Below are 72,089 nucleotides of genomic sequence, written 5' to 3' on the forward strand. Positions count from 1 at the left end.
ACACGTAACGTATGCCCTAAATGCTAATAAATGCACCTGGAAACGTACGACCGTTTCCCTCCAGGGAGGTTACGATGTATCGAGTGGTAACCAGTCGGTTAGCTTGATATCCTCCGAATGCTAGTCTCCGACTGGATAGCTGAGGACCTGTTACCGACTGGATGATGGGGAGTCCTTAATTCAGTCGGAGCTGACTAAGGGCCTTGTCCTTTGTGAAGGGTAGTCCCTGGGTAGGACCTACAGGGCAGGCCTATGACCCTACCCTAGGACTATAACCCCATCATTAGTCCCCGAATGGATTGGGGTTGGAACGACGAAGCGATGCTTGAAGTTTGGATCCGACTGGAGCGGGCTTGGATTGGGCGTTGCTTGCCTCAATCCATTTTATCTTTTCTGACCAACGATCTGAGTGGAAGTACTCGTGAAACAGACTGTCGAAAGCCGAGTGCTTCTGCGGCATCTTTTGACGCGACCGGTCAACTGACAGCGGCGGATTTTCCGGGATCTCAAATTTCAGGTTCCGCGCGCTCAGCGGGGATGACGCCATCGCGCTCGAGTAGCGCCTGACGCCTCGATTCTCGCGCCTTTAACCTCTCCACTAATATCGCCGTGGTGGGTCGGGGGATAAGGTTTCGGGCCCACCTGCCAGCGACCCAGTCGGAACCCTACTTAAATCTCGGCGGCGAGGGTTCTTCGTTACGCTTGCCGAATCTCTTGCCTTCGCCTGCTCCGTCTCTCTCGCCACCTCCAGCGCCTCTACACTCCTCCCTCCTCCTTCCTCCCGCGGGTTAGCAGTTTCCGCCATGACCAAGGGTCAGACCAGCAAGATGGAGGCGAGGAAGAAGAAGGGGAAGGCGGCGGCTCCTGCTCAGCGGCGGCAGCGGCCGCTGCCGGCGGGGTGGTATCAAGGCGACTTCCTCTCCTCCACGGTGACGGAGGGGGATCTGCTGCAGCTGGTTTAGCACGGGATGATCGTACACAAGTCTTGGAGGCTGCCGGCGGAGAACGAGGTCGAGCCGGCGCCCCGGGAGGGGGAGCGCGTCTTGCTGCTCAGCCATGTCTATCGAGGTTTCTCCTTGCCCCCGCATCCTTTCTTCAAGGGCATCATGAATCACTTCGGGGCACAACTTCACCACTTTCCCCCGAACGCCATTGCCCATCTCTCCGCTTTTATAGTTCTGTGCGAGTGTTTCATTGGCTGTCCTCCCCATTGGGGGCTGTTCAAGCACATATTTTCGGCTAGATCTCAAACCATCAAACGACTCAGCCAGTCGGATGATAAAACACATCTTCTCCAGCTCTGCGGGGGCCTAGGTTTCCAGAAAAAGAATCGGAGCAGTTATCCTGCCCTCCAGCTAAGTGAGTCGGTCAGGAACTGGCAGTCGACGTGGTTCTACGGCCAGGATATCGCCTGTTCGAATGCTTCGACAGGGCTGCCTCCCTTTAGCTTAGATCGGCCGCCCCACCTAAGCAACTCGCGCTCACGAGGGCGGAGAAGAACGACATCCAGCCTCTGGTCGGGGCGCTTGTAGATGTCGTCAGGAGGGGGGTCACTAGCATAGACTTGCTGGAGGTCTTCCTCAGTCGGCGTATCCAACCCCTGCAGGCTCGCGACCACGCCATGTGGCATTATACGGGGCCCGAGGATTCCGCTCTGACCAACGTTGTGGGCATGACTGAGGAGAAGGTGACCTCGTGGGTGCTCCAGATCACAAGCCCCTGCGAGAATCCCAAAGGATCTCGGCGAGTGAAGCCTTTCTGTGCGGATAGTCCTCCTCCGAATCAGGTGAGTGGCACTTGTCGAGTGCTCCTAACTGTCTTAATCTTATCATTTTCTTGAATCTCTGTGTGATGTCTGATGTCGCCGACTGAATTTTATGCAGGAGTGGACCAACTGGTTTTCTCCCGTCTCGAACGGGAACCCGGCCGAGGAGGAGGAAGGCAGCCATGAAGGCAGCGTGGAGAGCGCCGAATATGTCTCCGACAGCGGGGAGTCGGAGGAAGAGACTAGCGAGGAAGAGGAGGAAGACGAAGAGGAGGACTCGCCGCCTCCGCAAACAGAGCATCAGACCAAGCGCCGACACGAGCCTGCCGTTCCCTCGGCCCCTCCAGCATCTTCGAGTGCTCTGCCCACTGCCCCGGTGGTCCCGAGTGCTCGGAGCACCAAGAGGGTCAGGGATGCTGCCGCTGAGCCTGCGGGTCAGCCTTCCAAGGCGGCCAAACCGAGTGGGTCCAAACCTCGGAAAGCTCTGCCGCGGATGAGGGTTGCTGTCCCGGTCACCTCCACGTAAGTGTATCGATCCTCTAATTTCTTCTGATATCCGAGTGAATTCCTGTTCATTGGTCGAATGGATTTCACTCGACAGAGTCGCTACTTCTGCCACCTCTCCAGCGCGCGAGGAGGATGACCCCATGGACACGGACAACGTCGTCTCGTCCCAGCCAGGTGCGTTGTAGTGACTTCGAGTATTTTATTCTATCATAGGTTCTGCCTCTTTCTTTTTCTGAGATCTTGCGTCGTTCGGTCTATCAGGGGCGATTTGCGTGGACGAGGGCGATCAGGGGAGAGCTGAACAGGCTGCGGAGCCCGTTCTTGAGGCTGCTCCGCCTGTTGGTGCTCCCGCCGCCGACGTGCCGCCGACTGAGGCGCTGCCGCCGACTGAACCGGCGCTGGTGGTTGAGGTGCCGACTGGAGCGGACCTTGGGATGCCTCAGGAACTTCCGACGATGCCAGGCTCGTCGAATGTCGAGTTCAACATCCAGCGTCTCCCGGAGGAGCAGGTGGGAGCGGCCAAGGGAGCCATGGTGCAGGCGGGGCTGATGGCTGGAGAAGCCAAGAGGGCCTACGACTCCGTCGCGTCCTTGTACCAGCGGAGTTTGGAGCTGCGGGATGATATCCGAGTAAGTGGGCTAGTAAGTATTTACTTTTCTCTTGTAACCCACTGGGTGTTTTTGGAGAGCATCTGTTGTTTGCAATGGGTTCACTCTGAGTGAACCCAGTGGGTGTAGTCCCCGAGACTTCTGTCGAGTGCTTGCACCGGCAGTTGTCTTTATACATAATGTCTTTGCTTTGATCGGATCTGTAAATAATATGACCGACTGCGAGCAGTTGTGGCACTCGGAGTGCGCTTACTGTAAGAGTCCCCGAGAGTAATTTGTACTCAGGTCGGGTAGTATTGGCCTCATAGGCGTAGGTGGTAACATGCATCTCAATAGGGCGGGCCTGCTTGAGTTGCGTGCCAGTGGGGTCACTCTCAGTGAACCCACTGGGTGTAGTCCCCGAGACCATTGTCGACTGCTTGCGTCGGCAAGGGTCTGAAGAACTTAGACCTTTATTGTGGAATTTTCTGATTGACTGTTGGTGTTTGCTGGCAGAAAACTTGTGAAATGGGAACAGCCTATGAGACTCTCAGGGCGGAGAAGAATCAGTTAGCTGGTGAGCTTGATGCAGCGCTGCTTGCAATGGCTGGCATGAAGGATGCTCTGGCGGGACGAGAGAAGTCATTGGAGGAGGCTCGCGAAGCGAACAGGGTGTTGACTGAGGAAGTTGAAAAGATGGGGAAACAAAAGACTGCTCTGATGGGACAAATGGACGTGCTGAACAAACAGTGCAGAGCACAGGAGAAATACGTCAGCGACTGGGCTCGGCAGATGATGACGCGTCTGGCTGGTAAGTCCTGCTCTTTCCGAGTGGTTGTGTTATGTGCGTCACACTCGGTGCTTATTGTCTGCTTGTCCTGTTGTCGCAAATTTTTGCTTTGACGCTGAAGCTGAAGCGGCCGATGTGGAGCGGTCGATTCTCGAGAACGTTCCACTCGGCGAGGACGCCAATCGGGACCTGCTCCGTGCGCACATCCGCGTGGGTAAAGTTGATCCTTTCATCGGTCGACTGAGAGAAGTCGTCGGCCGAATCGACAAGGAGCTTTGGCCAGAAGATGAGTCGCGACAGGAGATGGAGAACCTGATGACCCGACTGGAGGAGATTCCGAACCGAGTGCAGTCGTGGAAGAAATCTGCAGCTCGTTGTGGTGCAGATGTTGCTCTGTCCCTGGTCCGAGTCCATTGCAAGGAGGTGCGCGAGGAGAAACTGAAGACGTTGAAGGTCGCCAACACGAAGAAACTTCGATTCGAAGACTTCATGGAAACCTTCCTTGAAAGTGCCACCCGCATCGCCGACGGTATTGATCTGGACACGTTCGTAGATCCCTCCAGTCCTGGTGTTAATCCAGATGATGCGTAAGAACACTTTTATCCTCGGTATGCCGAGTGTTTATCTGTAAGAAACTTTGGCCACTGCTGTTGGCCGTCACATTCTTGTTTCGGTGTGGGTAAGCTTGATCCACACCGGGCCACTATCTTTGGTTGAACTTTGAATCGAATCTTTTGCTCTTCTTTGCAATTTTGACTCGAGTTTTGGTTTGTCGTTTCTTGGTGAAGCCAAAGGGAAACATTCGGAACATGTCAATTGTCTTGACATCTGCATGAGCCTCATTGAGGGTCCGTGGAATTTCCGATTGGATCTGCATTATCACCGAGTTGTATTTTTGGATCGCACCTAAGTCCCCGAGTGTGACGATAAGTGTACACTCGGAGAAAGTTAAAACTTAGGCGATTCTGGATCGCAGCTAAGCCTCCGAGTGTGAAGTGAAGTGCACACTCGGAGAAGGTTAATACTTAGGCGATTCTGGATCGCAGCTAAGTCCCCGAGTGTGACGTTAAGTTCACACTCGGAGAAAGTTAAAACTTAGGCGATTCTGGATCGCAGCTATGCCTCCGAGTGTGACGTGAAGTGCACACTCGGAGAAGGTTAATACTTAGGCGATTCCGGATCGCAGCTAAGCCCCCGAGTGTGACGTTAAGTGCACACTCGGAGAAGGTTAATACTTAGGCGATTCTGGATCACAGCTAAGCCCGCGAGTGTGACGTTAAGTGCACACTCGGAGAAGGTTAATACTTAGGCGATTCTGGATCGCAGCTAAGTCTCAGAGTGTGACGTTAAGTTCACACTCGGAGAAAGTTAAAACTTAGGCGATTATGGATCACAGCTAAGCCTCCGAGTGTGACGTGAAGTGCACACTCGGAGAAGGTTAATACTTAGGCGATTCTGGATCACAGCTAAGCCCCCGAGTGTGACGTGAAGTGCACACTTGGAGAAGGTTAATACTTAGGCGATTCTGGATCGCAGCTAAGCCCCCGAGTGTGATGTGAAGTGCACACTCGAAGAAGGTTAATACTTAGGCGATTCTGGATCGCAGCTAAGCCCCCGAGTGTGACGTGAAGTGCACACTCGGAGAAGGTTAATACTTAGGCGATTCTGGATCGCAGCTAAGCCTCCGAGTGTAACGTGAAGTGGACACTCGGAGAAGGTTAGTACTTAGGCGATTCTGGATCGCAGCTAAGCCCCCGAGTGTGATGTGAAGTGCACACTCAGAGAAGGTTAATACTTAGGCGATTCTGGATCGCAGCTAAGCCCCCGAGTGTGACGTGAAGTGCACACTCGGAGAAGGTTAATACTTAGGCGATTCTGGATCGCAGCTAAGTTTTTTTTTTGAGACCGGAGTCTGCGACCGCGAAAGAACTTTGAACCTGCAAAAAACTCAATCTGCTTTATATTATTTCACCAATACTTGTTCTTTACATTGCTTCAGTCGACGGTCACGTGTAGAAGCGCTTGAGGAGATCTCCGTTCCATGCTCGCGGCTCGTCTGTCTCCCTGTCGATGTTGTAGAGTCTGTGTGCCCCATTGTTCAGCACCTTGGAGATGATGAAGGGTCCTTCCCAGGCAGGAGCCAACTTATGAGGTCTTTGCTGATCCACTCGGAGCACCAGGTCGCCTGCTTGGAACGTACGACTCCTGACGTGTCGCGCGTGAAAACGCCGCAGATCTTGTTGATAAATGATTGAGCGAGTCAGTGCCATCTCGCGCTCCTCCTCTAAAAGATCCACTCCGTCTTGCCTTGCTTGTTCTGCTTCAGCTTCGGAGAAGAGTTCGACTCGTGGCGCATTGTGAAGCAAGTCACTCGGAAGGACCGCTTCTGCTCCATAAACGAGGAAGAACGGTGATCGCCTTGTAGATCTGTTCGGGGTTGTGCGAAGTCCCCAAAGCACTGAAGGTAGCTCGGTAACCCAAGCGCCAGCGGCATGTCCTATCTCTCGCAGGAGTCGGGGCTTCAGACCTTGCAAGATAAGTCCGTTCGCCCGCTCTGCTTGTCCATTGGACTGCGGGTGCGCCACGGAAGCAAAGTCCACTCGGATACCCTGGCTTGTACAGAATCCTTTAAATCTGTCCGAATCAAAGTTTGTCCCATTGTCCGTGATTATGCTGTGAGGTACACCGAATCTGAAGATGATGTCCCTGACAAACTTGACGGCTGTTGAGGCGTCGAGCTTCTTGATGGGCTTGGCTTCGATCCATTTTGTGAACTTGTCGACTGCCACCAACAGATGTGTGTATCCACCTTGGCCTGTCTTGAATGGGCCGACTGTATCTAATCCCCACACTGCAAACGGCCACACAAGAGGGATCGTCTTCAACGCAGACGTCGGCTTGTGGGACTTGTTGGAGTAGAACTGGCAGCCCTCACATTGGTCAACCATATCTTTAGCCATCTCGTTAGCTTGCAGCCAGAAGAAACCAGCCCTGAATGCCTTGGCGACGATTGCTCTCGAAGAAGCATTATGACCGCAGGTCCCCGAGTGAATATCCTCCAGAATCAACTGCCCGTCCTCTGGGGAGATGCATCGTTGAAGAACGCCTGAGATACTTTCTTTGTACAATTGGCCATCAATGACAGTGAATGACTTCGACCTGCGGACTATCTGCCTGGCCTGGACTTCGTCTTCTGGTAGTTCCTGCCTCAGGATATATGCAATGATCGGCACAGTCCAATCGGGGACGATAGAAAGAATCTCCATGACCAGATCAACCACAGCAGGTACATCGACTTCAGTCAGATCCGTTGAACTCTTCGGTTGTACCGGCTCCTCTGTAAAAGGATCTTCTTTGACTGAGGGAAGGTGGAGGTGCTCGAGGTAGACGTCACTCGGGACTGGTCTCCGAGTGGATCCGAGTTTCGCCAACTCATCCGCTGCTTGGTTCTTCAGTCTCGGAACATGGTGACGTTCTAGACCTTCAAACTTCTTCTCAAGCTTCCTCACTGCATTGCAGTATGTAGTCATGGTGGGGTTCCTGACGTCCCACTCTTTCATCACTTGATTGACCACCAAATCCGAATCGCCGTAGACCATCAGGCGACGGATGCCGAGTGAGATGGCCATACGCAACCCGTAGAGGAGAGCTTCATACTCTGCCTCGTTGTTGGAGGAATCGAAGGGTATCTGTAGCACGTACTTGAGCTTGTCGCCCTTTGGCGATATGATCACAACGCCAGCGCTGGAGCCATTCAACATCTTGGACCCATCGAAGAACATTGTCCAATGGGCCGAGTAGATGTGGGTCGGTTGCTGTTGTTCTACCCATTCTGCTATGAAGTCAGCTAGGGCTTGAGACTTAATAGCTTTCTTGGCCTCGAACTTGATATCACAGTACAACATCTCCATCGCCCACTTCGCCACTCGGCCTGACGCGTCTCGATTGTGGAGAATTTCCGACAATGGAGCATCAGAAACGACAGATACCGAGTGGTCTTGGAAATAATGGGCCACCTTTTTCGCATTCATGTAAATCCCGTAGATAAGTTTTTGATAGTGGGGATACCTCTGCTTGGAAGGAGTCAGGACCTCGGAGACGTAGTACACTGGCCGCTGAACTTTGTATGCTTTGCCTTCTTCTTCTCGTTCGACTGTAAGAACAGTACTGACGACTTGATTTGTAGCCGCGATATACAGAAGAAGGGGCTCTTTACTGAGTGGAGCAGTAAGAACCGGCTGGGTGGAAAGTAGGACTTTGAGGTCATCGAACGCGACTTGGGCTTCGTGTGTCCACTCGAAGGTATCTGATTTCTTCATGAGTCGATACAGAGGAAGCGCTTTCTCGCCGAGTCAACTGATGAACCTACTCAAAGCCGCTAGGCAACCTGTGAGCCGTTGAACGTCGTGTATTCTGACCGGCTTCTCCATTCGGACGATGGTCCCGATCTTTTCGGGGTTGACATCGATCCCTCGTTCGGAAATGAAGAAACCGAGTAACTTTCCGCTGGGAACGCCGAATGAACATTTGGCGGGGTTGAGCTTGATATCATACCTATGAAGGTTGGCGAATGTTTCTGCTAAGTCAGTCAGCAGGTCGGAACCTTTGCGTGACTTGACTACGATATCATCCATATACGCCTCCACATTCCGACCGATCTGGTCGAGGAGACATTTTTGGATCATGCACATAAAGGTAGCTCCTGCATTCTTCAAACCGAATGGCATAGTGATGTAGCAGAAGCACCCGAATGGGGTGATGAAGGCTGTTTTTAACTCACCGGGACCATACAGACGGATCTGATGATAGCCCGAGTAGGCATCAAGAAATGATAGACGCTCGCAACCCGCAGTCGAATCGACAATTTAATCTATGCGGGGGAGCGGAAAATGGTCTTTCAGGCAGACCTTATTGAGATGCTTGAAGTCGATGCACATTCGGAGCGACTTGTCCTTCTTTGGCACCATGACAACATTGACGAGCCACTCGGAGTGGTGAACCTGGCGAATGAAGTTGGCCGCCAACAGCTTGGCCACCTCTTCCCCGATTGCCTTCCTCTTGTGCGCGGCAGACCGGCGCAGGCGCTCTCGGACAGGCCGAGCAGTGGAATCCACGTGCAGTCGGTGCTCAGCCAACTCCCTGGGTACACCCGGCATGTCAGAGGGCTTCCATGCGAAGATGTCCCAGTTCTCACGGAGGAATTGGGTGAGCTCGGCTTCCTATTTAGGATCGAGGGTGGTGGAGATGTTCGTCGGGGCAGCAGTGGCGTCCGTCGGGTGGATGCTGACCTTCTTCGTCTCTCCCGCTGACTGGAATGCAGACTCTGAAGCTGGCTTCTTCGAGCGCATCAGGTCGGCGGGGTCGACTGTTTTCTTGTACTCGTCGAGCTCGAGGACGGCCATCTGCTGGTCGGCGATTCTTGATCCCTGCTGCAGGCACTCTTCGGCCCGTTGTCGATTGCCTGTGATGGTGATCACACCCTTCGGGCCTGGCATCTTCAGCTTCAGGTATATGTAACATGGACGGGCCATGAAACGCGCATACGCTGGGTGACCCAGAATCGCGTGATAAGCGCTCTGGAAGTCGACCACTTCGAACGTCAGCTTTTCCTTGCGGAAGTTCTTGTCGGAGCCGAAAACGACGTCCAACGCGATCTGGCCGAGTGACTTGGCCTTCCATCCAGGGACTACTCCATGGAACTGCATGCTGCTCTCGCTGAGTTTGGACATCGGGATGCCCATCCCCTTGAGTGTGTCGGCGTACATGATGTTCAAGCCGCTACCGCCATCCATGAGGACTTTGCGTAGTCGGACTCCTTCTACCACCGGGTCGACGACCAGAGCCTGTCTCCCGGGGGTGGGTACATGTGCTGGATGATCCGACTGGTCAAAGGTGATCACAGTCTGAGACCATTTGAGGAACTTGGGGCTGGCAGGGGTGGTCATGTTCACCTCTCTGTTCACCAGCTTCAGTCGACTCTTGCTCTCGACGTCAGCAAAAATCATCAGGGTTGCATGGACTTGGGGGAACGGATCCTCCTTATCCTCCTCATCCTGTTCATGGTCCTTCTCACTCGGTTGCCCTTCGCTGAACCCCTAGATCAGGAGGCGACACTGTCGAGTGGTATGCTTCGCATATATGGGGTTGCCCTCTTCGTCCATCTTCGTATGAACCGGACATGGCTGGTCCAGGATGGGGTCATTGAACTGCTTCTTCTTGGGGGTGAACTAAGCCTTCCCTTTGCCCTTGAACTTGGCATTGGTTACGGCTGCAGCTTCTGCTTGCGGAGCGGTCGTAGCTTTCTGCTTCTACTTCCGAGTGTTGCTCCCGTCTCCTTCAGCGACTGTTTTGTGCTTGCCGCTTCGGATGCGGCCTCTTCTTCGCCATTTGGATAGCCTGTCGCTATCTCCATCATCTTGATCATGGAGATGTCGCTTGTTCGGCCGAACTTCAGGTACAGATCTCTGTACCGCACGCCTGCCTTGAAGGCGCAGACTGCTTGATGCTCGGTGACGTTCTCCACCGTGTGGTAGAGAGTTGTCCAACGCTGGATGAAGTCGCGCAGGGGCTCATTCTGCTTCTGGACGCAGTGCGGGAGCTCCACGAGGCCAGCAGGGCGCTTGCACGTCCCTTCGAAGGTCCTGATGAACACCCGGGCCAGATCTGCCGAGCTGTAGATGCTTGAGGGGGCCAACTGGTTCAGCCACGCTCGCGCCGAGCCGTCGAGCATCAGAGGGAGGTGCTTCGTGGCGACATGGTCGTCTCCTCCTCCGATCTGGACTGCCACTCGGTAATCATCCAGCCACGTTTCTGGCTTGGACTCCCCTGTAAACTTGTTAATTCCCGTCGCCAATCGGAAGTTGGGAGGGATGTCAGCCGAACGGATGGCTCGACTGAAACACTCGGGACCAGAAACGATGGCCCTGCTTCCACTCGGACGGTCAATATCGCGACCATCGCGGTGGGCCCGGCCCCTGTCGACCCTCCGCTGGGCGATATGCCCTCTTGCGTCGGGCCTTGGGTCGTAAGTGTCACCGACTGAACGCCGATCATCATGATGTCGGGGCCCGTAGGGCCCACCCCGCGGAGGGGTGCGTGAACGGCGGCGATCTTCGTGATTTATGGAACGACTGCCTCCTCTGTGCCGCTGATGGGAACCTGGGCTGTGAACCGACCGATGCGTATTCGCATGAACAGAACTATTATAGATCCTGTTGTGCGACTGGGAGACCGCCGAATTCTGCTGCTGCGCCGTGTGCAATAGGGCTCGGAACTGCTCGATCCCTCTACCAGCCTCTGAATCAGTCGGCTGGAGGGAATCGGCTATCTTGGCAGCTGCAGCCAAGTTGAGGAGGGGTGTGCGGAACAGCTCCACGTTGCTCCGCCGAGTGTGCCGACTGGCAGAACGGCGAGGTGGACGACGCGCGCCGGACGCTTCGCCGATCTCGTGCTCGTTCTGGCCAACTTGACAGGGGTCTTCATGGGAATTGGCCATGTGTACTAATGCTGCAGGCCCGCGACCCGCGTACTCGGAAGGAAACTCAGTCGGAACCGAGCCCGAGCGCTGGGACGGCGGGGCAACCACAACTGACTCTAGAACCGCCACTTGTGAAGATGCGTTCTGGCGCGCCTGGGCGTGTTGCACCCAACGCTGGAGCCGCAGATGGCGGGACCGCTTGACGCGACGCGTGACGTCGGTGTAGGTCGACACCGGAACCGACTGCTGGAGAAGAAGAATGCCACGGGCGCCGGCACGGAAGTGCGTAGCCCCGCGACGGGGAAGCGCCTCGACGTCGAGGGGCGCATCCCGAAGCCACGCCGAATCGTCGACGATGAAGGAGAGAGCGCCGAAGAAGATCTGGTGACCCATGCTCGAATCCCCACCGGACGACATGACGAAAGGAAGTAGTCGCAAACTCGCCGGAAGTCGCTTAGACGCCTGCCCCACGGTGGGCGCCAACTGTCGTGGGTATAAGCCTGACAGTAGATGTGTAGGGTACGAAAAGGATGGGCAGAGCCTTAGCTACGGCGAGGTTGTATGAGTTCAGGCCCCTCTACGGTGGAGGTAATAGCCCGACGTCTCAGTGCTCTGGGAGCTTGTTGTCGAGTGGAAATATGGAATACAATGAGTTGCTAACCCCTCTACCAGCGGGGGAGGGTGGCTTATAAAGAGTGCGCTACCCTCCACAACGGTTCCGGTACAGGGGTGGAGTAGTGGCGATTGAATGCATACGTTACAGGTAACGTATGCCCTAAATGCTAATAAATGCACCTGGAAACGTACGACCGTTTCCCTCCAGGGAGGTACGATGTACCGAGTGGTAACCAGTCGGTTAGCTTGATATCCTCCGAATGCTAGTCCCCGATTGGATAGCTGAGGACCTGTTACCGACTGGATGATGGGGAGTCCTTAATTCAGTCGGAACTGACTAAGGGCCTTGTCCTTTGTGAAGGGTAGTCCTTGGGTAGGACCTACATGGCAGGCCTATGACCCTACCCTAGGACTATAACCCCATCAGTAACGGCTCCAGAGGAGTCTTGCAACAAGTAGTAGCAGTAGTGACATCAGTAGCAAGGAACAATAGTAGTGACAGCAGTAGCAACAACAGTTGTAACAGCAGAGTAACAACAGTAGCGACATCAGTAGCAGCAAAGTAACATAGCAAGGACGAGTACTAAAAGACTCGTAGGCAGTGGATCGGTGATAGATGAGTATACCGGATGTGATTCATCATGTAACAGTTATAACACGGAGATATATGTAACTAGCTCCCGTTCGTCAATCTAATGTAGGCATGTATTCCGTATGTAGTCATACATGCTTAGGGAAAAGAACTTGCATGACATCTATTGTCCATCCCTCCCGTGGCAGCAAGGTCCTAATGGAAACTACGGGATATTAAGGTTCTCCTTTTAATAAAGAACCGAACCAATGCATTAACACTTGGTGTATACATGAACTCCTCATACTATGATCATCTCCGGGAGTGGTTCCGGCTATTGTCACTCCGGGGTTGCCGGGTCATAACACATAGTAGGTGACTACAACTTGCAAGATAGGATCCAAAACACACATATATTGGCGACAACATAATAGGTTCAGATCTGAAATCATGGCACTCGGGCCCTAGTGACAAGCATTAAGCAAGGCAAAGTAGTAGCAACATCAATCTCAGAACATAGTGGATACTAGGGATCAATCCCCGTCAAAACTAACTCGATTACATGATAGATCTAATCCAACTCATCACCCTCCAGCACGCCTACGATGAGATTACTCACGAATGGTGAAGAGCATCATGGAATTATCGATGGAGGAAGGTTGATGATGACGATGGCGACGATTTCCCCTCTCCGGAGCCTAGAACGGACTCCAGATCTGCCCTCCAGATGAAGAACAGGTGGTGACGGCGCCTCCGTATCGTAAAACGCGATGAATCCTTCTCTCTGATTTTTTTCCGGGCGAGACGGAATAAATAGAACTGAGTTTGGGGGCGGTGGTGCCTCGTGGTCCCCACAAGCCCTCATGGCGCGGCCTAGGGGGTGGCCGCGGCCCAGGGGCTTGTGGCCCACTAGCACACCCCTCTGGTGGATCTTTGCGCAGGTATTTTTCATTAATTTCAGAAAAATTCTCCATAAATTTTCAGGACATTCCGAGAACTTTTATTTCTGCACAAAAACAACATGATGGCAACGTTAATCCGGGTTAGTTCCATTCAAATCATGCAAATTAGAGTCCAAAACAAGGGCAAAAGAGTTCGGAAAAGTAGATACGACGGAGACGTATCTGTTAACCACTACTAAAAGTTAGTAGATGTAATTCTCTCTTCTTAAAGAGGGCGTTAGCTACGATCATGTCATAGACTAGCCCAAAGTTTGAAACATCTTCTTTTCTTGATTCTTGATTCCATAGCCAAAGCCTCCATGCATGCCTTCAAGACATGTGTTATATGTGCCCACGTGTCCCTTGAGATCTCTTCCTATGAAGAGCCTCTTGCCAATCGGTACACTTCTAACCATGTCCTCTAGGCCTTCCCAGAACTCCCTCTTGGTATTCTCATTGTGGCCTACTTGCGGGGTATACGCACTGATAACATTGATAAATAAGTACCCAACTACCATCTTGACTAGGATAATAAGGTACCCACGTCTCTTGACGTCCAAAACTCCATAGTTGAGGCCCTTGTTGATCAAGATGCCTACTCCATTTCTGTTTGCAGCTGTCCCCATGTACCACAACTTGAAGCCAATACGCTCTACCTCCTCTGCCTTATGTCCCCTCAATTTGATCTCATGGACACAAAGGATATCAACACCTATCCTCACCAATGTATCAAGTACCTCCCGAAGCTTACCTGTGAGAGACTGATAACCCACAAGTATAGGGGATCACAACTATTTTAAAGGGTAGAGTATTCAACCCAAATTTATTGATTCGACACAAGGGGAGCCAAAGAATATTCTCGAGTATTAGCAGCTGAGTTGTCAATTCAACCACACCTGAAAGACTTAATATCTGCAACAAAGTATTTAGTAGCAAAGTAGTATGGGAGTAATGGTAACGGTGGCAAACGTAACAACAACAGTTTTGTAGTGATTGTAACAATAGAACCAAAAAGTAACTTAGCAAAGATCAATATGTTGAAAGTTTGTAGGCAATGGATCAGTGATGGATAATTATGTCGAATGGCATTCATCATGCAACAATCATAACATAGGGTGATACAGAACTAGCTCCAATTCATCCTAACACCAGCTCCAAGGTCACATAAAGCAGTTCTAACATAATTTCCTTTAATGGAGCATGGTATATTAGGTACTCTGGGATATCCTAATTTCTTTGGTATTCCACCCTTAAATGTGTAATTAGCAAGCATGGTGGAGATCTCAGCTTCTGGTATCTTTCTTTTATTAGTAACAATATCTTTCATCTACTTAGCATGGGGAGACATTTTCAGAATATTAGTTAAGCGCATACGTAAGAAAACATGTCTCAACATTTCAGCAAAGCGCTCAAAATCCTCATCATCCTTTTTCTTGGATGGTTTAGGAGGAAAGGGCATGGGTTTGTGAACCCATGGTTCTCTTTCTGTACCATTCTTCCTAGCAGCAAAATCTCTTTTATCATATCTCTTATTCTTAGGTTGTGGGTTGTCAAGATCAACATCATGTTCAATCTCCACATCATTGTCATTAATAGGTTGAGCATCGACATGAACATCATCATTAATATTACACTAGGTTCATGTTCATTACGAGATTGTGTCTCAGCATCAGAAATAGAGATATCATTTGGGTTTTCATCTGACTCTATGTCAGGTTCACTAGCCGCGTGCAAAGTCCTATCATCATTCTTTTTATTTTTATTAGAAGGACTAGGTACATCAATATTAACTCTCTGAGAATATTGCTTAATTCTCTTAGGATGGCCCTGAGGACACAAAGGTTCCTAAGTCATTCTACCACCTCTAGTCACAGCTCTAACAGAATGATCATTGTTCTTACTAATCATCTCATTGAGCAAATCATTTTGTGCCTTAAGTACCTGTTCTACTTGAGTAGTTACCATGGAATAATGTTTACTAATAAGCCTAAGGTCATTAACAGTTCTACTCATATAATCACCCAAGCGATCAAGCATGTAAGCATTATGCTTCAATTGTCTATTAACATAAGCATTGAATTTTTATTGTTTAGGAACAAAGCTATCAAATTCATCCAAGCATTGACTAGCAGACTTATTATAAGTAATGTCACATTCGTCAAATCTATGAAGTGAATTTACCTCTACTACCTGTCTCGGGTTATGAAGACCATGCATTTCTTCAATAGGTGGTAGATTCTTAACATCTTCAGCTTTAATTCCTTTTTCTTTCATAGATTACTTTGCCTCTTGCATATCATCAGGACTGAGGAATAGAATGCCTCTTTTCTTCGGAGTTGGTTTTGGAGTTGGTTCGGGAAAATTCCAATCATTATCATTGCTCAATATATTATTCAATAGTAGTTCAACTTGTTCAACAGTTCGTTCCCTGAAAACACAACCAACACAAGTATCTAGGTGGTCCCTAGAAGCATCGATTTGTCCATTATAAAAGATATCAAGTATTTCATTTTTCTTGAGAGGATGATCAGGCAAAACATTAAGTAACCGAAGAAGCCTCCCCAAGCTTGTGGGAGACTCTCTTCTTCAATTTTTACAAAGTTAATTATTTCTTGCAAAGCAGCTTGTTTCTTATGGGCAGGAAACTATTTTCCAGAGAAGTAGTAAATCATATTCTGGGGACTACGCAATCAACCAGGAGCAAGAGAATTAAACCATATCTTAGCATCACCCTTTAATGAGAACTGAAAAACCTTAAGAATATAGTAGTAACGATTTTTTTCCTCATGAGTAAATAGGGTGGCTATATCATTCAATTTAGTAAGGTGTGCCACAACAGTTTCAGATTCATAACCATAGAAAGGATCAGATTCTACCAAAGTAATTAACTCAGGATCGACAGAGAATTCATAATCCTTATCAATAACACAGATAGTTGAAGTAGCAAACTTGGGATCATATTGCATTCTAGCATTGAAAGATTTTTCCTTCCACTTGCATAGTAATTTCTTAAAATCATCTTTATCCTTAAAAGCAAGAAAGTCCCTAGCTACTTCTCCTTCCATAACATAACCCTCAAGTATATTAGGCAATTCATATCTAGGAGAGGTAGGTCTAGCAGGTGAATCATAGTGTTTAGTTTCATCAGATTCAACAATATTATCAGTTTCAGCATTCACTCTAGCAATTTGTTCATCAAGAAATTCACCAAGTGGCACAATAGTATCAAGAAAAGTACCATTATAAGCATCTTGCATAGCAAAAGTAGCATCATCAATTACTTGCGACATATCATATTCAGTAGTAGGTGGTGGTGTCGCAAATTTACTCGTAACAGACGGTGAATCAAGTGCAGAGCTAGATGGCAGTTCCTTACCTGCCCTCTTAGTTGAGGGGTAGATCTTGGTTTTAGCGTCTTTCATATTCTGCATAGTGATCAACAGATACAAATCCCAAGTAACTCAGAGAATAAAGCTATGCTCCCCGTCAACGGCGTGAGAAAAAGGTCTTGATCACCCACAAGTATAGGGGATCGCAACAGTTTTCGAGGGTAGAGTATTCAACCCAAATTTATTGATTCGACACAAGGGGAGCCAAAGAATATTTTCGAGTATTAGCAGCTGAGTTGTCAATTCAACCACACCTGAAAGAATTAATATCTACAACAAAGTATTTAGTAGCAAAGTAGTAAGGGAGTAACGGTAACGGTGGCAAACATAACAATATCAGTATTGTAGTGATTGTAACAATATCAACGGAAAAGTAACTTAGCAAGGATCAATATGTGGAAAGCTTGTAGCCAATGGATCTGTGATGGATAATTATGTCGGATGGCATTCATCATGCAATAGTCATAACACAGGGTGATACAGAACTAGCTCCAATTCATCAACGTAATGTAGACATGTATCCATATATAGTCATACATGCTTATGGAAAAGAACTCGCATGACATCTTTTGTCCTACCCTCCCATGGCAGCGGGGTCCTAATGGAAACTAAGGGATATTAAGGCCTCCTTTCAATAGAGAACCAAACCAAAGCATTAGCACTTAATGAATGCATGAACTCCTCAAACTATGGTAATCACCGGAAAGAATCCCAGTTATTGTCACCCTCGGGGATGCGGATCATAACTCGTAATAGGTGTCTATAACTTGCCAGATAGGATCAAGAACATATATATATATATATATATATATATATATATATTCATGAAAACATAATAGGTTGAGATCTGAAATCATGGCACTCGGGCGCTAGTGACAAGCATTAAGCATAGCAAAGTCATAGCAACATCAATCTCAGAACATAGTGGATACTAGGGATCAAACCCTAACAAAACTAACTCGATTACATGATAGATCTCATCAAACCCATTACCGTTCAGCAAGCCTACAAATGGAATTACTCACGAACGATCGAGGGCATCATGAAATTGGTGATGAAGGATGGTTGGTGATGAGGACGGTGTCTATTTCCCCTCTCCGGAGCCCAAATCAGACTCCAGATTTGCCCTCCCGAGGAAGAACACGAGGTGGCGGCGGCTCCGTATCGTAAAACGCGATGAACTCTTCTATCTGATCTTTTCTACCCGAATAGGAATATATAGGAGTGGAAACGAGGTTAGTGGAGCTAAAGGGCCCCCCAAGCCAGGGAGCGCTGATACGTCTCCATCGTATCTACTTTTCCAAACTCTTTTGCCCTTGTTTTGGACTCTAATTTGCATGATTTGAATGGGACTAACCCGGACTAACGCTGTTTTTAGCAGAGCTTCCATGGTGTTGTTTTTGCGCAGAAATAAAAGTTCTCGGAATGACCCGGAAATTTACGAAGATTTTTGTGGAATATATAAAAAATACTGGCGCAAGAATCAACCGAAGACGTGGAGCGAGGAGCCCACAAGCGCAGGAGGCGCGACCCACCCCTAGCTGCGCCTAGCAGGCTTGTGGGGCCCTCGGAGCTCCGCCGCCTCCAACTCCAGCTCTATTTAGTCCCTTTCGCCCAGAAAAAAAATCAAGGAGAAGAGTTTATTGCGTTTTACGATACAGAGCCGCCGCCACCACCTGTTCTTCCTCTGGAGGGCAGATCTGGTGTCCGTTCTGGGCCCCGGAGAGGGGGAATCAACGCCTTCGTCATCACCAACCATCCTTCATCGCCAATTCCATGATGCTCTTCACCGTTCGTGAGTAATCTCATTGTAGGCTTGCTGGACGGTGATGGGTTGGATGAGATCTATCATGTAATCGAGTTAGTTTTTATGGGGATTGATCCCTAGTATCCACTATGTTCTGAGATTGATGTTGCTACTACTTTGCTATGCTTAATGCTTGTCACTAGGGCCCGAGTGCCATGATTTCAGATCTGAACCTATTATGTTTTCATCAATATATGTGTGTTCTTGATCCTATCTTGCAAGTTGTAGTCACCTACTATGTGTTATGACCCGGCAACCCCGGAGTGACAATAGCCGGAACCACTCCCGGAGATGACCATAGTATGAGGAGTTCATGTAATCACTAAGTGCTAATGATTTGTTCCGGTTCTCTATTAAAAAGAGACCCTTAATATCCCGTAGTTTCCATTAGGACCCCGCTGCCACGGGAGGGATGGACAATAGATGTCATGCAAGTTCTTTTCCATAAGCACGTATGACTATATACAGAATACATGCCTACATTACATTGACGAACTCGAGCTAGTTACATATCTCCCCATGTTATAACTGTTGCATGATGAATGTCATCTGACATAATTATCCATCACCGATCCAATGCCTACGAGTTTTTCCTACTGGTCCTTGCTACGTTACTTTGCCGCTACTGCTGTCACTGCTGCTACTGTTACCGCTACTGCTGTCACTGCTGCTAGTGTTACCGTTGTTACTGTTGCTATCACACTACCTTGCTACTGAAACTTTGCTGCAGATACTAAGTCTTTTAGGTGTGGTTGAATTGACAACTCAACTGCTAACACTCGAGAATATTCTTTGGCTTCCCCTTGTGTCGAATCAACAAATTTGGGTTGAATACTCTACCCTCGAAAACTGTTGCGATCCCCTCTACTTGTGGGTTATCAGGGGCGACCTAGGGGGGGGGGGGGGCTACTGCATGCTTGTGGCCAGGGGGTGCCCCCTCTCCGGTAGATTCTTTTGCTAGTAGTTTTTATTAATTCCCGAAACATTCTCTGTAAATTTTCAGGTCAATCCGAGAACTTCTATTTCTGCACAAAAATAACGTCAAGGCAATTCTGCTGAAAACGGCGTTAGTACGGGTTAGTTCCATTCAAATCATGCAAATTAGAGTCCAAAACAAGGGTTAAAGAGTTTGGAAAAGTAGATACATTGGAGATGTATCAGAGACCCTATGTTCCAGCTACCTAAGTGGATCCTCCTAGGCTCGGCTAGCTTCCTTACGTTAGCACTCGTCGAGTGAAATGCAAGTACCCTTGCTCATTTTCCACTACACCTGGACGCGGATGTAGCACATCACTAATGATGTGATGAACCTATCCTTTCTAAGTTGCCACCATATCCAGATCATGATACGGCGTGCTACTAGGGGGTGACGGCCCGACCCTTCCCCATTTTACATCACACCCGGGTTCCGATGTGGTGCCACTGTGTAACATCCCAAAATTATAAATTTTGGAATGTTAATATAATTATTAGATTGATTGTTTGTTTGTTTGAGTGATTGAAACTTGAGTGGAATTTGAAACTTCTCAAAAAAAATGAGAGGGAATAAAATGACTTTCCCAAATTTTTTCTATTTTTAATCCCTTTTCAATTTTGAGTTTGAATATTTTCAAAACCCTTTGATTAAAAAAAAATCAAACGAGAGGAGGAAAATGACCCTCCAAAATCAGAGACTATGTCTTGATTCAAATTTTAAGTATTTGCAATTTATTTGAAATTCAAATTCCTTTTCATTTTAAAGTTATTGCAAAAAAATAATTGTTTAAAAAAGTATTTTTTTGTTATGAAAATATGTTCAGGTTTTAGAAAATTTTATTCTGAAAATTTTGATATATAATATGTCTATATAAAATGTTCTCTCTTTTTCATTTATACGTTTTTCTTCTTTGTTTTAAAAAAAATTGTTCGTTCGGAAAAAAAAACAAAGGCCACGGCAGCTCATGCGGCTGGCCAAAGTTTTTTGCCCATGCGGCCATTCTTCTCTTTTTTTCTATTTTCTCCTCTTTACGTATATGTTTAGTCCCACATTGCCTATCTATGGACCATTAGACCTCCCTTCCACCTATAAATATAGATCCATAGGAGCATCCAAAAATCATCTATTTCGGGTTAAATCAATCTTTTGGTTTAACTAGATTTATTAAATAAAAATATTTTTTTCTTCTCTTCGGCGGGATTTCTCGAAGTCGTCTCCTTATTGGAATTAATTCTTACTCTGCATTATAAAGGTATTTCTCTTCGTATTTTTTTAATACTCCCGTAGTTTATTATTTCTAGACTAGTATTCCTACACTAGTATACGGTAGAGTAATTAGATATATTATTTGGTCTTCGTATTTACACATTAGTACTAGAATTCTTTTAGACATAACACTTTTCTTCCGTAAAACAGCTTGGCTCTGATTTTTCAAATAGCCATAACTTTTTACTCGTTTATTCGAATTAGATGAAACCAACACCTAGAGTTTCGTCTTGATCCCACCTATCCGGTGAACCTATCATATCAACCTTTTGAAATTTTCAAATTTCGAAATTTGTTCACATTGATATTCAAACTTCTTTTGATCATATCTTTTTATCCGTAGCTCCGTTTTAGATGAATCCAATTACGTCGGATTCGTATCAAAGTAATCTTCCCGTTTGTATCATTAGTTTTAAATTTTAAATTTATAATTTTGATCAAATCAGATTAATCTGTTAGTGCCCAAAAGTGTTCACATCGTTCTAAGCCGATTAAATGTTATATTGAAGTATTTGAATCTTTTGATCCGCTATTTCAAATCTAGTAATTCTTTTTTCTACACACTCATATTGATCTACTATATTCAATAGCATCATTAGTTTCGACCTTTGAACCTTACAAATTTGAGCGATTCAAATTTGTATTCGAACATTCATTTGGTCTTATCTTGCAAATCGTACCACCTTTTCAATTGATTCATTTCACCCCTAAACACTCATGTCATATATTTTTGTACATAACCATCGTACTTCAGTTCAACTTCTCTTGACCTTTTTAATGCAAATTTAATTCATACTTCAATTTGCTATAACTTGCGTTGTAGTGCTCCATTTCAAGAAATTCTTTCTACGAATAAATTCGTATGTCTTATACTATTTGTCAAATAACATTCATGTTGTTCTCCCAATATTTTTGATCATCTCCCATAGTGTATGCAAGTCGAGCTTATATGGCAATAGTTCATCGTCCATTACCTCTTTTGATCTCAATCATGCACCTTCACTTTACAACACCCTTAGGACCTTTTTATTAAACCTTAGTACGTTGTTATTTTGCACAAAGACATGTTTTGTTCTTATGTTCTTTTGGTTCTTCCTTTTTGGCATGAATGTTTATTGAATGCTATTCGTTTACGATAGATTGCTCGGAGTGTGGCGAGTAGAATTATCAGGAATATGAGAGCGACTATCTTCATCAAGTAATACCAGACAAGTCATTTGATCATACTATCACCTATGTTTTATGCATCGTAGTTCTACCATCCTATGCCCAATTGCATGCTGAGTAGGTACTTGGAAATTTTAGTATAGTTTGTAGTGTCATGTGGTAGGCACCCAACAACCCCGATACTTGGCCCCGGGACGACAAATTTCATATTGCTATGCTTGAGTAGACGGGATTTCGGTTGAGTGCATAACACGAGTGATGCGAGGTTGATTAATAATCAAGACCGGTTAAGACAAGATTTTCAAGACCTCGGACGCAATGCAACTCTGGGTGAAGGACGGTTGATCGGCTCCGTGGAGAACCCAGTGGATGACCCGGGATGCTGGAGAGGCCATGACATGCTGCGGAAAGCTTCACCCAGGCTGAAAGAGACGGACGGATATTTTCAAGACCCAAGGCTTACCTGCACAGCCACAAGTCATTATGGGCTCTGGCTTGGTTGGACAACGCGGCGACTCTGGACAGGCGGTGCTAGCAGATGTAGAAGAACGGTAGGATTGGATGGGCACCGACAGGGATTCAGAGGGACCCGTTGAAAGACCATGTTTTGATCATCCGGTCTTCAAACACCCTGAAGTGCGAGGACATACTCGGAGGCGATCAAATCTTGTGGGGAACGTGTGCAAAACTCTGCAGAGTACTCAAACCTAATCGATTAGCCGTGTCCACGGTCATGGACAACTTGAGCCAAAGGAACTGAAGTTATCTGGATTTCTCAACACCATTATATATATTTGATGAGGGTAATTATTGACAACTCGGGTATGAGAACTGGTTGGCGGAACCATCTCGTTAACAACCAACCTTTGTAGTAACATTTTGCTTTTAGCCCTCTCTTGATGTAGGAGAAAACTTGCTTTTCTCTAAAAACTTATAACCCCACCTGCCATATATGCATATAGTATAGATGATTACTTTTCACCCCTCTCTTATGTGACTTGCCGGCATATTCAATATGCTGACCTACACGGCTACAACGTCTTATGTTGCAGATATTTTTCTTCGACGAGTAAGAGCACGATTCAGGGTTACGGTCTACACTCAACTTGCCGTTGGTGTTTATTGGGACTCCACTCCCTTGACTGCTTCCGCTGAGATATTTAAGGTATATATCAGTTTTATGCTATTTACATGTGATTGCACTTTGATATATACATTGATGTACTGTGTGTGCCAGCATACTGATCCAGGGATGGCACAGAAACACAGAGGCTTGACTCGTCTTGAGTCGGGTCGCTACAGAAATGGTATCAGAGCACATGTTGACTGTAGGACGTGACCCTCGAAACTGGAAATTGCTTAGGAAAGGATCTCTCAAAAATCTTATTTTCGAGAACACCTTTCACTTCTCATCTCTTCTGATTTCATCAAATGTTCTCTCTCACCTCAAATAGTTATACAATCCCCTTACCCCTTTGACCTCATGGAGAATCAACCGAGTTCTACTCCAAAGTAAAGAGGATTTCATCATGCAATTGAAGCTACACCAATTGAAGACTCTGAAGACCCGAAGAACTCGAAGACCCCGAAACGTTCCAATGTTTATTAGAAGTCCAAACCCCAATTATATACCCACGTTAGTTACGATGATTTGTGAGCCGTCATTGGTGTGTGTTTTCTGACGGCCACAACTAAAACCTATTCTCAAAAATATTGTTTGTATTGTGTGTATCTCCCTCTCTTAACCGTCTCATCCCCAAAACCTCAACCCTACCAGATGGAGTATGAAGCTGGACTTGTAGTCTCTGGACCAATGACCCAACTGGAGGCTGAAATATGGATTCAGAACATGGAGAACCACTTCGGAAGCAACTTGATCTCAAGGAAGTATGAAGTGGAACACGCTCTTCAGTACTTTACACAAAGTGCTGCAATCTGGTGGAAAATGCATCATGCCATACAAGGATTTAGTGGAGCAGAAACCTGGGACGAATTCAAGAAGACTCTGTTAAGATCCCGTCTTATTCAGAAGTGCTATGATAATACGAAGAAGAAGACTTGTGCATGCAAGATCTGTGGAGAAATAGGACACACCCAGGAGGAACACAAGGATGGATGTACTCATTGTGAAGAAAATCACCCAGCTGAGGAATGCCCAACTAGTCAGGTGACTTGTTTCTTGTGTGAAGGAACCACCCACTACCCAGCGGCGTGTCACATCTACCCCAAGTATGCCTGAAACCCACAGACCCCGGGACTAACAAGGATCAAGTACTATCTTTTTGGAGAAGGAAACTTGTATCAACAAACGTTTTCTTAGGAGCATACGAAAACCCGAGAGTTGTGAAGATACGATAGATGTTTTGTTGAGCTTGCAGAACCAATGGATTATCCGAACTTCGTTCGTGGACAAGAGATATTCTGCAATGCTTGTGAGGATGCCCAAGTGTTAGAATACGAGATTCACTAAGCCTTATACAAGGTAATGATTTCAGTGCGACATGGCTTGGCCACCATGACGACTTACTATTATCATTCTCTTGCTATTCGGAATGGTAAATCTGAGAGACTTACCCATAGTGAGAGACGACGTTCTTTGAAGCTTTTGTTTAAGCCTTATAATGGTATGATGAAAGCCCCATGTACATGGCAATCGTTGTCACGCGTCGGACATTTTACGGTGAGGGTGAAGCCAAGACCCTTCTCTTTGCAGGATAACCACAAATGGTAGACCACCATGAGAATCATCGATAGGTTATTTAGAATTGATCACGAGACTTGTCAGTTAAGAAGACCCAGTGACGGAAGAATCTTATATCAACAGAAGAGCCCTCGATTTTGATGGAAACATTATGAATATAATGGAAGAGCTTCACCAAAGAAGTTACCATGAAGAGTGTGACGAGCGAGATGCCAAGACCCCAGATGATTGTTAAAAATTTGAGCGACCAGTAACTCTTATTTTTAGTGTGGTAGCACCCCACTTTGCAGGAGACTATATTTGTTAGAAGACCCCCCAAACCATAACCTTTTCTTTCTAGCCTCTTCGAATCTCGAGGACGAGATTCATTTTAAGTGTGGTAGTTTGTAACATCCCAAAATTATAAATTTTGGAATGTTAATAAAATTATTAGATTGATTGTTTGTTTGTTTGAGTGATTGAAACTTGAGTGGAATTTGAAACTTCTCAAAAACAATGAGAGGGAATAAAATGACTTTCCCAATTTTTTTCTATTTTTAATCCCTTTTCAATTTTGAGTTTGAATATTTTCAAAACCCTTTGATTAAAAAAAAAATCAAACGAGAGGAGGAAAATGACCCTCCAAAATCAGAGACTATGTCTTGATTCAAATTTTAAGTATTTGCAATTTATTTGAAATTCAAATTCCTTTTCATTTTAAAGTTATTGCAAAAAAATAATTTTTAAAAAAATTATTTTTTTGTTTTGAAAATATGTTCATGTTTTAGAAAATTTTATTCTGAAAATTTTGATATATAATATGTCTATATAAAATGTTCTCTTTTTCATTTATACGTTTTTCTTCTTTGTTTTTTAAAAAAAATTGTTCGTTCGAAAAAAAACAAAGGCCACGGCTGCTCATGCGGCTGGCCAAAGTTTTTTGCCCATGCGGCCATTCTTCTTTCTTTTTTCTCTTTTCTCCTCTTTACGTATATGTTTAGTCCCACATTGCCTATCTATGGACCATTAGACCTCCCTTCCACCTATAAATATAGATCCATAGGAGCATCCAAAAATCATCTATTTCGGGTTAAATCAATCTTTTGGTTTAACTAGATTTATTAAATAAAAATATTTTTTTTCTTCTCTTCGGCGGGATTTCTCGAAGTCGTCCCCTCATTGGAATTAATTCTTACTCTGCATTCTAAAGGTATTTCTCTTCGTATTTTTTTATACTCCCGTAGTTTATTATTTCTAGACTAGTAGAGTAATTAGATATATTATTTAGTCTTCTTATTTACACATTAGTACTAGAATTCTTTTAGACATAACACTTTTCTTCCGTAAAACAGCTTGGCCCTGATTTTTCAAATAGCCATAACTTTTTACTCGTTTATCCGAATTAGATGAAACCAACGCCTAGAGTTTCGTCTTGATCCCACCTATCCGGTGAACCTATCATATCAACTTTTTGAAATTTTCAAATTTCGAAATTTGTTCACATTGATATTCAAACTTTTTTTGATCATATCTTTTTATCCGTAGCTCCGTTTTAGATGAATCCAATTGCGTCGGATTCGTATCAAAGTAATCTTCCCGTTTGTATCATTAGTTTTAACTTTTCAACTTATAATTTTGATCAAATCAGATTTATCTATTAGTGCACAAAAGTGTTCACATCGTTCTAAGCCGATTAAATGTTATATTGAAGTATTTGAATCTTTTGATCCGCTAATTCAAATCTAGTAATTCTTTTTTCTACACGCTCATATTGATCTACTATATTCAATAGCATCATTAGTTTCGACCTTTGAACCTTACAAATTTGAGCGATTCAAATTTGTATTCGAACATTCATTTGATCTTATCTTGCAAATGGTACCACCTTTTCAATTGATTCATTTCACCCCTAAACACTCATGTCATATATTTTTGTACATAACCATCATACTTCAGTTCAACTTCTCTTGACCTTTTTAATGCAAATTTAATTCATACTTCAATTCGCTATAACTTGCGTTGTAGTGCTCCATTTCAAGAAATTCTTTCTACGAATAAATTCGTATGTCTTATACTATTTGTCAAATAACATTCATGTTGTTGTCCCAATATTTTTGATCATCTCCCATAGTGTATGCATGTCGAGCTTATATAGCAATAGTTCATCGTCCATTACCTCTTTTGATCTCATTCATGCACCTTCACTTTACAACACACTTAGGACCTTTTTATTAAACCTTAGTACGTTGTTATTTTGCACAAAGACATGTTTTGTTCTTATGTTCTTTTGGTTCTTCCTTTTTGGCATGAATGTTTATTGAATGCTATTCATTTATGATAGATTGCTCGGAGTGTGGCGAGTAGAATTATCAGGATTATGAGAGCGACTATCTTCATCAAGTAATACCAGGCAAGTCATTTGATCATATTATCACCTATGTTTTATGCATCGTAGTTCTACCATCCTATGCCCAATTGCATGCTGAGTAGGTACATGGAAATTTTAGTATAGTTTGTAGTGTCATGTGGTAGGCACCCAACAACCCCGATACTTGGCCCCGGGACGACAAATTTCATATTGCTATGCTTGAGTAGACGGGATTTCGGTTGAGTGCATAACACGAGTGATGCGGGGTTGATTAATAATCAAGACCGGTTATGACAAGATTTTCAAGACCTCGGACGCAATGCAACTCTGGGTGAAGGACGGTTGATCGGCTCCCTAGAGAACCCATTGGATGACCCGGGATGCTGGAGAGGCCATGACATCCTGCGGAAAGCTTTACCCAGGATCAAAGAGATAGACGGATATTTTCAAGACCCAAGGCTTACCTGCACAGCCACAAGTCATTATGGGCTCTGGCTTGGTTGGACAACGCAGCGACTCAGGACAAGCGGTGCTAGCAGATGTAGAAGAACGGTAGGATTGGATGGGCACCGACAGGGATTCAGAGGGACCCGTTGAAAGACCATGTTTTGATCATCCACCCTGAAGTGCGAGGACATACTCGGAGGCGATCAAATCTTGTGGGGAACGTGTGCAAAACTCTGCAGAGTACTCAAACCTAATCGATTAGCCGTGTCCACGGTCATGGACAACTTGAGCCAAAGGAACTGAAGTTATCTGGATTTCTCAACACCATTATATATATTTGATGAGGGTAATTATTGACAACTCGGGTATGAGAACTGGTTGGCGGAACCATCTCGTTAACAACCAACCTTTGTAGTAACATTTTGCTTTTAGCCCTCTCTTGATGTAGGAGAAAACTTGCTTTTCGCTAAAAACTTATAACCCCACCTGCCATATATGCATATAGTATAGATGATTACTTTTCACCCCTCTCTTATGTGACTTGCCGGCATATTCAATATGCTGACCTACACGGCTGCAACGTCTTATGTTGCAGATATTTTTCTTCGACGAGTAAGAGTACGATTCAGGGTTACGGTCTACACTCAACTTGCCGTTGGTGTTTATTGGGACTCCACTCCCTTGACTGCTTCCGCTGAGATATTTAAGCTATATATCAGTTTTACGCTATTTACATGTGATTGCACTTTGATATATACATTGATGTACTGTGTGTGCCAGCATACTGATCCAGGGATGGCACACAAACACAGAGGCTTGACTCGTCTTGAGTCGGTAAGCTACACACTGAGACGGTTACGCCCTGACAAAAATATTTTGGGTTTCATATCCATAAGGACCATGAGTTGGTCGCGAGACTAGCACACATGCCCACAGGAGAAAAAAATCCTACCACGCTCCTAGCAACACAACAAGGACAAAAGTAAATCTTGTTGGTGACTACCCATAGGCCACAAGTGATTCATCTAGCTCACTAGTCTATGTTGTTGCGTCGTTCTTGGCAGAGGTAGTTGATTTTGAACCTCGGTATTATCAGTTGCATTGTGTATGTGCATACGTACAAACAGTATGCAGAGAACAATTGTAATGCATGAATAAGGGAGAAAATATAGGATGTGTCGGAATGTTCAAGGATGTATTGCTTGCCTAGGATCCACCCTTGATACAATCGTAGACCTTTCTCGTAGACCACATCATCTTTGGATCCCATACACAAAGAAGGAAAAATCCACTAGAAGAAAGCAACCGAATATGCATTTTATTACTATCGCAAGATCCAACATGCTCATGGAATGCAATCACATGACATGGTAACTATGGTCTGAAAATGCAACGCGGATCAATTTAATTGGATTAACATGTAATAGATAGGACATTTTCATTAAACGTGAGAAATAAGGATGAAGATTAACTAATGAGTAAGTGCAGTTATCATGGATGGACATTACATAAGATGGTTGTTGGTATAAGTAAAACTATCTACTCTTTTTAAATGAAGTGGGGAAACATATATAAAACATTTCCCAATTACTCCATAACAAAAGAATGATGGCTTGTTTCTAAATCACATTTTAATAGATGCAACCATGCATGAAAGTGATCTATTAATCTATGCATCATGCTAGTCAACATGGCATATCCATGGAGAGAATACACAAGAGCTCCTCGGTGCTCCACCCCCTATATGAAATATTAAGTTCACAAAAGACTAGGAAAATTCAAAAGGAATTGGAATCTTGGGATATCGACTTTGGTGCCCAATCCACTCCTCTGTGAAATTCTGTGAAAAATAGCGAGAAATGTATGTTTGGGGAAGAAAATACAGTCTCACCTATGATTCATCCAAATAGTACATTTGCTTTTTTTGTCTTTTTTACTAAGAATACCACGAGTGTTATTTTTTCTCAAAACTTCACGCAGGAGTAGATTTGGCACCCATGTTTGATAACCTAAAATACCAGTATTTAATTTTGAATTTTACTGATATTTTTAGATTTAATGTTCGTATTGGGAGTGGAGAACCCAAGAGCTCCAAATCCTCTTCCATATTTAAGTATATTATTCTAAGATAGGATGAATTGGATATTAATTAGGCATGTTATATAACACATTAATGCTTTTGAATTAGATGCATTCAAGTTTGAGAATTAAGTTTTGACTAGGGAGTGTACTTATTAGTGTGGTAAAAGATTAGTGAGCGTGCGTACAATGACCTTATATTGAAGGTCATCATACACTTGACAAATCTAACATGCCTATGTTTTTAAAATAAGTTCGGTAGCCTCGTGGGAGCATGACCTATGTCATATAAGAGGGTCATCGAGAATGGTGCCCAGGGCGCAAAGCACTTAGGGTACAACCGTTTGTGTTGTCCCACGATTACCGACTAGTCCGAGCCTTACAAGGTCCCTCAAACTCCAAGATCTCAGCCTTCGTTTGCTCTCCTGAAGGTGCTTGGAAGGAAAGAATGACCCTCCACTTGAGTGTATTCAAGTGAGAGTGAGTGGGTTACTTGCCCATGGGGGCTTTATATAGCCTAGGGGTCCTTGACAAATGACGAAGGCTATCCTTGAAGTAAGGACGTGGGAGGGTAGAACTAGGAATTATTGCGTTGTTTAGCCCATATGCTTCTTTTTTGGTTAGGAGATGGGTTGTGGCCCACTAGGAGGAAATACCTACACTATGAGACGGATTTCTTCATTTCGCTCGGGCTTGTGTTTCTTTCCTCTCGTGTCTTCACCTTTAACTTAATACTTTATGTGCTATTCCCCCTTTGACTTGTTAACCATGAGGCCTTGCAAACAACCAGGAAGATCCATGAGGGGTCTCTTGGAATATTGTTGACTGCCTTGACTTGTGATGACTGTCCGGCTGACACTCCATGTAGGGGTGGGACCTGAATTAGGATTAAAATCCATTAGTACAACAAATATATCATTTTAAATAATGCAAACATGTATGCAAATGGAATATTTAGATTTACACATATTTCTCCGTAAGTTTCATACATAACACATGATCTTCGAGCAATGTTTGAATTAATATGACATAAGCAAGAACTACGTGATTTTTGAAATAAATAATGGCATAGAGAAAATGAAATAGATAATGAGCCAAAACTGCTAGGATGGCTTGCCGCGGCCTAGCCAGGGGTTGCACTGCAACTATGCGACCCCAGCGAGTGTGTTAAATAAAGGAAGCTCAATTTTGTTATAAGCCAAACAAACGTGGTGAAATTTGGCATGTGAATTTGCCTCTCTACTTTTTTTCGATGCATTGATTTTTTTGGATTTTATTTGGATCTTTGGTCAATGACTTGGTAACTTGGTAAGCTCTCGCCCCCATTACCATGAACTCTCTCAAAGTGACTCTTGATCCCAAACCAATTTCTTAGAGTTTTTTGCGAAGCATTAATGGCACGGAAATGAAACCTTGATTTGATAAATATCCCTTACAAAGGAGACACCCAAATTATTATCATGGTCTACACGGCGTGAACGTTATTGTTCTAGGCTTCCATTTTCTTCTCCATTAAGGTGCTACTACTGTGGTTGGAGAAAAAGATGAGGGAATAGATTCTCTCATCAAACTTAACGAGCCCGGCTGATGTTAGTGGTAGCCTGTTGACGGAAATCCCACACCACTAGTAAATGGATTACTATGAGTGAGCCCTATGTCCGTACATCACTAGGAAGATGGTGTAGAGCACCCCATGGACATCACCACGGACTCTATACCAACACCCAAGCGTCAAGTGGGACGATGACTAGAGCACGTGTCCATGCCATTTAAAACAAGGCTAACTCCCTCTTCTTAAACTAACCTTCACTTCATACGAGACAGGGTACTACCGCAAGTAGAGACCTGCTATTTTGTTTATGCGTTGGGTTTTTCCCTGAAGAGGAAGGTATGAAGTAGTAAACTAGCAATAAGTTTTCCTTGAGTTGTGAAACAAGGTTTGTTAACCAATAGGAAAATCACGCAAACAACCATCGACAAATACCTACACACACAAGCGCAATCACTTGAATCCAACGAGGGCGAAGAGGGTTCTCGATCCCCTTGTAGTTGTTAATTGCAAGGATCAAATCTGATAGTCGTTGATAGACAAATTGTAGATTAAATTGAAAGTAAATAAATTAGAGCAAGGTAAATAGGATTTTAGTAAATATGTGGAATAGACCTGGGGGACATAGTTTTCACTAGAGGCATCTCTCTCAAGAACATAGCATACAGTGGGTAGACAAATTGTTGTTGGGCAATTGATAGAAAAGTATTCTTGGGATGATCATGTATATAGGCATTATGGCCACAACAAGTAGACCGACTCCTGCCAGCATCTACTACTATTACTCCAACAATTGACCACTATCCAGCATTCATCTATGGTATTAAGTTCATGATGAACAGAGTAAGACCTTAAGTAAGATGACACAATGTAAACAAAAATAGAATCAATCAGTATGATTAAACTTGTCATTTTATCCTTAGTATTGACAATACAAATATATGCCTCGCTACCCATTCCATCACTAGGTGAGGACACTGTAAGATTGAACCTGCTGCCATGCACCACTCCCTCTGATGATCTACTCATCTACTTGGCCAAAGAAACTGTTAGATCAGAAAGCATACATAGCGATAACAATCATATGCAATAAATTCAGAATAGACTCGATTACTGCCAACGAATAATCTGGTCCTAAACCCACAATTCATCAGATCCCAACAAGCACACCGCAAAAGAGGATTATGTCGTACCGATATCCATAGAGAACATTGTAGTGAAGATCAAAGAGAGAGAGAGAGCCATCTAGATAATCATTATGGACCCTTAGGTCTGTGGTAGACTAGTAACACATCACCATGGAGGCATCAAGGTTGATGATGATGGCCTTCATGATTAATTCCCACTCCGATAGAGTTGTGGAGGCCTCCAGATGTGACCGCGGAAGAACAAAGGCTTGCGGCAGCAGGAAAATTGTCTCAAGTATCGTTCTAGTGTTTTTCGGATTTTAGGGAATTTATGAAGGAAAAATTAGGTCAAAAGGATCCATGAGGGGCCTACAAGCTAGCCGAGGTGTAAGTGAGGCTGACCTAGCCCCTCCACCAATGGAGGGGCCGGTGGCCAAAGGAGGAGTCCACCTCCCACAAGGGAGGTGGGCGCCTAGGGGAGGAGTCCCTCCTCCCCAAGGAACCTTCCCACCTACCACCAAGGCGCATGTGCCTTTAGGGGAGGGACTCCCAACCCACGAGGGGCTGGTGTGCCTCCCTCTTCAGCTAATATGCCCCCCGAGGTGGGTGGACCCCCGGAACCCTTCCAGCACACCGGTATGTTACCGACGATGCACAAAACCTTTCCAGTGACCATAATAAGACTTCCCATATATAAATATTACCTCCGGACTATTCAGGGTCTCCTTGTCATGTCCGGTATCTCATCCAGGACCCCGAACAATATTTGTTCACAAACCTATATATCCCGATACTACTCCATCGTCACTGGATGTTAAGCGTGTGGACCCTACGTGTTCGAGAATCATGTGGACTTGACCGAGACACCTCTCCATGCCATAACCAATGGACGGACCTAGTTGCCCATATTGATTACCACATACTCCATGAAGATCAGTATCGGTCAAACCACGATGTCAAGGATTCAGTCAATCCCGTGTGAAGTTCCCTTTGTCTATCGGTATGTTACTTGCTAGAGATTTGATCGTTGATATCTCATACCTAGTTCAATCTCGCTACTCGCAAGTCTCTTTACTCATTCCGTTATACAAGATCCTGTGACTAACTCCTTAGTCACATTTCTTGGAAGCTTCTCGTGATGTTGCATTATTGAGAGGGCCGAGAGATACCTCTTGGTCATACGGAGTGACAAATCCCAGTCTCGAACCACACCAACCCAACCGACACCCTCGGAGATACCAATAGAGAACCTTTATGATCAACCACTTAGGAAGTGATGTTTGATAGCACACAAGGTATTCTTTTAGTTTGAGGGAGTTTCATGATTTCATGGTCTTAGGAACGGACACTTGTCATGAAGAAAGCCGTAGTAATAAACTAAGTGATACGATCAAATGCTATGCTCACAGTTGGGTCTTGTCAATCACATCATACTCCTAATGATGTGATACCATTATAAAATTACAACTCATGCGTATGTTCAGGAAACCTTAACCATCTTTGATCAACGAGCTAGTCTAGTGGAGGCTCAATAGGGACATGGTGTTGTTTATATATCCACATATGTATATAAGTTTCTGGTAAATACAATTCTAGCATGGATAATAAATTATTATCTTGAAAAAGGAAATATAATAGTAACCACTTTATTTTTACCTCTAGGCCATATTTCCAGTAGTCTCCCACGTGCACTAGAGTCATTAATCTAGTTTACATTGTAATGAATCTAACACCCATAGAGTTTTGGTGTTGATCATGTTTTGCTCCTGAGAGATGTTTAGTCAACGGGCGTGCAACATTTAGATCCATATATACTTTGAAAATTTCTATGTCCTCCTCCTTGTTGTAATTATGGATGGAATTGAAGCAGCCCTTTATATTCTTGGTATTCTTGTGAAACCCGGGCCCTTTGCAATGGCAATGGCACCAGTGTTGTCACAAAAGAGAGTCATAGAATCCAGTGCACTGGACACAACTCCTAGATCCTTCATGAACTTCTTCTTCGAGACTCCTTCATGCGCTGCTTCCAAAGCATTTATATACACCGCCTCACATGTAGATGATGCCACCACACTTTTCTTGGAGCTACACTAGCTGGTTGCTCCACCATTTAGAATAAATACACATCTGGTTTGAGATTTAGAGTCATCCGGATCAGTGTCAATGCTAGCATCGACATAACCCTTTATGACGAGCTCTTGATCACCTCCACAAATGAGATACATCTCCTTAGTCTTCTTCAGTTACCTAAGGATATTCTTGACCGATGTCTAGTGGTACACTCCTGGATCAGTTTGAAACCTTCCAACTAAACTTATGGAAAGGCACACATTCGGTCTTGTGCACAACATTGCATACATGATAGGGACTATAGCTGAGGCATAAGGGACGAATCTCATATATTTTCTATCTTCTGTAGTTGCTTGACATTGAGTCTTACTCAACCTCACACCTTGTAAAATAGGCAAGAATCCCTTCTTAGAATGATCCATTTTGAACTTCTTGAAAATCTTATCAAGGTATGTGCTTTGTGAAAGTCCAATCAAGCATCTCGATCTATCTCTATAGATCTTGATGCCTAATATGTAAGCATCTTATCCGAGGTCGTTCAGTGAAAAACTCTTATTCAAATATATCTTCACGCTTTTCAAAAATTCTATATTGTTTCCAATTAGCAATATGTCATCCACATATAATAGTAGAAACGCTATAGATCTCCCACTCACTTTGTTGTAAATACAAGCTTCTCCATAAACTTGTATGAACCCAAAAGTTTTGATGGCCTCATGAAAGCGAAGATTCCAACTCCAAGATGCTTGCACTAGTCCATAAATGGATTGCTGGAGCTTGCATACCCTATCATCATTTTTAGGGTCAACAAAACCTTCCGGTTACATTATATACAATTCTTCCTTAAGGAAACCATTAAGGAACGCTATTTTGACATCCATCTGCAAGATTTCATAATCGAAAAATGGGGCTATTTCTAACATAATCCCGACGAACTTAAGCATCACTATGGGTGCAAAAGTATCATTGTAGTCAACACCTTGAACTTGCAAAAACCCTTTTGCGACAAGTCATGCTTTATAGACGGTGACATACTGTTCGCGTTTGTCTTTTTTCTTAATAATTCATTTGTTCTGAATGGCCTTACGTACCTAGTTTTGATACATGCATCTATCTGGGATTTCATGGCCTCTAACCATTTGTCGGAATCTGGGTCCACCAACACTTCTTCATAGCTCGTAGGTTCACCGTTATCTAACAACATGACCTGTAAGACAAGATTACCTTACCATTCAGGGGGAGTACATGTCCTTGTGGACCTACGAGGTTCGATAGTGACTTGAGGTTAAGTTTCATGATCAACACCATTAGATTTCTCTTCCATTGGTGTAGGCGTCATAGGAACATATTTCTATGTTGCACTACTCTCTAATTGAAGTGACGGTTCAATAACTACATCAAGTTCTACCCTCATCCCACTCAATTCTTTTGAGATAAACTCCTTCTCTAGAAAGGATCCATTCTCGTCAACAACTTTCCATCAGATTTGAGATAGAAGGTGTACCCAATTGTTTGCTTAGGTTATCCTATGAAGACACGCTGCTCCGCTTTGGGTTCGAGCTTATCAGGCTAAAGCCTTTTGACATAAACGTCGCTTCCCCAAACTTTGAGAAATGACATCTTAGTTTTCTTGCCAAACCCTAATGCATATGGTGTCATCTCAACGGACTTCGATGGTGCCCTATTTAAAGTGAATGCAACTGTCTCTAATGCACAACCCAAAAATGATAGTGGCAAATCTGTAAAAGACATCATAGAATGCACCATGTCCAATAGTGTATGATTACAACGTTCAGACGCACCATTACATTGTGGTGTTCCAGGTGGCGTGAGTTGTGAAATGATTCCACACTGTCTTAACTGTGTACCAAACTCGTAACTCAGATATTCACCACCATGATAAAATTACACAAATTTTATCTTCTTGTTACAATGATTTTCATCTTCACTCTAAAATTGTTCAAAATTTTCAAAAGTTTTAGACTTGGGTTTCATTAACTAAATATAACCATGTCTACTCAAGTCATGAGTGAAGGTACGAAAATAACGATATCTACCACGATGTGCGGCTCGATGATGTCTCTGCCTCCTCGATCCAGCAAGTGATGGCAGAGTAGTAGATGGGATCTCCAGGAGTACGACAGCGTGTCGGCAACGGTGGTGGTGCTAGCCCAGAAAGACAAATGGAGGATAAAACGGAGTTGGGAGTGACAAAGGGCTGCACCAAGGGCTTGGGTGCCTCTGCCCTCCCTCTCCCTCTATATTTATAGGAGGAAGGGCTAGGTAGGGCTTACCTAGCCCCTCCTCAAAGGGAGGGCCAACGGACAAAGGAGGAGTCCACCTCCCACAAGGGAGGTGGGCGCCTAGGGGAGGAGTCCCTCCTCCCCAAGGCACCGCCCACCTACAACGAAGGTGCATGGGCCTCTAGGAGAGGGGATACCAGCCCACCAGGGGCTGATGATCCTCTCTCTTCATCCCATGTGCCCCCCGGGGTAGGTGGACCTCCCTGGTGGACCCCCAGAACCCTTCCAGCACCCCGGTACGTTACCGGTAATGGCCGAAACCTTTTCGACGACCATAATAGGACTTCGCATATATACATCTTTACCTCTGGACCATTCCGGGGCTCCTCGTCACATCCGGGATCTCATGTAGGAGACCAAACAACATTAGGTCACCAACACATATATCTTGATACTACTCTATCATCATCGAACATTAAGCGTGCGCATCCCATGGGTTTAAGAATCATGTGGACATGATGGAGACACCTCTTAGGTCAATAACCAATAGCGGGACCTCGATGCCCATATTGATTCCCACATACTCCACAAAGATCATTATCAGTCAAACCACGATGTCAAGGATGAGGGAGTGAGGGGCTAAGGGGTCCTCAGGACATTTAGTTCTTTCTATGGTCTAGAATCCTAGGCCATCCTATTGTCATTATTGGACTCCAGATTAATAATGTGATGTTGTATTCAAGACGGACTCTTCCGAAGACTTGGCACGCACCCCACGACCATGTGATAGTCGGCATGTTTCCTTCCTAATTGTAATCGACGTTGTGTAACCCTAGCACCCTGGTTCCTATATAAACCGGAGGGCTTGAGGTCACATGACAAGTTAAGTTCACTACTCCTAGGGTTTATAGCACAACATATGATGTCCAGGTAGATCAAGTCTGTACTCAATACTCCACTATCAATATAACAAGAGAATGACGTAGGGTCTTACCTCCATCAAGAGGGCCCGAACTTGGGTAAACACCATCTCCTTTCTCTCATGTTACCCATCGATCCAAGATCCACACTTTGGACCCTGAAAGCACAATTTCTCCCTAAGGTGGTTTTGGTAATTAATAACAACATATGTATCATTGAACTAATGATCTTATCCAAGTATATTACATAAAATTTCAAGGATGCATTGGCTAAAGGTTTGTGAGGAGAAACCCATTGATGCAAGGAAAGGAATGGAACTGGCTCAAGCTTCAAGCAAGAGGACTCTACATTTTACATTTGTGAGAAATTACTTTTGAGTCCATAGGAAAGCTAATACCATTAAAAGTGGGTGAGGTATTATGATGAATTGGTTGCCAAAGTGGTTAGAGATAGCCACCAAAAATACTTAGCATTACTCTGAGAAAAATCATTGTCCCAAGCCAAATAGAAAAATTGGTGCCACCAAGTTTTCCCATTCGGCCCTACCGATTTTCCGAGTGACTAATCCTAATCTATCGGTAACACCAAGTTTCACATCGGTGCCACTGAAAGTCAGTGACAAACTTTTTGGTATATCTAGTTCAAGAATCAGAATTTCAGCTATTGAAATCGGTACCACCGAGATTTGGAAACTGCTCTAGGTCATCATATCGGTACCATCGAGATTCATATATCGGTTTCACTGAGAATTTAAAAGTTGCCACATTTAGTGCACCTTGCTACCACCGAGATTCATTTATGTGTCACCGAGTTTGGCAATAATTTTGTAACGGTTGGATTTTGGGGGATGCCTATATATCCTTCCAACTCCTCTCATTTGCAGAGGAAGCACTGAGATCGCACATACACTTGCCAGATCCATTTTTCTGAGAGAGAGCCACCTACTCATGTTTTGAGATCGAGAGATTCTAGTCCAGTCATTTGAAACTTGATATCTAGACTCCCAAGTTGCTTTCCACCAAATCAATCACTCCTACCCATGCCAAATCTATGAGAGAGTGATTGAGTGTTGAGGATACTATCTTTGAAGCACAAGAGCAAGGATTCAACATTCTATCGCATCTATTACCTTTTGGAGGGTCGTGCCTCCTAGATTGGTTAGGTGTCACTTGAGAGCCTCCTACTTCATGTTGTGGAGTTCAACCAAGAAGCTTGTACGGGTAAGGAGATCGCCTACTTCGTGAAGATCTACCATGAGTGAGGCTAGTCCTGTGTGCACGTAAGCCATGGTGGAATAGACAATGCCGCTTATTTGTGGACCCCTTGTGGGTGGAGACCTCAGAGGAATCTCGCAATCGTTACCCTCTGTCAGTTGAAGTCTCCACTAACATGGACGTACAATAGTGCCACCTATCGGAATCACGCCAAAAATCACCATGTCCACCTTTGTGTTTGATCTTCCTTCCCTATCATCTACATTACATTCGCATGTCTTTACTTTCCGCTGCTACACTCTTAGATATGCATATGTCGGGTGAACTTGATTAGTCATAATTGCTAAAACTGACCCACAACTAAAATTGGGAAAAGGCTAAGTATTTATTTTTTCAATTAGTCTAATCACCCCCTCTAGACATACTTCGGATCCTACATGTGGTATCAGAGCTTTGGTCTCCATTGCATTGGTTTCACAACCTATGAGAGTATGGCATCTAGTGAGGAAAATTACCACCATAGAGGTGCATATTTTGATGGTACAAACTTTGCTAGTTGGAAGCATAAGATGGAAATGCATATTCTTGGTCATAGCCCTGCCATTTGGGCTGTTGTTCATGTTGGTGTGCAAGGTGATTTCTTCAGAGAAGGAAGTGAACCAGATCATGATGCGACAACAGAAGAATTGAAGATCTTGCAATACAGTGCTCAAGCATGTGACATTCTGTTCAACTACTTGTGCCCCGAAGAATTCAATAAAATTAGCAACCTTGAGAATGCAAAGGAAATTTGGGATACTTTGCTTGATACACACGAAGGTATTGAATCTATGAGGGAATCTAAGTTTGATGTGCTACAAAGTCAGTTTGACAATTTAGCTGAAGGATGGTGAAGGAGTAACTGAGATGTACTCTAGGTTAGCTCTCATCACAAATGAGATCTCCGACTTAGGAAGCAAAGAGATGACCGACAAATCCATCATCAAGAAGATACTTAGAGCCTTGGATGGAAGATACGATACCATGTGCACATTGATCGAGATGATGCCAAACTAAAAGGATCTCAAGCCAACGGAAGTCAATGGAAGGATTGTTGCTCATGAAATGTCACTCAAGGACAAACATGAGTTGCACAACAAATTAAACGGTGCTTAGAAAGCTTCAAGTGATACTCCCGCTACTTCAAATGAAAACCTTGTTACCAATGAAGAGATAGGCCTCATGATAAGAAAATTCAAGAAGTTCTACAAGAGTAGAGGCAAAGAGAGAAGCTTAAGGTCAAGATATGAAGAGAAGCATTCATCTAGTCATGACTGAAACAATTACGATTGCGGAAATCCCCCCACAAATGAAGAGAAGAGTCACCTAGAAGACAAAGCTCAAGAGATGAGTCACCTCACAAAGAGAGAAGTAAAGAAGATCGTTATGAACGAAGACACTCCGGAGAAGCAAGGAATCGGATAAGATGGACAAATACACCTAGAGCATCTAAAGAAGAAGACATCAAGCTCATGCTGGTGCATGGGTATCCAGCTCCGAGTTCGACAACCAAACTGAGAGAAGATACCACTCCAACTATGACTATAGTCAAGACGAAGGTGTTGCCAGTCTTGTACTCGTTTCCTCCAACTCCTATGATATATTTGATTCACCAAATGAAGGTATTGGAAACTACTTCATGGAAAAGGCCCCAAGGTATCGTACCCCGAGTGCTTTGATTCTGGAAGTGATGAGGATGCCTTGTTAGGAGAAGATGACTTGTTCTTTGATAAGATTAGTGATAACATTGAAAATGAACTTGATAATAATCTTGCTAGTCAAGAGAAGTTGAGTGATGATGATAAGAAAGAGATAGAATGACTAACTAAAGAACTAAACACTCCTAAGTTAGCTCATGAAACCTCTCTAGAAGACGATAGAGAGCTCGCAGGAACTCATGACAAGATATGCTTCGAGAAGCTAAATTTAGAGAAAGAGCATGAGTTTCTAAAAGCAATCAATGATGATCTTTGAAAGAAGAGTTCTTCTTGTCTAGCCAAACGATTACTCGTGTCTACTTTTGTTCCACAAGTTAAACATAAGAAAAATTGTAACAAAGGCAATAAAGTTTCTTCATCCAGTAACAATAATTCTAAAGTTATGTCAAATGATGCTATTGCTAGTATCTCTCTTGATTCCACTAATGATTCACTTAGCACACGTTACACTTGAGCAAGAAAATGATTTATTGAAAGGAATTATAGTGAGATGTGTCTTCAAGTGTCTTGCCGGAAGTAAGCAATTCGAGGAAATTGTGCGCAAGCACGAATGACATCGGAAGAAGCAAGGTGTTGGCTACTTCAATGCGAACAAACTTGAATGGGAAGAAGGTCAATATCCCATCCAGATGTTTGTTCCCCAAAAGGATAAGTATGATCCTACTCTCCCCAAGGGAACAAGCTCTCGAGATGATCTTCTACCACAAGACCAAAATGGCAAGGGAAAGCTTCAGGAGTAGATTGCCTCATTTGAGGAAGAACCCCAAGCCAAGGTCAAGTTGATTCCCAAGGACACTACTAGCTCTACTTCATATAGTGCTACCACAACTCCAAGGATCCCCATCAAGTTGATGTGTGTCCCCAAGAAGAAGAACTAGAGAAGTTCTTGAGGGGTGACTCTGCCAATGAAATTCACTCTTATTCATTTTGGCAAGAACTAAATGCAATCAACTCTAACTTTGTGCATTATTTCAAGGAGTCACACATTCCCTCAAAGTTAAGAAAGGGACAATGTAATTAATGTATATTTGGACATAAAATCACATGCATCATTCCATCTCCATATATATCCTTGCATATGTTCCTTGTACTTTGGGACTACCCCATATAGGTGAGAAGAGTAAGAAACAACAAGGATTACTCCAAATTCAAGATGATCTTCATCAACAATGAGCATCCACCACCACTACACCTACATGAAGTCTTCTACGACAAAACCCAAGGTTAGTTATATCCCTCTTAGGGGGATGTCACATCATGGGGGAGCTTTACTCCTTGAGTATAGGCATCTCTTAAGATGTGAACACATTTATAGCTTTATGTAAAAGTGTAAGCCCCACTTGTGCTTAAACGATGATTATGACCTATGATCAAGTATTCTTGCTTGGATCCGAAGTCAGTATACTCATATGTAGATGACTTCATCATCGCCAAAGTGCTTGGTAGATACTAGTGTGTTTGTGCATGTTCACCATGTTTTATTTGACATCTTATTGTATGAGCATGTTCGTATGCCTATTTTTCTCATTTGAGGATATCCAATTGTTGTTATTTGGCTTTCTAATTAATTCGGCCAATTGGATGTACAAGAATGCCTAAGTACCTCTCTCTAGCTATCTATGCTTTCTCGTCTCAAATTCTATTCATGTTAAATCACACAAATTTGAGCAAGCACTTTAGGGACACTCTGTGTGAGGAGCACTCGAAGATCCGTCTCGACAACGGCTGACTTCCAAAAGCTCCCAAAAGCATCTCCGTGTGACCAACCTCAAAAACTCGGTCCCACCGAAGCCAAGGTTGATCTGGTTTTTCATTCTCGGTACCACCGACAGGATTTGGCCTCACCGAGTTTCACCGTCAACTGACATTTATGTAACTCGGTGGCACCGAAAAATCAAATGCGGTGTCACTGACAGCCAGGGGGTATATATCCTGTAGACCCGATGTTTGAAATCACTTATTCAAACCTCGCCTCCCTGCATCTCCTTGCTGCCCTGACCTAGTCCTCAAGACATCGTCATGTTTCTCCCGTGCGCCCTCGGCACTGGAGTCCTCGCCGTCGACGGGAATCAATGCCACCTTCGTCGCCATAGCGGAACCTTCACCACATTAGGGTAAGGTTTCGACCCCTCTTTGCGCTCCAAATTCCTAATCTTGCACAAAAAGGACGGCCTATCTTTAGTCCATGATTGAAACCTCTCTATCGAGAAGAAACCCGGATATATTAGAGAATGAATGAAGATTTAGGATTAACTATTTGCAAAACCGAATCTCGGTGTCACCGAGTTAGAAAGATCGGTCCTACTGATTTTTATTTTGGGCTACTTAGAACAATCTTTGTTAAACCGAGTTTCCTTTTGGGAGGAACCTAAAAGCTTGCCAAGTTTCTGTTAAAGAGAATGTCAGTCTTGGTGGCTCCGAATTTTTGTCTCGGTGTAATCGATATCCCTTTTTGATGAAAGCTAGACTTCAATTTTTCAGAGTTCAAACTTGCAAAAACTTCTGAATTTTTGTGATGCTCATCCGCTCCAGCTCTTCTAATTCTTTTCACATGGCAGCTTGTTTGCTTGGTGATTGTCAGTATATTAGGTTCAGAAGACAGTCATAATTATTTTAGAGACCCAGTGCTGAGATGGATTCACACACTAGTCGTGAGAGAACATCTTCTGACCCAGGTACACCCAGCTCTCATGTTTTTCCAAAGGCAGCTACCAGGTCAAGGAAGAAGGATAATTCTGATGGGAAGGACGCAGAGAACAACTTCGGACCCAGGTACACCCAGCTCTCATGTTTTGCCAAAGGCAACTACCAGGTCAAGGAAGAAGCATAATTCTGATGTGAAGGACGCTGCTTTTATCCTAGATGAAAGCATTCCCCAGAAGCAAAAGGAGAGAGTCATTGTCAGATAGACCGTGAGAAAAGAGTATGCCATACCAGATTCAATGAGAGTTCCAGAGGCTACTTAGAGAGGGATGAAGCTCAGCCTTGAAGCCCAATCTTCCAGGAAATCTAAGAAGCTAGGGTAGAAAAGATCTAGGAAGAGAGTAGTGCATGTTGTTGGAAGGACAACATCTATGTATGAAGATCCAACAGAAGCTGCTGATGAAGAGGAGCAAGAGATTCCAGATGACAACCCTCCTGCTAAGAAGATCCAACAGAAGCTGCTGATGCTATGCCTAAATATAGTGCACCCAAACCTTCAGCACCTAAGAAGCGAGTGGCTCCCAAGAGGACTACTAAGGACATACTTGCATGGAGAAGAACAAAGGCTGTGAATCTAGAGAGGGTGCTGCAGAGGAAGAAAACGATGCATCTGTCACATCCCTAACCCTTAAGGAAGATAGCATTGTGCTCATGTCTTCTTTGCATTTGCATCTAAGAAGTTTCAACAAAAACAACAAAGTGGCAAAGGAAAAACTCAAAACCCTAGCCACCATTTCAATTAAAGGAAATTTCAACTAGTTCAAAATCAATGAACCCAAAATGGCCTCAAGAAATGTTCAAACTTTCTGATAAATCATGAAAGTAAATGAGCATTGGAGAAAACTATTTTCTTGACACTTTAAGCATTTTAAATAAATGCAAAAGCCACTGGTTTCAAATTTAAAAATTGAAATGAGAAACTATAATTTTCCAAAAATGTTGAAAGTCTTGGAAATGAGTGGGGATATTATGACAAATATTTCAGGAGGTCTAAAATAGTTTTTACTTTTTGTTTTGGAGCTGAAATAATTAGCAAAGCAATAAATAGCAAAACAGAAAAAAACAAAAACAGAAGAAAAAGGAAAAGAGTTACCTGTCGCCTAAGCCTGGCCCGGCCCATCTCCCCGCTCGTCCCCTCCCTCGCGCCAGTAGGCAGCAGGAGGTGGCCGCCGCCTCCTCCGGCGCGGCCATGCACCTGCGTGCCTGCCTGGCCGCCGGTTCGCGCTGGCGACGACGGGGATAAGCTCTCTAGAGCTTCCCCTATCCATTCCCCGCCTCGGTTCTTCCCCTCCTCCCGGATCCCCTCCTTCTCCCTGCTGCCGCCATTAGAGCCGAGCTCGAGCTCGAGCTGGCCGTGCCCCTGGCCCTAGGATCCCCTCCCAGAGCACGCCATTAGCTCCGCCTCGTCGCCCTGGTCGTCTCTGCAGAAGCCGAAGCCTCCTCGAGCCCTGCAACGCCCGCAACGCCGTCGTCTTCCTCCTCCGGCCGCCGGACCTCTACCGTCGATTCGTCGCCCCCAAGCCTTCCCCGAGCCGTCTGAGCTCTGCTCTGCACTCCCTGTGAGCATGCAGACGTTTTCCCTAGGTTTTCCCCGTCGATCCCCTCCTCTAGCCCTAGTTCCACCGGAGCCCGACGAGGACCGCCGCTGCCGCTCGTCGCCAGTAGCCCTCCGATGTCCAGCTCGTCATTCCGATGGCACCAGCAGCTCCAGGACGACGCGTAGATGCCGCAGCAGCTAAGAACCGAGCGTAGATCCCCCTGTTGCAAAGACCCCGATGAAGCCCGAGCCTTGGCCGACGCCAAGCTCGTCGCCGGCGTCATCTCCGGCCAGATCAGCCCCGGCTAGGCGCAGAAATGAAGCTCAGGGGGACGTGCCGTTCCTCTGGTGCTCTCCGCGCAGCATTTGGCCCCCTGTGCGCCGTTTCCGAGCCACTCCGCCGTGCTGGTGGTCGCCGGAGGCCCCCCGCCGGCGAGGACGGCCTCGCCGCCGGTGGAGGTCGACGTGGCAAGCTAACCCAGCCGATTAGTGACTTAATCACTCGTTGACAAGTGGGCCCAAGGCCAAGTCAAACCTCAGTTAGGGCTGGTCAGCGCGGGATTAGTCCCAGAGAGGCTGACCAGTGGGGCCCCCCTGTCAGGTTTGACATGAACAGGTCGGCTGACTTGCTGACGTCAGCCTGATGCAATAAATGGAATTTCCAGTTTAAAACTAATTCAGGAAATTGCTAAAAATTGCAAAAATCATAGAAATTAATCTGTAACTCCAATGAAAATAAATTATATATGAAAAAGTATCAGAAAAATTCAAGGATTCTGATTATGCTATTTGCAACTATGTTTGAAAAAGTTACAGGAACCTAATTTGTGAAATAAGGAATAATTCAATTCTTTAATCACTTTATAAATGGAATTTGCAAAAATATCCAAATTTCATTATAAATACAATGATCACACACTGCCCTAGTTATAAATCAGTACCATAAGATGACATTTCATGCATGTTAACATTGGGTTGATCTGAGCATCAGGTCGAATCAATTGAACCGGTATCCGAGAATACCCGTTTGAATTGCTATTCGAATGTGATTCAAATCAACTCTAAACCTAAAACATCTTGATTATAATAACTTATCACTTTGCATTCTCATGCCATGCTCATGCATCATTTTGATTGCATATGATTGTTATTGAATGTTGCCATTCATTTCGGTAGGCTCCGCACCCCCGGATTCCACCGAATATCCGTCTGACGGATATCGTTCCTCCTCTGAGCAACAAGGCAAGCAACCCTTTTGATCATCACGATAACTCCTATGTTCTTGCTCCTGCACCTATTTATTGCATTAGGATCAAATGCTTCAACTGCTTTTGCCACGATAGTTGGACCCACTTCCTTTGCATGACTTAACCTTGTCACAGTAAATAGCCGAACCTTGCAACCTAGCATACCTGGTAGTTGCTTGAGCTATGATGTGCCTTATCCTGCTATGTATGCTATGCTTAGAGTTGTGTATGGTCTGTCATCTGGGAGATGAACAGAAATGTGGAATGTGTTCGGTGAGCAAAGGTCGTGTGTTGAACTTGATTTGGTAAAGGTACCGGTGAAAGGCTGTGTAGGAGTACATGGCGGGTTGTTTCATTGGAACCGTCCTTAGGAACTGAGTTCCGTGTATGTAATCCAAGACTAGAGACTACCACATGCTGGGCCCTGAAATATGACCTCGCTCGGCCTATTAATCGCGTAGTACTCGGTCCAGGAGTTGCAAGTAGTTTCTGGTGTTTATAGTAATGCTGGAGGCCGTGCATGGTGCTAACCTGAGAGGTAGATCGTGATGCGGTAGGCAGTGGCACGGTGTACCAAGTGGCACCCGGATGGTGGGCTTGGGAACCCTGCGCACATCGTTTGAGGCCGTGGCGGAAACCTCGGCCGGACTTCCGTACGGGTTACTCTCAGATAGGCGATAAACCTGGACTAGGTACTAGTGTGGTTAACGGTCGTGGCCGACTCCCTCGCTGGGCTTCCGCTTGAAGGTTGCCGAGGTGCATGACGTGCACATAGCGATAAGTGGCGAGAGCGTGTGTGACGAAGTACACCCCTGCAGGGTTATGATCTATTCGAATAGCCGCGTCAGCGGATATGGACTACTTGGAGACATATGTTGTTCATAGATAACTTCAATGGCTACTCATAAAATTATCAAGATAAGCGTGAGTGTCGTGGACGACATTTCCGTATGGAGACGGAATGATTCCACGATAGTGTATTGTTGTGGTGTTAGTGGACTCGTGTGCGAGAAATCAAGTTGTCAAAACTAATTTCAAAAGGCAAGTTGTCTAGCCACGAGTCAAATGCTGGCTTCCCGCATGAAACCCCACAATACCTTTTGATACCTTGCATGAGTAGTTAGTTCTCCTAAAGTCTTGCTGAGTAGCTTCGTACTCATGTTTGCTTAATAAATGTTGCAGAGGTTGCCAATGACCCTAATGGAGGGTTCTTCGTAGACATCGACGACGACGAGTAGCTGGTGTCCCAGCTACGATCTAGCCCTACGTCGGCTCTGTAGTATAGTCAGGCCATGTGCCTTCTAGTTGCTCTGTCTGTACCCAGACAGTTTATAACTCTTCCGCTGGCTTGTATTGTATGACTGCTATTATGGGTCGTGAGACCCTTAATGTGTAATATTATGTGTGTGGCTCTTCCGAGCCTCTTAAATAAATCTTGTATGTTTATGGTTATGTTGTGATGCCATCGATGTATCTATACATACCGGTATGCCATGCGTACGTGTGTCGTACTTGATATGTATGGGGTTCGATTACCTAGTCGTGAACTTTAGTAGCACTCCTTACAAGGAAATGCCCCTTTGTGGTCCAACGAGCCTTGGTAGTTCGCTACTGCTCCGGACTCATTGGTTGACCGGCATATGTCCTTCTTAGCTGCTGTGTCTGTCCCCTTTTGGGGAAATGTCACGCAATGTAATGGAGTCCTTGTAGCTTGCTACGACTCGTCTACATTCGCTGATGACCGACACCTGATTTGTTGGGTCATGTATGCCTGTCCTTGTGCGGTACTGCCACTTTGGTTTATGACTAGACATGTCGATCCGGGTTCTTTGACATTGGATTGCTAGCGACACTATCGCATACGTGTGTCAAAAGACGCAAACGGTCCCGGCTAAGGTAAGGCTGCAGCCGTGGAGTTAACCGTGCGTGAGACCACAAAGGGATGCGATGTGTTACAGGCTGGATTCCTATGGCTTAGGATCGGGGTCCCGACAGCGTTGGTATCAGAGCCTGACTGACTGTAGGATTACTAAGCCAAACTGGTCGAAGTTGAGTCTAGAATTGCTTTAGTTATATATAAGGGAATTGTTTGTGGAAGGGAACGTAAGATTCTTGTTCTCTTCTCAAGTTATTCTATTCTGGTCATCCTCGTCTTTTCTGCGGGAATTAAGGACTAGATTTCCCATCTTCTCCTAGGCTCGTGTTCCGATCGGTAGCTTATAGAACTACGGGTCGAGAGATATTGGGTTTCTTTTATTCCTAGGAAGCAGGAAGTAAGTTTGGTGACCAGAGAGTTGAACTTGATAGTTGAGTGGTTACGTTATTCCACTTTGGGTTGTCTCAAATTTGTTTTGAGCATTTACAGCCGTTATGCTGCCCAATTTTTGCATTCAGAGCTCTAATGCTTTTGCATTACTCTCTATTTATAGATGCCTGGCCGTCCTTCTCGTCAGGTGGTACGTCTGACCAGGTGCATTGATGTACCGGGTCATACGGCCATGCTGGTTAGGGTGATGTCGGTGTGCGGTTACCGCTAGTACCCCGAGTACACGGTAGAGGAACAGTACCGAGACTTCAACCAGAGCCAGTACATCTGCACTGTTAGGGTATTTCCAGACTACCCTGGAGCGGAGAAGCCAATCCATTGGTCCTATGGGTTGGGAGTCACTGTTGACATGGCAGTACAAGATGCTGCCTATTCAATGCTGACTATTATGAGAGCGAGACATGCACTGCTGCAGAATTCAGAGTTCTGCTATGTTCCAGCCTCTCAGTCTGGTCAAGAGGGATACCTCAGTGGAGTCTATTTTGATTCTTCTATGGAGGATCCACTTCTGCAGTCCACTGTTGAGATGCTAGAGAACAGAGACAAGGATGCTCGTGCTCTCCGCATGGAGCTTTATGCTACCCGTGCCCGTCTGTGGACAGCTTGGACGCAGCTGGCACCGGTAGTCCAGACAGGGTATGGAGAGATGGAGATGCTGAACCCTGTTAGGACCCATCTTCCGGCTCACGTTGACTGGCCAGCTATAGGAGGAGTCACACCTCTTCGGGGACCCCTCTTACCACCAGTCAGGGGACCAAGGCCACATCCGTGTCCTTATGGATCCCAGGGATCTCAGGCTAGAGTGTTTCCTGATCCGCAGGTTGAGCTTCCAGGTCATGGAGGTAATCTCTATGAGATGTTCTATGCGGATGCCTGAGCTATGAGCGGAAGGATAGTATGGTAGTAGCCGTATGTTCACAGTCCTGCGTGACTTGTGGGGTATGGTAGTAATGTGAAACGAATTCCGGAGGCCTAGATAAATAATGTATAGGAAGCTTGTAAGCCTCTGATGAGTAGTTCCACCATTTCAGTAGTTTGCTCTTCGAGTAAGTTTGTACTGAACTATGTAAGGGTGTGTATGAACCATGGTGTATATATAGCAGTTGCTTGTTACCATGTTGTTCGGATATTCATTTCCGCATTCCGTGTGTTCAGTACATTCTTAATCCATAGTTAGTATTGTTATGATATTGGTCTAAGCTATGAGTTTGTTTGTCAGGATGGTGTTCACCAGGTTGAACCGTGCCCTTGCTCATGAGCAAGGTGAGGGTAGTCAAGCATCGCAGGAAGACCTGCCTCACCCACCTTCTCTGGTAGAAGTGATGCTTGAGGCAGAAAGAAACAAAAGGGAGACCAACCGACTGCTAGAGCGTATTGAGCAGAATACGGCTCGACAGCCTAGGAATGCTGCAGTGTCCCTCAATGACTTTGTGAAGCTGAATCCTCCAAAGTTCCATCATTGCGTCGATCCCCTCGACGCTGATGACTGGCTGTGCAGCATTTCACGCAAGATTCGCTCTGCGAATGTGTCTGAGGCCGACAAGGTGACCTTTGCGGCGTATTTCCTGGAAGGACCCACCAATCTGTGCTGGGAGAATTTTGAAGCTACGCGTCCCGCTGAACCAGTGGCCACATGGGCAGACTTCAGCGCAGCTTTCCGTCTGCACCATATTCCAGAGGGCCTGATGGACAGAAAGAGAGAGGAGTTCTGTGCCTTCACTCAGGGCAAGTTGTCTGTGGATGCCTATAGCCGCGAGTTCGGTAACCTCGCCCGCTATGCAACAGAGGAGGTGTCTACTGACGCCAAGAAGCAAGCAAGATTCCGTAAGGGTCTGAGCCCTGAGCTCCGTCGAGACCTGCGCCTCCATGAGTGTGCAAGCTTTGAAGCCCTGGTCAACAAAGCGATCAGTGCGGAGACTGGTCATACTGACTTCGAAGCCACAAGGAAGCACTCCCGTGACTTTGGCTCATCTTCTGGTTCCGCGTTTCCAAAACGCAGGCTGTGGGTTCCAAACAGTTCTCTGCCGCCAAGATACACTCCAAGGCCATCCTACGTGGCGCCTCAGACGAATCAGGCCAACCCTCCAGCAAAAGCTTATGGTGGTCCAGCTAGCAATGCTGCACCACGTGCCAACCAGGTGATATGCTACAAGTGTGGAGAACCAGGGCATTATTCCCGTGAGTGTCCTCAGAATGTGGGTGCCAAGCAACCCGGAAAGTCCGTCGGACAGGCCAAGTCGGGCAAAGCGTTTTATGTGAAGCCAACTCCTGCACGTGGCCGTGTGAACTATGTGTCAGCAGAAGAAGCTGCAGAGGATCCCGACGTCATGCTGGGTACGCTTCTTGTTAATCATCACCCAGCGTCCATTCTCTTTGACACTGGGTCTTCTCATTCCTTCATTTCAGAAAGTTATGCACAGTTTCATAACATGTCATTTTGTGATATGCCAATCCCATTGGTTGTCCAAACCCCTGGTAGTAAATGGCAAACCTCTAGGATAACCTATGACAATGAAATTCTAGTAGACAGGCTAGTTTTTCTAGCCTCATTGATAGCATTGAAATCTTCGGATATTAATATCATCTTGGGCATGGACTGGATGTCAGCTCACTATGCCAAGATTGATACTCACTCTAGAAATGTCCAGCTTACCCATCCCTCCGGTGAGATAGTAAATGTCTCTACCCGAGCTGCCAAATGCCAACTCTATTCCCTAAATGCCAACCCTCTTCCGGAACTTGAAGACATTCCGGTAGTCCGTGACTTCCCAGATGTTTTTCCAGAGGAACTGCCAGGAATTCCACCTGATAGAGATGTAGAGTTTGTGATAGATCTTGTTCCGGGAACCGTCCCAATAGCCAGAAGACCTTATAAGATGGCACCCCTGGAGCTAGCCGAACTTAAGAAGCAATTAGATGAGGCCTTGAACAAGGGTTTCATTCGTCCTAGCTCTTCTCCTTGGGCTTGTCCCGTCCTCTTCGTCAAGAAGAAAGACGGAACGGATCGGATGGTTGTAGATTACCGACCAGTTAACCTGGTCACCATAAAGAACAAGTATCCGCTCCCCAGGATCAACGACCTATACGATCAGCTCGCTGGATCCTCAGTCTTCTTCGAAATGGATTTGAGGTTGGGATACCATCAAATCAAGATTAAGAACGGGGACATTCCAAAAACGGCCTTTGTTACTCGTTATGGCCAATATGAGTACACCGTTATGTCCTTCGGTTTAACCAATGCCCCAGCCACCTTCTCTCGACTGATGAATTCAATCTTTATGGAGTATTTGGATAAATTCGTCGTAGTATACCTCGATGATATTCTCATCTACTCAAAGAATGAACAAGAACATGCCGAGCATCTAAGGATGGTATTGATGAAACTTCGAGAGCATCGCCTTTATGCCAAATTTTCAAAATGTGAATTCTTGTTACCAGAAGTGACCTATCTAGGCCACGTAATCTCTGGTAAGGGTATTGCTGTCAATCCCAAGAGAGTTCAAGCTGTCCTTGATTGGACTCAACCTGAATCGGTTAAGCAAGTTAGGAGTTTTCTTGGTGTAGCGAGCTATTGTCGGCGCTTCGTCAAGAATTTCTCCAAGGTTGCAAAGCCTCTGACTGAACTCCTCAAGAAGGATAAAAAGTTCGAGTGGACCCCATAGTGTGAGCATAGTTTTCAGGAACTGAAAAGACGCCTGACTTCCGCACCTGTGTTGCTACCACCAGATTTTTCTAAGGACTTTGTTATCTATTGCGACGCCTCGCGACAAGGATTAGGTTGCATTCTCATGCAAGATCGTCATGTGATCGCATACGCATCTCGACAGTTGCGTCCACATGAGGATAATTATCCCACACATGACCTTGAGCTTGCAGCTGTGGTCCATGCACTAAAAACCTGGCGACATTACCTTCTGGGTAATCGTTGCGAAATATTCACTGATCACCAAAGTCTGAAATATATCTTCACCCAGCCGGATTTGAATCTCAGGCAAAGACGGTGGGTTGAGTTGATCTCGGATTACGACTTAGGGATAACTTACACCCCGGGGAAGGCCAATGTTATGGCCGATGCACTAAGTCGTAAATCTTATTGTAACAATTTGATGCTACAACAAGGTCAACCACTTCTCCATGAGGACTTTCGGAAGTTGAATCTTCATATTGTTCCTCAAGGATTCCTTTCTACCCTGGTGGCGAAGCCTACTCTTAAGGATCAAATTATAGCTGGCCAAAAGCGTGACAAGGGTATATCACGGATCAAGGAAAATATTTTTAGCGGAAACGCTAAAGAATTTTCCATGAATGATCAAGGTGTGGTGTCCTTCCAGAATCGTTTAGTGGTTCCTAAGAACCCACATCTAAGGCAGTTAATCCTTAAGGAGGCTCATGATTCCCCTCTCACCATTCATCCCGGTAGTACTAAGATGTATCAGGACCTACGCCAGAGGTTCTGGTGGACTAGGATGAAGAGAGAAATTGCTGAGTTCGTTGCTAACTGCGATGTTTGTCGTCGAGTTAAGGCAGAACATCAAAGGCCTGCTAGCACCCTTCAACCTTTAGCTATTCCTGAATGGAAATGGGATAAAGTTAGCATGGATTTCATTACCGGATTTCCCAAGACCAAGAAAGGAAATAATGCTATCTTTGTGGTCATTGACCGTCTTTCCAAAGTGGCTCATTTTCTTCCTGTTCGTGAGAGTATAACAGCTAGCCAGCTAGCAGAGTTATATATCTCTCGAATAGTGTCGCTTCATGGTGTTCCCGTGGAAATTAACTCGGACCGTGGAAGTATCTTTACTTCTCGCTTCTGGGAAAGTTTTCAGAATGCCATGGGGACTCACTTATCTTTTAGCACTGCTTTCCATCCCCAATCAAGTGGTCAAGTAGAAAGAGTGAATCAAATTCTAGAAGATATGCTCCGAGCTTGTGTTATATCGTTCGGTATGAATTGGGAGAAGTGTCTTCCATTCGCCGAATTCGCTTATAACAACAATTATCAATCAAGCTTGGGCAAAGCCCCTTTTGAAGTTCTCTATGGACGAAGATGTCGAACACCTCTTAATTGGTCAGAAACCGGAGAGAGGCAACTCTTTGGACCGGACATGATCCAGGATGCAGAAGAGCAGGTTCGCATTATTCGTGAAAAGTTGAAAACAGCCCAGTCTCGTCAAAAGACCCAATATGATCGTCATCATAAGGCTGTGACCTTTGAAGTTGACGAGAAGGCTTACCTTCGGGTTACACCTTTGAAGGGTACCCATCGATTCGGTATCAAGGGCAAATTGGCTCCTCGTTACATTGGACCTTTTCGCATTCTTGCCAAACGAGGAGAAGTTGCCTACCAGTTGGAACTTCCTCCGCATCTTTCCAAGGTTCATGATGTTTTCCACGTCTCGCAACTCAGGCGTTGCTTTTCGGATACTATCCGTGAAGTGGATCATGAAACGCTTGATCTACAAGATAACCTTTCTTACCGAGAATACCCCGTGCGTATTCTTGATCAAGCTGAGCGTACCACTCGACGTCGAAACCTCAAGTTTCTTAAAGTTCAATGGTCAAATCATTCTGAAAAGGAGGCAACTTGGGAAAGAGAGGATCGTCTCCGACTCGAATATCCTGCGTTATTCCCGACGACTTCTAAATCTCGGGACGAGATTCTTTTGAGTGGGGGTGAGTTGTCACATCCCTAACCCTTAAGCAAGATAGCATTGTGCTCATGTCTTCTTTGCATTTGCATCTAAGAAGTTTCAACAAAAACAACAAAGTGGCAAAGGAAAAACTCAAAACCCTAGCCACCATTTCAATTAAAGGAAATTTCAACTAGTTCAAAATCAATGAACCCAAAATGGCCTCAAGAAATGTTCAAACTTTCTGATAAATCATGAAAGTAAATGAGCATTGGAGAAAACTATTTTCTTGACACTTTAAGCATTTTAAATAAATGCAAAAGCCACTGGTTTCAAATTTAAAAATTGAAATGAGAAACTATAATTTTCCAAAAATGTTGAAAGTCTTGGAAATGAGTGGGGATATTATAACAAATATTTCAGGAGGTCTAAAATAGTTTTTACTTTTTGTTTTGGAGCTGAAATAATTAGCAAAGCAATAAATAGCAAAACAGAAAAAAACAAAAACAGAAGAAAAAGGAAAAGAGTTACCTGTCGCCTAAGCCTGGCCCGGCCCATCTCCCCGCTCGTCCCCTCCCTCGCGCCAGTAGGCAGCAGGAGGTGGCCGCCGCCTCCTCCGGCGCAGCCACGCACCTGCGTGCCTGCCTGGCCACCGGTTCGCGCTGGCGAAGACGGGGATAAGCTCTCCAGAGCTTCCCCTATCCATTCCCCGCCTCGGTTCTTCCCCTCCTCCCGGATCCCCTCCTTCTCCCTGCTGCCGCCATTAGAGCCGAGCTCGAGCTCGAGCTGGCCGTGCCCCTGGCCCTAGGATCCTTTCCCAGAGCACGCCATTAGCTCCGCCTCGTCGCGCTGGTCGTCTCTGCAGAAGCCGAAGCCTCCTCGAGCCCTGCAACGCCCGCAACGCCGTCGTCTTCCTCCTCCGGCCGCCGGACCTCTACCGTCGATTCGTCGCCCCCAGGCCTTCCCCGAGCCGTCTGAGCTCTGCTCTGCACTCCCTGTGAGCATGCGGACGTTTTCCCTAGGTTTTCCCCGTCGATCCCCTCCTCTAGCCCTAGTTCCACCGGAGCCCGACGAGGACCGCCGCTGCCGCTCGTCGCCGGTAGCCCTCCGATGTCCAGCTCGTCATTCCGATGGCACCAGCAGCTCCAGGACGACGCGTAGATGCCGTAGCAGCTAAGAACCGAGCGTAGATCCCCCTGTTGCAAAGACCCCGATAACGCCCGAGCCTTGGCCGCCGCCAAGCTCGTCACTGGCGTCATCTCCGACCAGATCAGCCCCCGCTAGGCGCAGAAATGAAGCTGCGGGAGATGTGTCGTTCCTCTGGTGCTCTCCGCGCAGCATTTGGCCCCCTGTGCGCCGTTTCCGAGCCCCTCCGCCGTGCTGGTGGTCGCCGGAGGCCCCCCGCCGGCGAGGACGACCTCGCCGCCGGTGGAGGTCGACGTGGCAAGCTAACCCAGCCGATTAGTGACTTAATCACTCGTTGACAAGTGGGCCCAAGGCCAAGTGAAACCTCAGTTAGGGCTGGTCAGCGCGGGATTAGTCCCAGAGAGGCTGACCAGTGGGGCCCCCCCCGTCAGGTTTGACCTGAACAGGTCGGCTGACCTGCTGACGTCAGCCTGATGCAATAAATGGAATTTCCAGTTTAAAACTAATTCAGGAAATTGCTAAAAATTGCAAAAATCATAGAAATTAATCTGTAACTCCAATGAAAATAAATTATATATGAAAAAGTATCAGAAAAATTCAAGGATTCTGATTATGCTATTTTCAACTATGTTTGAAAAAGTTATAGGACCCTAATTTGTGAAATAAGGAATAATTCAATTCTTTAATCACTTTATAAATGGAATTTGCAAAAATATCCAAATTTCATTATAAATACAATGATCACACACTGCCCTAGATAGAAATCAGTACCATAACATGACATTTCATGCATGTTAACATTAGGTTGATCTGAGCATCAGGTCAAATCAATTGAACCGGTATCCGAAAATACCCGTTTGAATTGCTATTCGAATGTGATTCAAATCAACTCTAAACCTAAAACATCTTGATTATAATAACTTATCACTTTGCTTTCTCATGCCATGCTCATGCATCATTTTGATTGCATATGATTGTTATTGAATGTTGCCATTCATTTCGGTAGGCTCCGCACCCCCGGATTCCACCGAATATCCGTCTGACGGATATCGTTCCTCCTCTGAGCAACAAGGCAAGCAACCCTTTTGATCATCACGATAACTCCTATGTTCTTGCTCCTGCACCTATTTATTGCATTAGGATCAAATGCTTCAACTGCTTTTGCCATGATAGTTGGACCCACTTCCTTTGCATGACTTAACCTTGTCACAGTAAATAGCCGAACCTTGCAACCTAGCATACCTGGTAGTTGCTTGAGCTATGATGTGCCTTATCCTGCTATGCATGCTATGCTTAGAGTTGTGTATGGTCTGTCATCTGGGAGATGAACAGAAATGTGGAATGTGTTCGGTGAGCAAAGGTCGTGTGTTGAACTTGATTTGGTAAAGGTACCGGTGAAAGGCTGTGTAGGAGTACATGGCGGGTTGTTCCATTGGAACTGTCCTTAGGAACTGAGTTCCGTGTATGTAATCCAAGACTAGAGAGTACCACATGCTGGGCCCTGAAATATGACCCCGCTCGGCCTATTAATCGCGTAGTACTCGGTCCAGGAGTTGCAAGTAGTTTCTGGTGTTTATAGTAATGCTGGAGGCCATTCATGGTGCTGACCTGAGAGGTGGACCGTGATGCGGTAGGCAGTGGCACGGTGTACCAAGTGGCACCTGGATGGTGGGCTTGGGAACCCTGCGCACATCGTTTGAGGCCGTGGCGGAAACCTCGGCCGGACTTCCGTACGGGTTACTCTCAGATAGGCGATAAACCTGGACTAGGTACTAGTGTGGTTAACGGTCGTGGCCGACTCCCTCGCTGGGCTTCCGCTTGAAGGTTGCCGAGGTGCATGACGTGCACATAGCGATAAGTGGCGAGAGCGTGTGTGACGAAGTACACCCCTGCAGGGTTATGATCTATTCGAATAGCCGCGTCCGCGGATATGGACTACTTGGAGACATATGTTGTTCATAGATAACTTCAATGGCTACTCATAAAATTATCAAGATAAGCGTGAGTGTCGTGGACGGCATTTCCGTATGGAGACGGAATGATTCCACGATAGTGTATTGTTGTGGTGTTAGTGGACTCGTGTGTGAGAAATCAAGTTGTCAAAACTAATTTCAAAAGGCAAGTTGTCTAGCCACGAGTCAAATGCTGGCTTCCCGCATGAAACCCCACAATACCTTTTGATACCTTGCATGAGTAGTTAGTTCTCCTAAAGTCTTGTTGAGTACCTTCGTACTCATGTTTGCTTAATAAATCTTGCAGAGGTTGCCAATGACCCTAATGGAGGGTTCTTCGTAGACATCGACGGCGACGAGTAGCTGGTGTCCCAGCTACGATCTGGCCCTACGTCGGCTCTGTAGTATAGTCAGGCCATGTGCCTTCTAGTTGCTCTGTCTATACCCAGACAGTTTATAACTCTTCCGCTGGCTTGTATTGTATGACTGCTATTATGGGTCGTGAGACCCTTAATGTGTAATATTATGTGTGTGGCTCTTCCGAGCCTCTTAAATAAAGCTTGTATGTTTATGGTTATGTTGTGATGCCATCGATGTATCTATGCATACCGTATGCCATGCGTACGTGTGTCGTACTTGATATGTATGGGGTTCGATTACCTAGTCGTGAACTTTAGTAGCACTCCTTACAAGGAAATGCCCCTTTGTGGTCCAACGAGCCTTGGTAGTTCGCTACTGCTCCGGACTCATTGATTGACCGGCATATGTCCTTCTTAGCTGTTGTGTCTGTCCCCTTTTGGGGAAATGTCACGCAATGTAATGGAGTCCTTGTAGCTTGCTACGACTCGTCTACATTCGCTGATGACCGACATCTGCTTTGTTGGGTCATGTATGCCTGTCCTTGTGCGGTACTGCCACTTTGGTTTATGACTAGACATGTCGATCCGGGTTCTTTGACATTGGATTGCTAGCGACACTATCGCATACGTGAGTCAAAAGACGCAAACGGTCCCGGCTAAGGTAAGGCTGCAGCCGTGGAGTTAACCGTGCGTGAGACCACAAAGGGATGCGATGTGTTACAGGCTGGATTCCTATGGCTTAGGATCGGGGTCCCGACAGCATCTGTGCTGAGAAAGTTGAGAGCTCACTTGCCATTGTACAACAATGTCCATCCTGTTGCTAAGGACATGAAGAAGAGAAGGGATAAAGGATTGAGGCAGTGGAAGACTGTAGATCCATATGCTATCAGGAGAAGAACTGTTGTTGATCCTCATTTTCACACTAAGGAGGAATAAGATTTTTATGAGACAGTGTTTCAAGACAAGAGTCCTGCAGTCAGTGACATGCTATATGTTTACTCGAATTACATCAAGGACAATGAGGACTACTGACCTCATGTGAGTTAGAATTTCAAGCTAATTGACATTGAAGATTTTGTTGGCAGAGAGATGACATCTTGGAATGATGAGATGATTATGCAACTCTATTCAACTCCTCTTTTCTATACAGATGGAAGGATAGTGTGGATGACGGAAGGTTACTAGTATGAGTCTACCATAGATGAGCGGGACACTATCATTGGTGCCCCTGTGGCAAAAGAGGGAGAGTTGGATGTGTACTCAGAACCCAAGATGAATCACAACACAAGGGCAAACATTTACAATACAATGCCCCATCAATATCGAGAGGCACACAAATTTGGCTCTGTCTATTTTTTGCAAGTAGGAATACCAATGAAAAACACCATTATGAGATATACCCTAATGCCCAAGTTAGGAGATGATAAGTTGATCAGAGGTTATTCCATTAACATGCTGCACCACTTAGTCACCCACACTCGGATTAGAGTGATGGAGTTGATAGTTGACACTGTCAGAAGGACTACTACAGATCATAAGAGATCTTGTGGGTATACACCATACATTTAGATGCTCATCAATGCCAAGATTGTCAAGCATGCATATCAACTTGATCATTCATACCTTCCACTACAGCCAGAGTTTGAGGACAATGAAGTTGTGATGGACCCAGCCATCCCAGCTCAGCTACAACCCGTTAGGCAGCAGAGGCAGCAGAGGTAGAGGCATCTAGAGATGCTCTAGCTCCATAGCTCAGAACTACATAGAAGCAGATGTCTTTTCTTGTCAGCACCATCCAAGGGATGGAGAGGAGTATTTGAGAGATTTTGCTGAACCAGAAGAGCCTTGAGAGGATCATGGAGACTAAATTCCATGACCTGGATGTTAAAGTGACGGAGTTGACGACCACTTTTGAGCAGGTCCAGCACGAGGTTTAGGTAGTGGATATACCCCCTTCCAGCAGTGATGATGAAGAGTCGCGTCTTCCTACAACTACTCAGTTTAGGACCCTGTCTAGGTGTGTAGCTGTGCCAGTGATAGAAGGAAGACCAACTTCATCAACTCAAGCAACATCGCCTTCAACTCCACCTCCAGATCTAGGGACATCTGCAGAAGCCTTCGCCGACACTCTTCTGTCCACTCCATTGATTGCTACAGGAGGAGATCGAGCCTAGAGCGATGCTTAGTTCTAGACCTTTGAACTTTTTGCTAACTTCTTGCCAAAGGGGGAGAAGTGTATAAATCATTTAGGGCTGAGAGAGAGAGAGAGAGAGGGAGAGGTTTGCCTTTTATTTTCTCTCGTTTGGTTTTACAATACTTTTGGTGTTTTGGATGACTTCAACTTCCGTGTTTGATCGTACACTTTGATTGTTGATGCTACTATGTTATACCTTTGAGCTATCCACATGATGATCATTCACTTACTTGTTTGGTGTTATGTGCATTACTATTTATTCATGTCATTTATGTGCACCACCAAGATGTATGTGACATGGAAGAGTGACCCATGATCCTAATCGATTGTGCATTTGCATTCAAACACAAATTAAAATAATGCACAAATTTAGGGGGAGCTCTTGCTTTTCACATACTTCTGAAAGAGATGATGCTAATCGTTGATTCTATCTTTTGTCGAAGCTTTGATCTATATGTTGTCACCAATTACCAAAAAGGGGGAGACTGAAAGCACAATTGCTCCCTAAGGTGGTTTTGGTAATTAATAACAACATATGTATCATTGAACTAATGATCTTATCCAAGTATATGCGACCAAAGTTCGAGGATGCATTGGCTAAATGATTGTTAGGAGAAACCCCTTGATGCAAGGAAAGGAATATGATTGGCTCAAGATTCGAGCAAGAGGACTCTACATTTGACCTTTGCGAGAAATCACTTTTGAGTGCATAGGAAATCCAATAGTATTTAGAGTGGGTGAGGTATCATGATGAATTGGTTGCTCAAGTGCTTAGAGATAGCCACCAAAAATACCCAACATTTCTCTCACAAGAATTTCTGTCCCAAGCCAAAAAGAAAAATCGGTGCCACCAATTTTTCCCATTCGGCCCTACCAATTTTCCGAGTTACAAATCCTTTGCCAAACCCTAATCTGTCGGTACCACCAAGTTTCACATCGGTGCCACCGAAAGTGAGTGACCAACTTTCTCGTCTATCTGTTTCAAGAATCAGAATTTCCAAGATTGAAATTGGTTCCACCGATATCAGGAAACTTCCCTAGGTCATCGCATCGGTACCACCGAGATTCATCTATTGGTCTCATCGAGAATTCAAATGTTTACACATTTAGTGCAACTCTGTACCATCAAGATTCATTTCGGTGTCGCCGAGTTGGGCAATAATGTTGTAATGGTTGGATTTTGGGGGATGCCTATATATATCCCTCCAGCTTCTCTCATTCGCAAAGGAAGCACTTAGAACACACATACACTTGCCAGATCCATTTTTCTTAGAGAGAGCCACCTACTCATGGGTTGAGATCAAGAGATTCCAATCCATCCATTTGAAACTTGATCTCTTGCCTCCCCAAGTTGCTTTCCACAAAATCAATCTCTCCTACCCATGCCAAATCTATGAGAGAGTGGCTGAGTGTTTAGGAGACTATCTTTGAAGTACAAGAGCAAGGAGTTCATCATTCTACCGCATCTATTACCTTTAGGAGGGTGCTGCCTCCTAGCTTGGTTAGGTGTCGCTTGGGAGCCTCCTACTTCGTCTTGTGGAGTTGAACCGAGAAGTTTGTACGGGCAGGGAGATCGCCTACTTCATGAAAATCTACCGTCAGTGAGGCTAGTCTTGTGTGGACGTAAGCCATGTTGGAATAGACAAGGTCGCTTCTTCATGAACCCCTTGTGGGTGCAGCCCTCTGTGGACTCTCGCAGCCGTTACCCTCCATGGGTTGAAGTCTCCACTAACGTGGATGTACGATAGCACCACCTATAGAAATGACGCCAAAAATCGCCGTGTCAACCTTTGCGTTTAATCTTCCTTCCATGCCCTCTACATTACCTTTGCATGTGTTTACTTTCCGCTGCTATACTCTTAGATATGCATTTGTTCGGTGAACTTGACTAGTCATACTTGCTAAAACTAGCCCACAACTAAAATTGGGAAAGGCTAAGTTTTTATTTTGTCAATTAGTCTAATCACCCCCCTCTAGACATACTTCAGATCCTACACACCCCCGTACCCGAGGTCCACCGGTTTTGACATAGGCATTAGTCCTTTCATTGAGAGTTCCACTTCGGGATTGCTAAAGGATTGATGGCCCGTTTAATCATTAGTGACGACATTGGTACCAGGTATGTTTTCATCCCTGGACAAATCTTAGCGTTCGACATCGTCGTGCTGCATGCTAATCTAGCCGACCTCTTAGACCTGATCAGAAACCTTGCCCCAATCAAGAGATTAGATTCGGGAACTTAGAGTTCATCGCTGACTCTCGGGGGATCTTATTCTGACAACGCCTTCGGCTCCCGACACCACGTCATCAGAAGGGGTGGATCTCGCCATCGAGACGGCTTCTGCCCTGGCTCCGGCCCCAAGGCCCGAACCATACGACATATTCAGATCATCTTTGATGAACATTACCCTGAGGCGACTCCATATATCCCGACAATAGCGGTGGTATGGGTCGACCCCATGAACTCCGAAAACATGGACGTTGTGGATGTCATAGAACTAAAGAAGTAGCTCGGCTGAATTAAGGCCATGGGAGTTTCCAATACCTAACAGTGAGTCCACGAACAAACCGGGATCAAACTTGATGAAAGGGAAATCCACGTCCCACCTATCATGCACTTAATGACCACAATAGAGAAACCATCTAAATGTTCGCCTTCTCGACCATCGGAGCTTAAAACCGTCTATATAATAGTCTCTAGTAATCCGGATTTTCCCGCTAGTTCGACACCCGAGCTCCACCCCAAACTTAATCCGTGGCCTGCCGCTCATATCCAACCAGTAGGGCGGACCCTGATCCTAGCATGCTGGACTCCATGATGGTGTTAGAAACAATCGCCAAAACCAGGGATTTGTGTTCTATTAGGACACCAAAATTTTCCCCACCCACCTCCCAATTTAAACCCTATCTGAATAGATCATAGAAGCCTAACATACGGGACCTAAAGTGCATCAGGCAAGATTCAGGAGAGACAGTCCAATAATTTTTGGGTAGATTCCTCGTGACAATAAACCATATACCACACTGAAGTGGCTAGGAAATTATGGAAATATTTTGGCACAACTGCCATGACGAAGGAATCTTAAATGTCCTCGCCTATCGCCACATACATAGCTTCGCCGAGCTATCTACACTGATATGCAAATACTGTGCAATGGGAAGTACTGGAAGTCTCAACAAATGCAAGTGGAATAAATCCATACACAACAACCTAGAGGAGCTCGGAGGAAGTGCACACCCCAACAATGGTCAGCCGATCGCGGGCCCGCTGGGAAGAAGAACAAGCCGCTCGACGGATCTTGCACCATCGTTGATAAATTATTGGACAACCCATGCACTATACATTCCGAATTACCTAAAACTAGCCCTACCCATGACCTTCAAGCCTGTTTGGTCGTGATGCAGGTAGCCAAAAGCAGAGAGGCTATCATTAGGGCCCAATCATCGAACAAGCGTCCATCCATGCTACCGGACAATAACATCGATGTATTCACAATTTATGAGACGTTCTCCTCAAATATTCAGAGGAAAAGAGCCCTCGAGAACTCGAACATGTATTCCAGGTGGCAGCAACAAACTCATGGACAAGTACACCCATAACCTTCGGCGAAGAAGACCAGCTGGGAATTCGTTCTATCCGAACATCTGCCGCTCTAGTACTCAACCCCATTATAGACGATTTTAAATTATCCAAAGTACTAATAGATGGTGGCAGTGGTCTAAACCTCATTTATGAGGATACCTTGGATAAGATGATGTTCCACAGACCCGCGTCAAAAAAAGCAACACAACCTTTCGAGTATTCATCCCCGGAAGAGAAGCGCGATGCAGAGGAGAGTCTCTCTCGATGTGGTATTCGACACCTATGAGAACTATAGGTCCAAAGAAATCGTCTTTCATATTGTACCCTTTCACAACGGTTATCATGCTGTTTTAGGACAAGAGGCCTTCGCTAGAGTTCAGGCTATAGCGCTTTACGGGTACATGAAGCTCAAAATGCTCGAGCCCGATGGCATCATTACACTCACAAGTGACCTAGACAGAGCACTTCAAACCGAAAACAAAACTACAACATTCACCCTAGAGACACTTTCCTAAGCCCTTGTGGCCAGGAATTAATCAGATTATGATTAGTGGTTGATAAGGATGATGTAACCCTCAGCAAGCGGCTCAAGTCCACATCCTTCAAGCGAGCTCAGTAAATAGTCAAATTTCAAGTCCATCCAATAGACCCCAATAAAATAGTGTCCATCGGAGCGCAGCTAGACCCTGCGGCTGATGAAGTATTGCACACATTCTTACGAGAAAACTAGGATCTATTTGCATGACATGCGAGCAATCCCACAAAGACTAGAAGAGTATAGCGTGAACGTAATTGCCGGCTTTAAGCCAGTCAAACAGATGTTACGTCAAGTCTATGAACCCAAGCATCAGACATGGGTACCAAGCTAGCAAAATTGCTCGAAGCAAGATTCATCGGAGATATCAAGCACCCCAAGTGGTTGGCAAATTTTACATGGTACCAAAGAAGGATAAATCCTGGCGGTTATGCGTCGATTTCAAATACCTAAACAAAGCCTGACCTAAGGATCCCTTTTCCGTACCCCGCATACACCAAATCATTGTTGCCACCATCAGAAATGACTCATTATGCTTCCTCGATGCCTACTCTAGATACCATCAAATAAAGATGAAGGAACCTGATCAGGCTGCAACCGCTTTTATCACTCCCTATGGCCATTCTGCTTCAATCAATGCCTTTCGGGTTAACAAACATGGGTGCCATATATCAACGCATGATCTAGACATGCCTAGAAAACCAAATCGGCAAGACAGTCTAGGCATACATGGACGACGTGGTTATCAAGATCAAACATGTCAGCAAGCTGGTGGACGACCTTCGACAATCTCCGGGAATACGACATATGGCCCAATCCGGACAAATGTGTCTTTGGCGTTCCTGCGGGTAAACTGCTCGGTTTCATCATCTCTCATATAGGAATATAGGCCAATCCGGCTAAAATCCAAGCTCTATCCCAGCCCGCAATCCCAACGGAGTTAAAACATGTGCAAAAACTGGCTGGCTACATGGCGGTTTTAAGCCACTTCATCTCTCGCCTCGGCAAAAAGGCACTACGTCTTTGGAGACTGCTCAAACAAAGAAAAAACTTTGATTGGACCGAAGAGGCAACAACAGCTCTGGAAGAAATTAAAACACTGTTAGCAGTAATCCAATACTGACAACACCTGCTACATGGGAGCCAATGCTATTATACATCTCGGCCACCAACCAAGTCGTTAGCAATCCTCGTGGTCGAACGGGATGCAGCAAGGCACAAGCTCGAGATATAGAAACCGGTCTAATATGTGTTTGAGGTACTTATCCCATGCAAATACCGCTATCCGCACTACCAGAAGATAGCCTACACAATTTTTATGGCATCTCACAAGCTCCTACACCACTTTCAAGAGTGTTCGGTCATGGTAGCATCCGAAGTTCCCTTGAACATATAATCAACAACAAGGACGCCATGTTTCGCATGGCTAAATGGGCCATTGAGCTCTTACCTTTTGAAATCGTGTACATGTCACGCCGAGCTATTAAATCTCAAATGTTGGCTGATTTTCTAGCCGAATGGACAAATGCCGAACTCCTTAAAGTGTACATTACATATTCCCATTGGACGATGTACTTAGATAGCTCCAAGACGCTTGCCGGTCTAGGGGCTGGTGTCATACTTACATCCCCCACTGGTGACAATATCCGGCACACTGATTCCAATAATGCGGCCAAATACGAGGCTCTATTGCATGGTTTGCGGATGGTAACTTCAATGTGCATACACCGAATTGAAGTATGGGGGACTCTAACCTTGCTATCTCCCAAATCAATGGCGAATTTGACGCCAAAAATCCAAAAATGGTGGCCTATAGGAAAAGTGTCCTTAAGATATATGCTCAGTTCAAAGGCCTCGAATTCGATCATGTCTCTATAGACATAAATCAGGCTGCCGACGTTCTTGCCCGTATGGGTGCCAAATGCGACCCTATCCCCAAAATACCTTTCTGGAACGGCTCTTCAAGCCTTCCGTGGTATGGCAGGACAAAAACGAAGACATTGGAAAGGGACAGGTCACCCCTCTTATAATTGAGCCTGATGAACAAATCATCGGCGACTCAACATTGGAGGAAAACCTTTCGGCTCATGAAATCATGGCAGTAATTGCGCCATGGACCAAACCTTTCCTCGCCTATGTTCTCCGGTAGGAGCTCCCGGATGACCAAATAGAGGCAAGACAAATAGTTCTGCTATCCAAGTCTTACAAGGTTCATGAGGGAGAGCTATATAGGAAAAGTACCGCCGGAGTCGTGTAGCGGTGCATATCCGAAGAAGGGGGTAAACAACTCTTTGCCAAAATAGATGCAAGCATGAGAGGTCACCATGCAGCGGCAAGGCCCCTGGTAAGAAATGCTTTGCGGGCTAGATTCTTTTGGCCCATAGCTCATGAAAACGGTCACACACTTGTCCAACATTGTGTTGGATGTTTGTTTTTTTGCAAATCAAAGCCACATGCCTGCAACGGATATTTGATCGATACCGGTCACCTGGTCTTTTGCGGTCTGGGGGCTGGACATGGTCGGACCACTCAAAAGGGGGTCCAAGAAAAATAAATATTTACTGGTTATGGTCGATAAATTCACTATGTGGATTGAAGCCAAATCGGTAACTTCTGCCAAGTCCGGACCGATCATTGATTTTATATCTAGTTTGGTTCACCATTATGGTGTCACTCAAAGTATAATAATGGACATTGGATCCAATTTCATAACTCAGGAAGTGAAGGACTCGTGCGCTAATTTGGGCATCAAGCTCGATTAAGCCTTCGTGTACCACCCACAGACCAATGGACAGGTCGAACGAGCCAATGGCCTCATTATGAGCGGAATCAAAACATGTTTGGTCCGATCTCTGATAGAATCCGATTGCCGTTGGGTAGAGGACCTTGACTCCGTACCGTGGTGCTTACGCACCATCCCGAACCGATTAATGGGTTATACGTCATTTTTATGGTTTATGGGGCGGAAGCAGTCCTCCCCTGCGATATCATCCATGGTGCACCTAGAGTGCGCATGTACGAAGGAAAAGAGGCCGAGTTAGATTGGCAGGATGACTTGGACGCATTGGAAGAATAATGCGACATATCTGTGGCACGTTCCACCTTTTATGAAGAGCAGGCTTGGCGCTACCAGAGAAGGGAAGTTCGGGCGAAGAACTATAATGTGGGCGAGCTTGTGCTACGCCTCCTAGAGAAGAAGAAGAATAAACTTGCACTTAAATAGGAGGGCCCTTTCATAATTGACGAAGTACTTGCAGGTGGAGTGTATCCTCTCCGTAACTTGTCAGGTAATCTCCTTGAACCAAATCCATGGAATATGGCTCGTCTTTAGCGTTTCTACACCTAGAATGGTGTAGTCACACTCAATTAGTTCTCTTCTCCCTTTTCAATTTTTATGATACTTTTTCTGTTTTAAGGTTGATTAGCACATCCAAGGCTATGTTCGGCTCGAATGAACTATGTCCATGAAAATGTATTTTCTAGTAGCACTTGTTGGCTTCTTAGTAATAGCTGATCAACGTACGCATGTGCATCTATTTTGTTCATGTTTATGATGTAGGCATCCTTCCTATACTGGTTTTAAGCCAGTATATGCACTGATTTGACCTAAGTTTTGACCAAGCTGGGTTTCCTAGCTACTGTGTTTATTCTCTACGTTCCCTATTGTTCGGCTAGAAGGTAAAGGGAGCACCTCTGCGATTGTTACGACCGAGTTATCCAAATACGCACATTAGACGGGTGAAGCCAGAAGCTAGGGTTCTTAGTGACATAATTGGTGAGGCACAAAGGAAGTGAAAATAATTAGGTGACAATCACGAGGGGTTAACTTTCCCAAAGTAACCATCATCCACATACTTTATATATTCGGTTATCATATCTACTTTAGCATAGAAACCCTAGGAAAGGAACCCATGAAGGAACTATTTTCTTGGAAGATATTTCTTACACAATGAAAGTAATATAACATATCTCCACAATCATGTTCTGTCTTTTAGCACCATATGGCCTGGTTGTCTGGTTCTCCGAACTGTTTCCTTGCTATCACAGGCTACATAGTACAAAGCACTCCCTGATTATTATCAAAGGATGTAGAAGCAGATGGCTGGTTCAGACAACATTTACAAATCGGACGGAGGACAAGGTGATCTAAAGTACTTGGTTACATAAAATCACACATCTGGCTGCTGATCTAGGTTATCTATTATCGTGTCCAGACAATAATCTTCTCGCGAAAGACGTGCGGTAGGCATGACTTGATCATAAACCAAGTGGAAAGGTACCTCCTGACCATCTGGCCCTACTAGCCCAACTCGAGCCAATTTCTCGGGGTCAAGTTTGGTGAACCTAGTATTGACCATTACCCATGCCTCTCGAGCACCTTCCTGCCAGGTTGATGTTTTCCATAATTCAAACCAGCGTCGAGCCCCTTTGAAATGATCAACTAGTTCTGCCATCCCTTCTGGGGGCTTCTCGGTCAGCCATTGTTCCTTGAGCATGCTCTTCATCGCCTTTCACCCTCGTTCATGTACTATGGACAAATCCTTTAGAAGGTTACCGCCAAATGAGGTGGCTCCCTCTTTGCGACGACCAGTTAGGAGAGTGCTACTTGTAAACTGCATTGGATTTTTATCTCGAAAGAGGAGAGGACGATGCAACACAGTAGAGTAAGTATTTACCTCAGTTAAGAAACCAAGGTTATCAATCTAGTAGGAGAACCAAGCAACACCGAGACATGCACACACAACGCAAAGCTTTGCAGCCAACACAGACGAGAGGTGCTCAATCTCTCGGCGGTCAAGAAGCGAGATAAATGATATATGATAGATTGATAAATAAATAAAAGATAAAAAAGTGCAACAAGTATTTTTGGCATTTTGTACAAGCAAGTGAGATTGATGTTATAATAAAAGTAGACCCGGGGGCTGTACGATTCACTAGTGGCATCTCTCTCAAAAAAAACATACGGTGGGTAAACAAACTACTGTTGGGCAATTGATAGAAAAACAAAAAATTACAATGCTATCCAAGGCAATGATCATGATATAGGCATCACATCCAAATCAAGTAGACCGACTCCTGAGTGCATCTACTACTATTACTTCACACATCGACCGCTATCCAACATGCATCTAGTGTATTAAGTTCATAGGAACAAAGTAATGTATTAAGAATGATGACATGATGTAGTCAAGAAAAAAGCATATAATAATTCATCCCAACTTGTTATCCTTAATGGCGACAACACATGCGTATCAACTCCCCTTCTGTCACTAGGACTGAACACCGCAAGATCGAACCCATTACTAAGCACCTCTCCCAATTGCAAGAAGATATAATCTAGTTGGCCAAACCAAACAAAAACTTTGCAAAAGAAATACAAGGCTATACTAAATCATGCATACAAGAGATTAGCAAAGAACTCAAATAAAACAAGGATATATCTGATCATAAACTCACAATTCATCGGATCCCAACAAACACATCGCACAAAGTCATTACATCGAATGGATCTCTGTGAAGATCATGGAGACCGTTGTATTGAGATACAAAGAGAGAGAGAGCCATCTAGCTACTACCTACGGACACGTAGGTGTGTGGTGCATTACTCATGCATCATTGGAGATGCGGCAAGGTTGATGTAGAGCCCCTCCGTGATGAGTTCCCCCTCCGACAGAGTACCAAAAAGGCCTCTAGGTGGGATCTGGCGAGAACAGAGGCTTGCGGCGGCGGAAAAAGTATTTCGTGGGCTCCCTTGAGGGTTTTGGAATATTGCTGAATTTATAGTGCAGGAGGTAGGGCAAATGGAGCATGGAGGGGCCCACACAACATCAGGGTGCACACTCCCCTGGGGCGCGTCCAGGTTTTGTGTGGGAACCTCTGGCAAGATCTTCCTTGGCATCCAAGTTCCTGACAATCCTTATGTTCAATAAAAAATCTTAAAAAACTTTCGGGACGATTTGATGTTATTTGATATTGATTTCTTATGAAAGAAAAAGGGCAGGAATCAGGAACTGGCACTTGGCACTAAGTTAATAGGTTAGTCCCCAAAAATTATATAAAAAGGTATAAGATGATAATAACAATATACAAGAATAATAATATCATAGCATGGAACAAGGAAAAATAATAGATACGTTGGATACGTATCAGAGAGCTACAAAGAAAAGTGGTATATTTGTTAGTTTAAGATCGTATGTGTACAAGCCTACAAGTTCGGAGTATTACTTATCGAACATACCACCCTTCAATATTTAGTTCTATTCGGTAGCATGTGCCAATTGAGTCTTTAAACTCCTAATTTGGCTGGCCTATTGTTGGTTTTCTGACTCAAGTCTTCTCTTTTCATCAATACTCCAGAACAATAAACGACAACTGGCCTCATGCTCCGATTTGGCATATCCTTGTGATTCCTTGGACGCTTCTAGATATTTTTGTAACATACCTACGGACTCGACTGCTATAAAGTAAACTTTCGTTAAGAAAGATAATAGTGCAACTCTGAACTTTTGAAAGTAATTTCTCACCGTGTGCTTCCCTTGTGAACTTTATTACTTTCTCTAGTTCGGCCTTCACAACCTCGAGTTGTGTGGGTGCAGTTCATGGTATTTGGACAACTTTCTGTTTTCGTCCCTCGTGGCTTGAAAAACATGTCAATGAGGTTGTTTAAACCCTTAATTCAGTTGTACCGTCCAATTAAGGATCGGGGCCTACTAGCTTGGTATTTGTATACAATTGTCAAAATCTAAAACATACCTTATGACTTGTTAACATACACTTGGTGACTCCCTCAAGTCCTACATGGGCAGCTCCAAGGTGCGCATCCACCAAACGCAAGGCATTAAACATATGTTCAGAAAAATTCAGGTTAGCGCAATGATTCTTTCCGGCGATGATGGTTCATAACGCTTTCAACTTCAGTATTAGTAACGGAGACCTCATCAAGATCCTCTCAAAGCTGGTTTGCAGGAGGGACCTCTGTATTACCTCCTGCCGTTGGAGGATGTGTTGGCTTGGGATGGCTAACATCAGCCCTCTCGACGTCTTCGGACGAGGGTGGATGTGTTTGGTTCCTGTAAAATGTGGCAGCATGTCTAAATACCTAACAATGATCGGAAATCAATGCTTAAATCATGAATATAAATTCATTACATCTTGGTAGGGGGAGCGGTCAAAGTAGCCCTTGTGGATGCTCTATGTTGAGAGGCTGTGATGTTGATTTGCATGGGCTCGGCATACACTATGCTAGCAGGTGTTCGACGCATGGAGGGACCTTTCAGGGTAGGAGTTGCTACTATAGCAGACGGATGCTCCTTTTGGGAAGAAGCTTTCTTTTTACCTCTAGTCGAGGTAGGAGCTATTCTAGGGTAGTGGGCTATAAGCGTAACCTCAGAGCTGTGAATGCTCACCTGAAAGAACAACCTGTCCTCAAATGTAATCGACGTGTCAGGATCATCATGGAATCCTAGACCGTCGTCCCGGCCATAGTTCTACGACACGGGAGTCGGGCAGTTAACTTTCACTACTCAGCGCCCCCATTCCTGTTTGAAAAGTTTCAAGGGTTTTGTCAGCCGAAATCACTATAAGAGAAAATCCGAATAACGAAAATAGGGATATACTCACCCATTCGATGGGGTTATGGTTTGAGTAGCCTTCCTTGGTGCTTGTACTGATGAAATCCTCCTTTTCTCCTTTGAAAAGGCCGGCCAATATAGTAGCCAATGCAGCTGGGCTTGCCGGACCCTCCCGTTTATATTGAGTGGTATCACTCGAGCCATTATATTTCCACAGGGGATGTGAGATTTATTGAAGGGATTGTACACATCGATTTATGTCCGCGACCATCACGTCGATAATGGTGATCTTAAAGTGTGCCAATAGTTTCACCTTGTCAACCAACTGTCTTACCTCGAGCTATCCTCTTGAGAAGAACTCTTAGGGCGCCAATTGAACCACTTTTTAATAGGAGCGGATGAAAATTCGGGCAGACCCCTCCGAACAGGATTGAATAGAGGAACATCCTCAATATAGAACCATTGTCAGGTCCATTTTTTGGAGGCTGCCTTTGGGGTCCCTACGGGATATCCAGTTCCTGCTATGGTCCATACTTCATCTCCACGTACTTCACAAATTTTCCCTCCATTTTTTCGGGGGGCGAGGCAGAAAAACCTCCTCCACAGATCAAAATGGGCTTCGCAACCGAGAAACATCTAATAAAGGGTGACAAAACCCGAAATGTGAAGAATGGACCCATGGTTGAGGTGGTGGAGTTGAATCCCGTAAAACTCCACTAAGCCCCTGAAAAAGGGATGAATGGGGAAGCCTAAACCTTGTAAGAAAAAGGAAAGAAAACATACACTCTCATCCTTGCACGCGCGCGGGGGGGGGGGGGGGGGGGGTAGGGAGTTTCTCTGTGAAAGCTTCACCGTCTGTGGAGGTTAATCCGGAATAGGAAGGAACCATATTTGAGCAAGGTACATACCCTTGCACTTAGAGTTCACGCAAACGAAGATGTGAGATAGAACAACTTACCCAGTCATCTAGGAGAGGGCCATGAGTGCACAAGG

The sequence above is a fragment of the Hordeum vulgare genome, chromosome 6H (assembly GCF_904849725.1).
Source record: "Hordeum vulgare subsp. vulgare chromosome 6H, MorexV3_pseudomolecules_assembly, whole genome shotgun sequence".
Lineage (NCBI taxonomy): Eukaryota > Viridiplantae > Streptophyta > Magnoliopsida > Poales > Poaceae > Hordeum > Hordeum vulgare.